A 72,089-nucleotide genomic window follows, 5' to 3' on the forward strand; every position below is an offset into this window, starting at 1 on the left:
GTGGGTGGTTAGCACATCGGTTTTACGGTTCTAGGGTCGAGGGTTTGAGTCCAGTTTGGTTCTCAGGGTGTGGAGCTTGCGTGGGGTTTCTCCGGATACTCTGGGTTCCTCACACATCCCTAAAACATGCATGTTTAGGCTCTAGATTAGATTAGATTAAAGTAGGGTAGAGTAGATTAGAGTAGATTAGAGTAGATTAGAGTAGAGTAGGGTAGGGTAGGGTAGAGTACACTAGACTAGAGTACACTAGACTAGAGTACACTAGACTAGAGTACACTAGACTAGAGTACACTAGACTAGAGTACACTAGACTAGAGTACACTAGACTAGAGTACACTAGACTAGAGTACACTAGACTAGAGTACACTGGACTAGAGTACACTGGACTAGAGTACACTAGAGTACACTAGACTAGAGTACACTAGACTAGAGTACACTAGACTAGTGTAGACGAGAGTACACTAGACTAGAGTACACTAGAGTACACTAGACTAGAGTACACTAGACTAGAGTACACTAGACTAGAGTACACTGGACTAGAGTACACTGGACTAGAGTACACTAGACTAGAGTACACAAGACTAGAGTACACTAGACTAGAGTACACTAGAGTATACTAGACTAGAGTACACTAGACTAGAGTACACTAGACTAGAGGACATTAGACTAGAGTACACAAGACTAGAGTACACTAGACTAAAGGACACTAGACTAGAGTACACTAGACTAGAGTACACTAGACTAGAGTACACTAGACTAGAGTAGACTAGAGTACACTAGACTAGTGTAGACTAGAGTATACTAGACTAAAGTACACTAGAGTACACTAGACTTGTGTAGAATAGAGTACACAAGTCTAGAGTACACAAGACTAGAGTGCACTAGACTAGAGGACACTAGACTAGAGTACATTAGAGTACACTAGACTAGAGTACACTAGAGTACACTAGACTAGAGTAGACTAGAGTACACTAGACTAGAGTAGACTAGAGTAGACTAGAGTAGACTAGACTACACTAATCCCTCAAGTATCGCGACTTCAATACATTGCAGATTTGTTTCTGAGTGACATTTTTTTACCTAAAAACATTTTATAAATTCAGAAAAATGTGTAAATTCACAGAGTGAAGTAAAAAAAATACTAATAATTTATTTATTTTATTTAAATAGGGGGTGACCCTATTTTGCGGTTTATCGTGGCCATGTCTGGTCTACATTAACCACGATAATCGAGGGATTACTGTAATGATGAATGGTATACTTTTCTTTTATAGTATAAAGTTGAATTTTTACAAGGCAAATAAGTGGCAGAGAAGTTTTGGAAGCATAGTATTCATCCATAAAGTGGCGTATAGTATACACATAGAAGTCTATAGGATCCAGAGATGTATTTATAGAACAAAAACACTTGGGACTTCCCTTCAAGTTACACTGGAACTGATGCATATGCATAACTATCTTTACATTATTCATACGCCGCCTCTAGCGAGGACGTGTGAAACGCCGCCGACTTTTTTCCAAAAGCGTTCACTTCATTTGACTCAGTTATGAAAAAAAAAATGAGGGGAGGGGGGGGCAAGTGTCCAAAAGATATCTTTTGATATTTGGAGTTATGTAACGTTGGGTACTGATCATACGATGGCGTATTAGGGCCAAGAGAGGAAAAAAATATTTAAAAAAATAGGACATGCAGATTAAAGTTGTACTATAAAAGTTGGAGAATGAAAAGTTGTACTATTAAAAGAAGTTGTAGTATTATGACGAGAATAAAGTAGGACGATAAAAACAAGCAGTACTGGAAGTATGGAATTAAAGTTATGCTATTGGTATGAGATTAAAATTATATTATATTAAGATTTTTGGGATTTTTTTTGCAAAAAAACTTTGTTGTAACTCGTAGTTAAAATATATTAATTTATGATTTTTTATGGACGTAGTATTTAAGTATAAATTGTTAATAGAGCATATATTTAAAAAAAGTTTTCACTTGCCACGTCAGCTTTAGCGCTCGACTAAACGTGAAAAACGAGTCGGGGATCGGCGGAAAATGACCCAAAGTGTTCTGCGCCGACAAGTAATGGCGCTTGACAGCTTGTCAATTTCATTCAGCCGAGCGACTTTAAGGTTAACCGGGGCAATTAAGTCGGGCGCATTGCGGGTAAAGGCGAACTGCCGGGGGTGAGTGGCGGCTCTTTACACAACTGGAGGACATTTTATTGTCCTGCTATTCAAATTTGTAATCAAAGACTCAAACATAATTTGTAAATTGACTCCAATTTAATCCTAATTTATTTATTTTTTTAAAAAGAGGGGTTAATATTTTTTTAAAAACAAAAAATGTCTGAAAATGTCATGTTTTACCCAATTTTCCCTAAATTGCAAGAAATAAGAAACAAGTCTCGTAATGGCTTGATTAATTAAATTATTAAGAAATAAGAAACAAGTCTCGTAATGGCTTGATTAATTAAATTATTATTATGAATTAGGCTTAACACCTCTGTCCGAAAAGATGACATTTATGACTTTAACATAAAAATATCACATTTTTTATCCCATTTTTCCCGATGTAGATGCAATTCCTGCCACAACAAAGAGAAACTAAAAAGCTCAAGGCTCAAATCTCAAACTATGCACGTTCAAGGCGATAACACGTCACAAACAACCACCATGTTTTAAATTCTGAAAGTTTACTCTGCGTGACCATAAAAAAGGTCCAAAAATAAGACAAAGAAAAACAGGTGGAAATGCTGGAAAACTGCAAACGTGTTCCTCTGTACGAATAAGCCGCTGTTGTTGTTGTTGTTGAGCTTTAGATAACGTCGGTAATCTCCCGTCTCACTATCACGCTGGCGTTAAAAACCTGACCTCAATCCTAACACCCCAGTAGTAATATTCTCTTTCTAAATATATACTGTATATATGGGTCGTTCCAGAATTGAGGGGAAATTAGATTAGATTAGATTAGATAGGGAAATTTCATTGTCACAGTAGCAAGAGGGGGAGAATACAGACACAGAAAATGTGCAGTTGGATATGAAACCGTCCATTTATTTTTATATACTATATGATCTAAAGATTGATTTAATGTCAACTTGATTTTACGTGGGCCGGACGGACCATTTTAGATATAATATTTAGATTTTTTTTTTATAAATGGATTAAAAGAACTGGTTTAAGAGTCCTTAATATTTTTTTTTTTTATAGATCTAAAAAAAATAATTTTAGCCTTTTTTAAATAGATTTTTAGATGTGACAAAATGATTTTTGAACTAAAAACACAGGAAAAAATGGATTAAAAATGACAATTATTGATTTAAAAGGGGGTAAAATCAGGAAATTTAATAAAATGGATTAAAAGAAGTGGATTAAAATCCCTGAATATTCAATTTTTTATAGATCTAAAAACAATGTTTATTTGATCTTATTTTTTGGATATTTTTAGATTTTACAAAATGATTTTTGAACTAAAAACACAGGAAAAAATGGATTAAAAATGACAATTATTGATTTAAAAGGGGGTAAAATCAGGAAATTTAATAAAATGGATTAAAAGAAGTGGATTAAAATCCCTAAATATTAAATTTTTTATAGATCTAAAAACAATGTTTATTTGAGCTTATTTTTTGGATATTTTTAGACTTTACAAAATGATTTTTGAACTAAAAACACAGGAAAAAATGGATTAAAAATGACAATTATTGATTTAAAAGGGGGAAAATCAGGAAATGTAATATACATCCATACTCTTCATTTCAATTTGATCCGAAAACAGAAAGTCATCACTCATAATTTACCTCCCCGGACCGCACAAAATGATGCGACGGACCAGATTTGGCCCGCGGGCCGCCACTTTGACACCTGGTCTAATCCCTCCGCATTCGCCGGGGTTTTTTAAGGTTGCTTCTTGACTTGTTTTTGCAGTTTCTGGCCACAAAAAAATCATTTCCTGGCTGTCAAAGGAGAATTGTGACAATTCCAAAGGCGGCAAAAAAATGTGTGTGCCTTGAATTAAAAGCCAACAACCCCATCAGAACAAAAGTGTCTTTCTCTCTCTCTCTCACACACTTTCTCGGGTTTTGTTCGGGTGATAAGAAGGCAGGAGAGAGGAGATAAGCAGCCCTCTGGTGCGTGGCATCGATCGCTTGGGGCTAAAAAGCTTAATGGCAACCCTCGGCGTAATACCACTCTAGGAGTTTTTTTTAGGGGTGATGGGTCTGGGACATGAAAATAAGGAGGAGAAAAATACAATCTTTTGTTTCACTATACAGCTTTTTTGCTCACATGAATGCCAGAATTTTTGAAGAATTTAAAAGCATAGAATTATGACCTTTACTGGATTATGTAGGTATAAAATTGTCTTTTATTTGTCAAATATTTCAGGTTTTGCAGTAACTGTTATTGAAGAAAAAGCAAAAACGGCATGAAAGGTTTAGAAAATCAATTCATTTATATTTTTATTTAATTTTATCTTTTATATACCGTATTTTCCGGACTATAAGTGCGTTTTTTTCTGTTTTTTTTAGGTTATAGTTACCATAAAAACTGTTATGTTAATAAATGCCTAATCAGGCAGTCATTTTACTATGTTTTACTTTTTATTTTGATTTAAAATGAAGAAATTGTCGACCCAAAAAATGCGACTTTTACTGTATTTTCTGACTATAAGGCGCACTTAAAAGTCTTAAAATTTCTCCAAAATATACAATATGCCTTATAATCCAGTCTGCTTTATATATAGAAAAAAAATAATGTGTCATTCATTGAGAGTGCGCCTTATAGTCCTGAAAATACGGTACTCCAAAATAAAGTCATTAAAAATAACGTATAGGGAGTACAAATGTGTTACTTTGAAGGGAAAATCTTAAGAAAACATTACGTTTTATGCAAAATACATCTTATTTTTTGGTCATGTCATTTGAAATGTGTTGTTTAGTAGTTCTAGAATTTGTTTACTTAAAAAAAGTTTCCGCTGTGATGAATAATTTTATTTCTATTTCTCGTGTCGCCTTTTAATTTGTTTGCACGGCACATAAATCACCAGCCGTCCCCGAGCGTTGTTCTTACTGGATGCTTGTCATCTTGCGTTTTAAGATGTTATCCTCACGGCGGCGTCTGAGCTATCAATTGATGCGCTTCCATGTATCCCTTGAGTGGGGTTATGCAACTAAACACCCCCCTAAAAAATCCACAAAGTGAGGGAGGTAGATAGGGGAATTTTAATCAGTGAGGAGGTTGTGATCGACATAGTAAGCCGGAGAAATATTAGCCTGTTATGAAGATCAAAATTGCACTTGAGAATGGAAAAACAATGGAGTTGAATATAAATGTTACTAATATGAATTCATAATTCTTGCTGAAAATAGATGCAAAAACATACGCATGGGTGTGTTCATGTATGTTTGTGTGTATGGGTATGTGAGAGGTATAGGTATAGAAATGGGTATGGGTATGGGTATGGTAGAGGTATGGTCGAGGTATAGGAGAAGTCTAGGTATGTGTATGGGTATGGATATAGATATGGATATAGGTAAGGAAGAGGTATGGGTATGGGAGAGGTATAGGTATGAGTAAGGGTATGGGTATGGTAGAGGTATGGGTATGGGGAGGTCTAGGTATGTGTATGGGTATGGATATGGGTATGGGTATGGGAGAGGTATGGGTATGGGAGAGGTATGGGTATGGGAGAGGTATGGGTATGGGAGAGGTATGGGTATGGGAGAGGAAGAGGTATAGGTATGGGTGTGGGGGAGGTATAGGTATGGGTATGGGAGAGGTTTAGGTATGTGTATGGGTATGGATATGGGTATGGGAGAGGTATGGGTATGGGAGAGGTATGGGTATGGGAGAGGGAGAGGAAGAGGTATAGGTATGGGTATGGGGGAGGTATAGGTATGGGTATGGGAGAGGTCTAGGTATGTGTATGGGTATGGATATGGGTATGGGTACGAGAGAGGTATGGGTATGGGAGAGGAAGAGGTATAGGTATGAGAAGGGGAGAGGTCTAGGTATGTGTATGGGTATGGATATGGGTATGGGAGAGGTATAGGTATGGGTATGGGAGAGGAAGAGGTATGGATATGGGAGAGATATGGGTATGGGAGAGGTATAGGTATATATTTTGAAAGAGATTTACAACAGTTTTAATGCTTTTACCCATTGTTGATAAAACCCGCCATCAGTTCTGATGCTCCCTGATATGCCTCAAAGACAGTCAAAGACACACTCTTTATCAATAGCTAAAGAGGAGCGACCGGCCTTCAATATTATTGAGCGGTCATCTGATAGTAATTGATCAGTTCCTCACATTTTCGACTGGCAATGCTAACGACTTAGCGCCTCACTTGGCAATAAAGCAAAACCGGCAATACGTCAGGAGCTTTGACAAGGAAAATTGAAAACAATTACCCCTCTATAAAGATGATTTTCACACTAAATGAATCATTCCGACGAGACAGTACAAATAATGACGACGTGAGCGCCATTTGTTACCTTTTCACCGCCCGCCGTGTTACGTAACGGCTTTGTCGACGGCCGTTTTTATTCGAATAATTTAGCATAATGATGAGGGCTTTGATGAAAATGACACAGAGGGAATGAATTATGCCATATTTTACCGTCGCTTTTGACTTGAACTCATCCATCCATCCGTCTCTTGAATTGTTAATGCGATTCGTGTTGGTAAGGCCGCCCTCTTCTTTCTCCTACCATTGATTTATCGATCCACTTTATGTCTTCATTTGCGCTTCATCGTTAGCGTGGAGTCCTCTTGGATTAAGGGAGGCCTCCAATGGGATTAGCACATGTTTAAGGGCAATTTTAATTAGTTAGTCACGGATCCTAATGATGAAGTCTTTATTGAAAGGCTCAGGTACTAAAATGCACTGCACGCCATTGATGATTAGTCTCAAATACACACACATTGGCTGCCTATTGCCTCAATTTTAGAGCCTAAAGAAATTGCCTACCCAAAAAATGCGATTTATAGTCCAAAAAATAGTTATGAAAATTGAAGTAACGCATCAAAGTTTGAAAAGAACAAATGATATTTTTCTAAATGGGCATTTATACTAGAAAATATGATTTTTTTAAATAAAAAATGAACCATTTTAGATATAATATTTAGATTTTTATTTTATAAATTGTTTTAAAGAACTGGATTAAGAGCCCTGAATATTTTTATAGATTTAAAACAATGTTTATTTGAGCTTTTTTATATATTTTTTGATTTTACAAAATGATTTTTGAACTAAAAAATGGATTAAAAAATGACAAATATTAATTCAAAAGGGGGGAAATAAGGAAATTTAATATACATCTATACTTTTCAATTTAATTTGACCCTAAAATAGAAAGTCGGCACTCATGATTTACTTTCCCGGGCCACACAAAATGATGCGGGGGGCCAGATTTGGTCCCCGGGCCGCCACTTTAACACATAAATAAAATAAAATCGATAAAATCACTTGCTTTTGGATTGAAGGTTTTTTTGGAGAGGCTTTGTAGGTGAAACCGGCGAAACCGGGGACCCTCTGCTTGTATATTTTACATCTGGTCATAGGTAGGCTTCTGAAAAGATGCGAAACAAGCTGGATTCATCTTCATTTGCCGCCTGTCCTTAGTTGCGTCTCTGGAGTCGTGGTGACTACCGCTAAATGCTTAAATTCTGATCTGGACACCCAAGGGGTCTTTCTTTGAGCTTCCGATGCTACTTTCCCTCCTGTTTTTGGCCGTGACAGGTGACAAATTGCCAAATAAGTGGCGGTGACCATGCGTGACGGTGTTCACAAGCAGGAATTCGGACACTCCTCTCTGGGTGGAAAAGTCGACGGCAGACTGATAAATCTTTCAATAAACACGTTAGTAGCAGGCGGGTGTCAAATGGACTGGCCTAGTTTATCACCGTCATGCAAATGAGATGATAAGAGAGGATGAGGGTTTATTAATAACTGGGCATAAATATGGGAAGTCTATGGAATGTTAAAGCAGGCGGATAGCAATTAATTCTGAATGTATTGGAATTACGTTAGCTTTTTTTCTAAAAATGTGATAAGAGTCAGCGAAAAAAATGGGAAATTGATTGCATTCAAACCGGGACGGGACGTTTGGTCGCCTGGACGTTTGGTCGCCTGGACGTTTGGTCGCCTGGACGTTTGGTCGCCTGGACGTTTGGTCGCCTGGACGTTTGGTCGCCTGGACGTTTGGTCGCCCGGACGTTTGGTCGCCCGGACGTTTGGTCGCCCGGACGTTTGGTCGCCCGGACGTTTGGTCGCCCGGACGTTTGGTCGCCCGGACGTTTGGTCACCTGGACGTTTGGTCGCCTGGACGTTTGGTCGCCTGGACGTTTGGTCGCCCGGACGTTTGGTCGCCCGGATGTTTGGTCGCCCGGACGTTTGGTCGCCTGGACGTTTGGTCGCCTGGACGTTTGGTCGCCTGGACGTTTGGTCGCCTGGACGTTTGGTCGCCTGGACGTTTGGTCGCCCGGACATTTGGTCACCTGGACGTTTGGTTTCCCGGACGTTTGGTCGCCTGTGTGAACATGATTTTGAGAGTTGGTTTCAACAGTAGATATTTAGATATTAAACTCTGTCTCTCATGAATATAATTTTGAGAGCTGATTTCAAACTATGTCATGTCAAACGTCCGGCGACCAAACGTCCGGTGAACAAACGTCCGCTGACCAAACGTCCGAGTACCCATTCAAACGGGAAACCGACGACATAACTCAAAATTGGACTGCGTGTTTTCTATTCATACATCAGATATTTTTTCATCTTTTTCAATCTTCTTTATCACTCCCTTTGCAGAGGGACAATGTTTATTTACTCTATCTTTTTATGAAAACTTTTTATCGTTTGCTTTCCTGCCTCCTTGGACAAAAAAAAAAATATTTTATCACAGCGTGACCTTGAGTGATTTAACAAAAAAAATGTTGAATTCAAAGTGATAAAAGGACACAAAACAATTGATAAGCGAATTAGGTGAAGTGACATACTAAGCGTCATTGTAGAAATGGCGTAAAGATGAGTAATGTAACGCTGTTGTGGTCCCGATTGTCGTTTCCAGATGGGGAACATTTGTCATTTTGTCACTTTTATGAGCCTTGGGTGCCCGCCTATCGTTTTGGATGCACATTTGGACTCAAAAAAAGCACATTACTGACGTTATGTAGACAACATTTCTCCTCTGAAATGCCTTGTAAGCAGATCAGCCAGCAATTGCGTTTGCAAACAAATAGTCATAAAATACAAGTATGTTCATTTCTGGCAGAAAGAAATGATAAATGTCCAGAAATATAAATGGGATTTTTTTTAACCAATGAATTCAAATTACACGGCAAGTCAAATATGATGGAGTTTTGTACATGTTGAATTTGTTGCGAGTTGTCTGTCACTGTCAAAGGCAGCCAAAGCTAATTTTTAAAAGATATTATTATTGTTATTATTAATTGTATTATAATTAATGATGATGATGAGCAGGAGGAGGAGGATGAGGATGATGATTATTATTATTATCATTATTATATTATTGTTATACTTTATTTAAATTTTATTATTAGCATTATTATTATTATGGTTATAATTTATTTTAATTAAATTATTATCATTATTTTTAATATTATGATTATAATTTATTTTAATTTCATTATTATCATTATTTTTATTATTAGGGTTATAATTTATTTAAATTTTATTATTATCATTATTATAACTATAGTTATTATTTATTTTAATTTTATTATTATCATTATTATACCTATAGTTATAATTTATTTTAATTTAATTATTATTATTATTATTATGTTTTTTTTGTAGATTTAATTATTTTTATCATTATTATGTTTTAAAAATATATATTTTATTATTATTATCATCATCATTTATCAAGAATAAGAAGAATCATAATACTAAGATCACATTTTTGCATCTTGTAATTGGTTGATCTAACATTAATGTTGCCCATAGTTGGCTAAGATATGCTCCAGCACCCCCTGCGATGCTTCTACGTAAAATTGATTTACAGCATTTTGGGTTCGATCCCCAATTGGTGGCTTGTGATTGCGAATTAAAAAAAAATACCCTCAAAGAGTAAACAACCTGATCATTTTTTGGACTTATAACATTTCGACTTTTCAAAAAAAATCATGTTTGACTTTCCCAACATTCCTCAAACACACCATTGTTCAATTTGTCTTTTGTCTTCTTTCTTTCCCCCCGCTGGGCAATCAGGTCAGTCCAGTTCTCTTCTGGCCAACAGTATGGCAAGCCCCGCCCCTTCAGCGTTTCTCTTCCTGCTTCGTACTCACCTTTCCAAGTCTCAGGTGAGCCGCCGCCTACGAAGTTTCTGCCGTTTTTGACAATCCGGCACCCCCTCCTTACCCCCCTCAGCTGCACTGGCGGGATAAAGTTTCTCAGCCGCCACGGCCGGACTGGAACAAAGTCCTCCCTTTCTCCTGTGGTTTAGTGTTACAACTTTTACCTGTCCAGGTGAACCGCATTGCTCATGAAGTCATGTAAGTCGACATTTTTGTTATTTTTTTGCCTGTTCTTGACCATGACAGTGTTCCCATTTCAAAATGGAGTTGTAGTAAATGATTCTAAACGGTCTGAATTGTAATGGCGTCTTGAGATAGTAAGATATTTGTCATATTTTTAGGCCTTTTGTTGAGCCCCAAAAAAAGCAATGTTTCTGCTCAGAAGTCATCTGTTTGAAATGGGAAGGTCGGCAGTATTGGTTCAAAGGAGTTTGTCGGGAGGAGAGGTCTAATCCGTTTGGGCTGGGAGGGTTGGCAGCGATCGTTTGTGGCTATTTGTCGAGATTTACAATCTGTTGGAAGTGGGACAGTGAATGAAGACTTGTTCTTGAAGTACCAATCCTTACTTTTTGAATGGATTGGACGCCCGTTGCTGTCACTTGCAGCTAATACGTTAGCATGATTGCTTCTATTATTTTTACATATAAAAATTATAGATATATATAATTTTTATGTATATTATGTATATGTATGTATATGTATGTATATGTATGTATATGCATGTATATGTATGTATTTGTATGTATGTATATGTATGTATATGTATGTATATGTATGTATATGTATGTATGTATGTATATGTATGTATATGTATGTATATGTATGTATATGTATGTATATGTATGTATATGTATGTATATGTATGTATATGTATGTATATGTATGTATGTATATGTATGTATGTATATGTATGTATATGTATGTATGTATATGTATGTATATGTACGTATATGTATATATATATGTATGTATATGTATATATATGTATGTATATGTACGTATATGTATATGTATGTATATGTATATCTATGTATGTGTGTGTGTATATATATATATATATATATATATATATATATATATATATATATATATATATATATATATATATATATATATATATATATATATATATATATATATATATATATATATATATATATATATATATACATATAAATAGATATACATATACGTACATATACATACATATACTTTTTTTTAGTGAAAAAGTGTGTGCTCATTCTAAGTAGTCTGAATTATTTTGTTCTAGTAGACGACCAATCCATTTGAACTGGGAGGTTTGCCAGCGAGTTTGTTATTAGGAGGTGTCCAATCTATTGGAAATGTGACTTAGATAGCGAATGAACATATATACTTAAAGTACCGAACCTCCCCCTTAAAATGAAGTGGACGCCTGTCACTACCACTTGCAGCTAATTTTTGCCAGTTTTGACCAAAAAAAGAACATGTTTTTGTTCAAAAATAAGATGTGCTCATTTTAAATATCTGAATAATCAATAATCTGAATTATGCTATTCACATCCAATCTATTTGAACTGGGAGGGCTGGCACCGATTGTTTTTATTAGCAATTGACTTCCATTCCATTTGAACAGGGATTGTTCATTCGCTGCCTGCCTGCCCACTTCAAATTGATTGGACGTCAATCGCCATGGAGTTCATTTACGAGATTTTTAGGTCTGTTTGTAATTCATCGGTTAAAAAAAAAAAAAGGAGAAAATCAAGTATGCTTTCCTGGAATTTTCCGCCATCCAAAAACATGCCCGAACAAAAGCGACTTGATTACATTTTGGCTCGCTTCACGTTCATTTGTCGCCGCGAGTAAACGTTCACTTACTCATGCATCAAATAAACTGCCAGGTACTTGAAAAATGTACTTTTAGCAAAAATCCAATCTAGGGCAGCCATCTTGTTATCTTGTTGTCGTTTTGAAGACTTTCTGGAATGATCTTATTAGTTTCTCTGTACCTTTTTATGCGCTAAAAAGTACATTTTCTTCTATTTTAGGAAACAGATTACGGCTCACGGGTTTTAAATAGATAGGTGCTTTCTGATGAGTGTTTTGTGAAGAAGCGTAAAAAAGGCATTTCTTAATTGACATATGATTAACACATTAATGCCAATGATATGATTATGATTTATTAGTATGCTCGCCACATAATGTCCTCCTGAGTATCAGTAGTTAGAATTTGTCCTCTGTAGAGGACATTTGTGAACCTAAATATCATCCAATCGCATAACTTCTTTTGTGCTCTATAGAGGACATTCTGAGCTTTTTCAATATCATATTTCATATCATATTTCTTTGGCAGCATTCCAATTATACTTCACATGGTTTGCGGAATTTCAAAATCAATGTGATTGGACTTTATTCGTCAGGAAGATATTTTTTGTTACAATCGTAACTTTAATTTACTGTGTTTTTAGTTCAAAAATTATTTTGTAAAATCTAAAAATATATTTAAAAAAAAGCTAAAATAAACATTTTTTTAAATCTATAAAAAAAGAATATTCAGGGATTTTAATCCAGTTGTTTTATATATTTATTTATATTAAAAAAATCTAAATTTTATATCTAAAATGGTCCAATGGTTCATTTAATTTTGTGAAATTTGTTATAAAAAAATTCAATTATTTCTTTATAAATAAAAAAATTATAAATAAATTAAAATAAATACAATAAAATCAAATAAATTCTAAGAATAAACCCAAAAATTAGTTGCTCCCAACCATATATCCAATTCTATTAATCCATTTATAAAAATAAAAAAATCTAAATATTATATCTAAAATGGCCCTTTTTGGGAACCTTTTTGACAAAGAGAGCCATAAACAATTCATATTTTCAAACATTATTCCTTGAAAGCCATACTCCGAATTTAAAAATTAAAATACATGAAAATGTGAACATTTATTATTCATTCCACCACTTTAAAAGTAAAAAAAAAAGTCTAAATTCTTTTGAAAACATTATTTCACTGTTGCTAATCAATAATAGAAGACTCTAATGAAGAAAAAATATGATTTTAAAAAGGCGTAGAGCCATATACACCCATCCAAAGAGCCACATATGGCTCCCGAGCCATAGATTCCCTACCCCATTGCTCTAAAACAAAGTACCGCCAGTTTTCCTGGTTTTGTTATTACAAATAACAAAGCAAAGAGTGATTACTTTGCACTCTATAAGTGTTTGTGTACCACATTGTGAGTTATTGATTAAACGTCAGAATTGAACCAACGCCTTATCGGACCGTGCCGTTTTCTCTTCGCACGCTCTGCAAAGGCATGCGTGTTCACCATGTGCGTGTCTGGACTTGCGTTGGTGTGCTTGAGGAAAGACTTTTATTGCTTTATTTTCATTCCACATGCAGCTTGTAAGCCATTAAGCTGCCATTTTTAATTTTTTTTAAGAGGGAGTTGAGAGCCGCAGAAATCTGATTGGATGGAGTAATTTTATGTTTGTATTGTGTTTTTTTATTAACCTGCACACTTTAGGTAAAGTTGGTGTCAAAGGTGCGGGCGGAGGGCCAGATTTGGGCCGCTATGTCGTTTTGTGCGGCCCGCAAAAGTATTTTTTTTGTGTGTTTTATGAGCAAATTTGAATGAAGATTATAGATGTGTAGAGAAAGTTTTAATCTATTTTTTTAAAGTTTGAGATTATTGTTTTATGTGAAGGTAATAAAAATATACATAAAAAGCTAATTTTTTGCTTGAAATGCTAAACCAATTGATTAAATTCCTTTTATTTCTTTTGTTCGGATTATATTTTAGTTGTTAAATGAAACATAAATATAAATGAAATAAAAATATCGTTGTCAAATATTCCATTTTTTAATTTTTAGACATAATAAACCAAAAATTTGCATTCTTAACACTCTTGTATTGAAACATATCATTAAATTAAGATTTAACTACAGCAAAATACATCATTTATTTTATTTGTTATTATTTTATATTAAAGTGCAATTTTAAAAAAAAATAATCACATTCAAAAAAAGAGTTTTCACAGCATTTTAAATGGAAATAAACTAAAAAATATATAGTTTTTAAAAATTATCTGCTTCATCCCATTGGCTTCTATTTGCTATTGATAATTCAATGTCAATTCCTGCACTCTGATTGGCTATGAGCGAGTTAACATTGTTATTTCCCTTCGGTGACAGCCATTTTAAAAGATTGCATCCCATATTAGCGGGCTTGGAGCTTTTTAGGTTCAAATTGGATGGCCTCCCGTTTGCGCATTTGGCAGAAAATTGAATTCAAACACGGAAAATCCCACTTAGCGTTTCATGTATCATCAAATCAGGCTGTCATTTGACAGCTTACAGCGGGCGGGATCTTATTTCCTTCCTTTGGTTAACGGTGTCATGCTGCGGCCAAGTCCGAACCACGGGGTCCCGAAACGCTGTGGCATCCCGTGAAGACGCCCGTTGCCAAGGTGACGTTTGTCTGACGGAGCCCATCTGTTCGCGGCCCGCTTTCCGTATGACGTAAAGCAAGGGTGTCAGAATCGGGTTGGTTCGCGGGCCGCGTTAACGTCAACTTGGTTTCATGTGGGACGGATCATTTTAGATATAATATTTAGATTTTTTTTTTTATAAATGGATTAAATGAACTGGATTAAAAGCCATGAAGATTCATCTTTTTATAGATCTTAAACAATGTTTATTTTAGCCTTTTTTGATAAATTGTTTGATTTTACAAAATGATATTTGAACTAAAAACACAGAAAAAAATGATTAAAAAAATGACAATTATTGATTTTTTATTATGATTGTATTAAAATAACTGGATTAGAAGCCCTGAATATTCATTTTTTTATAGATCTAAAACAATGTTTATTTTAGTTTTTTTTAAACATATTTTTAGATTTTACAAAATTATTTTTGAACTAAAAACACAGAAAAAAATGATTACAAAAATGACAATTTTTGATTTTTTTTTTATGATTGGATTAAAAGAACTGGATTAAAATCCCTGAATATTCATTTTTTATAGATCCAATACAATGTTTATTTTAGCTTTTTTTAAATATATTTTTAGATTTTACAAAATTATTTTTGAACTAAAAACACAGAAAAAAATGATTAAAAATGACAATTACCATTTCAAAAGGGGGGAAATAAGGAAATTTATTCAAAATTATTAATCTTCATTTTAATTTGATCCTAAAACAGTAAATCGGCACTCATAATTTACTTTCTCGGGCCTCACAAAATGATGCGGCGGGCCAGATTTGGCCCCCGGGCCGCCACTTTGACACCTGTGGGTTAAAGTGAGTCGAAGTGCAACCACTGAGGGATCTTGAAAGATTTAGCTTGCGACTTTAATGTATACAAATTGTGTTTATTACCTTACTAATCTTCCAAACCTGGTCTTTCCTTAGCAAAGTTCCCGAACTTCAATGTCTTGGGGCTGTGTCCGCCTACTTGGATCTAATCAGAAGCACATCCTCAACTCACAATGGCGGAGGCCTCGGCGCCACCTCTGGAGGAAGAGGCCATGTGCCACATCTGCCTAAAACCCCCGGATCAAACTCTAAACACACCCTGCGGGCACACCTTCTGTCAGGAGTGTCTATCAAGCTGCCTACTGGAGAGTGACCTTTGCCCGGTGTGCCATGAAGCACTCCTGCTGAGGAACAGGGACAAACCAAGCCTCCTGGTGCAAAAATTGCTGGACAGGCTGACTGTCACGTGCCCACGTACAATCGTCGATGCGCTAGCGGACTCTGACGACAGGTAGGAAAGTGGTGCCCGGTGTTAAAATGACCTCTTTTGGAGTTTATTTTTTCCTGTGTACGTATATACATTTGTATTTCTTTGAGTGACTTTTCCTTGTGATATCCCATTACAATTACTTCTACTACTACTACTACTACTAGTTCTACTACTACTATTACTACTACTACGACTACGACTACTACTAGTTCTACTACTACTATTACTACTACTACGACTACTACTACGACTACTACTACTTCTACTACTACTACTACTTCTACTACTACTAGTTCTACTATTACTAGTTCTACTACTACTATTACTACTACTCCTTCTACTACTACTATTACTACTACCACTACTACTACTTCTACTACTACTACTACTACTTTTACCACTATTAATTCTACTACTGCTACCACCACTACTACTACTTCTACTACTACTACTTTTACCACTATTAATTCTACTACTGCTACCACCACTACTACTACTTCTACTACTACTACTACTTCTACCACTACTACTACTACTTCTACCACCACTACTACTACTACTTCTACTACTACTGCTTCTACCACTACTATTTCTAATACTACTTCTATCACCACTACTATTACTACTACTACTTCTACCACCACTACTACTACTTCTACTACTACTGTTGCTACCACTACTATTTCTGCTACTACTTCTATCACCACTACTATTACTACTACTACTTCTACTACTACTACTACTTCTACTACTACTACTACTTCTACTACTACTACTACTTCTACTACTACTACTACTTCTACTACTACTACTACTTCTACTACTACTACTACTTCTACTACCACTTCTTCTACTACTACTTCTACTACCACTTCTTCTACTACTACTTCTACCACCACTTCTTCTACAACTACTTCTACTACCACTTCTTCTACTACTACTACTACCTCTACTATCACTTTTTCTACTACTTCTACTACTACAACTACTACTTCTACTACTACAACTACTACTTCTACTACCACTTCTTCTACTACTATTACTACTAATACTTCTACTCCTCCTCCTACTACTATGGCCACTACTACTACTACTACTACTACTACTGTGTCTTATAATCCGGTGAGCCTTATCATTGCCTTATTATGAAAAATTTTTTAAGATAGGCCAATTAATTAATGTGTGTGGTTTTGTATGAATTATATTTTGAGTATATGTTACACGAATGACTCCATTCCTCCACTGACCACTCACAAAAACCTAACATCCCCATTCTTAACAACTGATCCCTCCGTTTTCAGCGGGCCTTCCGAACCCAGCGTGGCGATGGACGACGCCCCGCCTCCGCCAACCACCTCGCCGGACCCGGGGCGTCAGTCCCCGCCACCGGACTTGTGCACCTCGTGTGGCCACAGCCACCAGCTGGAAGAAAACCATGAGTATCTTTACAAAGACGAAGTAGACAACGACCTGGTATGCCACATCTGCCTGCAACCACTGATATGGCCACTGGACACGCCTTGCGGACACACCTACTGTCGGGAGTGTCTCACCAGCTTCCTTCTTGAGAGTGACTTCTGCCCAGTGTGCCGGGCACCCCTCATGCTACAGACCTGCAGGAAACCTAGCCTGCTGGTGCACAAACTGCTGGACAAGCTGAGTGTGATTTGCCCTTTTAAGGATCACTGCTCTCAAGTCCTGGCCCGGGGGGACATGGAGGATCACATCAAGAGCAGGTAAGGAGACTGATGCTTTACTTCCCGCAGCGGGGGTGTCCAAACTATTCCACAGAGGGCCACAGTGGGGGTCAATAGCAATTACCGTATTTTCACAACTATAAGGCACACTTAAAAGTCTTAAATTTTCTCCAAAATAGACCGCGTGCCTTATAATCCACATCGCCTTATATATGGAAAAAAAACAGAAAACCGAAAACGAAAAACTACCAGTCGGATATTAAAAAACACAAACGCCTGAACTGAAACAATACTGTTAACTATGCAGATGCCATCTTAGTTTACAAAATCTTCCATCGTATAGCTCCTCCCCCACTGCAAGATTTTATACAAAAAAATCCAAAACATCAACAATGGCTGGCTCTAGAGGTGACTGTGTAGTGAGTGCTTCATACCTGGAAGTCAATAGCAATTACCGTATTTTCACGACTATAAGGCGCACTTAAAAGTCTTACATTTTCTCCAAAATAGACAGTGCGCCTTATAATACAGTGCGCCTTATAATACAGTGCGCCTTATAATACAGTGCGCCTTATATATGGAAAAAATGTCTTCATTGAGGGTGCGCCTTATAATGCGGTGCACCTTATAGTCGTGAAAATACGGTAATTGCATTTTCCTATACTCTTATTTATTTATATTACTATATTTATCTATTTTGTCTTTGCTGCAGTGAGACGTGAGTTCATTTGTGCTTTAAATCTAGCACCAATAACTCAAATCAGGAAAATACTACTATATATACATAGAGAAAGTTTAAGCTCCCATGTAAGATAGTCGTATTTCCTCCTATCTGTCCTGTATTGCCCTGACCAAGCACTTTCCTATAAATTGCCTAACTTTTGCTTCTGTGCCCAAAAGGGAAAGCTTTCATCCAAACTAACACAGCTCCCATGTTTATCCAACATTTAAGAGCACTGTGTTTTGGTTTCCTCTTTGGTCGGGCTGTGTTTTCATTAACGCTCATTAGCAAGCGGCTGGCCCGGAGGCCTGGGAGATGATTAAGATAGTTTATCGCACACCAGCGGAATACCCAAAGAGTCTCGCCTGCTTGGCTCTTTATTGAAAATGAGATGATTTGGTTGTTTTTGTTAGAGTTTTGCTTTTCTGTTATTTGTATGGATGGATGAGGATAGGACAGGTTTTTTTCCCACATCCATCAGGACTCTAAACTTGCGGTATCACGACATACAATCCCTTCTGTGTAATAACTTCGGGGTGAGGTCATATTGAAAGAGGTTGCGAAGGATTTTTGAACTAAGAACACTGAAAATTTGATTAAAAAATGAGAATTTTTGATTTAAAAGGGGGGAAATCAGGGAATTTAATATAATGGATTTAAAGAACTGGATTAAAATCCCTGAATATTCCGTTTTTTTATAGATCTAAAAACAATGTTTATTTTAGCTTATTTTTTGTATATTTTTAGATTTGACAAATGGATTTTTGAACTCAAAACACAGTAAAAATGGATTAAAAAATGACAATTATTGATTTAAAAGGTGGAAAATCAGGAAATTTAATATTCATATATACTCTTCATTTGAATTTAATCCTAAAACAGAAAGTTGGAACTCACGATTGACTTTCCCGGGCCACACAAAATGATGCAGCGGCCCAGATTTGGCCCCCGGGCCGCCACTTTGACACCTGTGCTCTAGATTGTGATGTGAGTGTGCATGGTTGTCCTTTGTCTCCTTATGCCTGCGATTGGCTAGCCACCGATTCAAGGTGTCCCCCAGCCTCTGGCCTGGACTTATCAGGGATTGGCTCCAGCACCCCCTTACCCCCCCTAATGAGGATAAAGCTTGTCAGAAAATGAGATGAAACTAAGTGTTTTTTGATGTGTGACACTGGTGCTGCGTTTTTTGGGGGTTTTCTGTCCAATACTTTTAGCGCTTGGTTTAAAAATATGTTTTAAGTCGTTCCTCGTTCAGCCCGCACACCCTATGTTTGACACCATGTGTTATACCTCGTGAAGCAATTATTAAAGCATTACTTCATACGACACCCCCCCAGTTGCTCGCAGTGGGAGGGGCTTACGCCACCGTCAAGCCGCAATCTGGCAGCGGGTCAAGTGTTGTCATGGCCCAGACCGCCGCGCCGTTCCATCTGTTCGTGTTAGTGCCTTCACGCTTGTTGATTCCTACTTGAATAGTTCGGATGGAGCATGGGATGAATATAAAATGGATGCTATATCTTCCCCGTTTTTTTGTATGGGTCTATCATGCATTATTGAGCTCACACATACCATAAATGGCTTAAATTTGCATCTTTTTTGGTCAAATTGATAATATAAGCAATATGGCAGGGTGATTATTACAGCAAAGTAAATTAGAGAAGGAATCGTCATGTTCAGGGTAGGAAATTAACAAAGAAAATTGGGACTTGAGCACGTTTTTCGGCGCGTTAATGTCCAAAGCTATTATTAAACCACTCCTACAAGGGCTGCACTCCAACCACGTTACCCCCGCGGACGTTAAAAAATGCAACGTACCCCTCATCAACCACACATTCAACCTATAAGCAAAGCACGTCTATGCATATTGGTTTATTTACACCCTGCTGAAAGCAGAATGAGCTAAAGCATGTGTGATATCTAACGGCTCATAAAATATGTTATGCTACATCTGTGTTAGGTTAAGCAATTACAAAAACCGACGGCTGTTATTGTATCGATTCCGATTGGCGTCCAAAAATTTGAACAAAAATTCCTGCACTAAACTTTCATTCTTCATTTTCCCAATCACTTATCCTTACATGGTTCGCGGGGGGTGCTTGACAACCTATCCCAGCTAACTACAGGCACAAGGCAGGGTACTCACTGAATCAGTGACTAGCCAATCACAAGGCATAATTCCAATGACCAACCAGTAATGCATCCCTAGGTACAATTTAGAGTGTACAAGTCAGGGGGTGCCGGAGCCTAACCCAGCTAACTATAGGCACCAGGCGAGGTACACCCTAAATCGGTGACCAGCCAATCACAGGGCATAATTTCAATGAACAACCAATAATGCATCCCTAGGGACTATTTAAAAGTGTACATGTCAGGGGGTGCTGGAGCTAACTACAGGCACCAGGCAGGGAACGCCCTGAATCAGTGACCAACCAATCGCAGGGCACAAGAGGTACCCGTACAAAACCCACACAAGCCCCGGAAAAACAAACAAACAAACTCCACACAGGAAAATCCGCCCCTTGGAATCGAACCCAGAACTCTGAGCCCCATCCCCCCCTAACCACTCAGTCCCTCAAAAACGAATCAACCATCCCTCATCCAACAACCTCATGTCTTTTTGACTGTAGTATTTTAATCTACAATTCTAACACCTGCACCCCCCCCCCCCCCCCCCCATCTTTGCCATCTTTGTGTTTCACCCCCTGTCGTCGTCTCTTTCTCACATCCACTCTGTCCAATAGGCAGGTTCATTCCCGCCATCAATCCAATCTGCTACACAGTGAGCGGCCCATCGATGAAGAGGCTATGGGGGGGGGGGGGGGGGGGGGGTTATTCCATCCTACACCTCCTCCTCTGTCTCTCTCTCTCTCTCCTCCGGAGTCCAATGCGGAGATTGCACACGTGTGCGGGTCTGCCTGCGCGCGTGCGTACGCGTGTGAGAAAAGAACCAATAGTGTCCTTTGTACCAGGTAGCCCCTCCTCCCCCCACTCACTCCTCATCCTCCTCCTTCTTCTTCTTCTTCTTCTTCTCCCCTCTCACTATATTTTTGGTCCGTTCCATCTCATCAGCATCCCCTCCTCCCCTCCTCCCTCTTCCTCATTGGTTTCTACTGCAGTATAAGTCACAGCCTGCTCTCTTGTCTGGAACACACACAGACAAACACGCGCACGCATACGAGTGCAAATCCTCTTACAACTGGCCGCTGCCCAGAGCAGATTAAAACCTGGGGGCGGCTGCACATCCCCGATTGTCGTCCAAATGTGCCACCTTCTTCTTCCTTTTTCTTCTTCTTCTTCTTCTGGTTGTACTTTGTCCTCTTCTAACACAGTAGGACCATTTTCTTCTTCTTCTACTTCATCATCTGGCATCCTCTGGCCCGCCTGAGGCTGAGGAGCGAACCTCCGGTCCGATTCTGCGGAGGGAAAAGGAATAGGATTTCCATACTGGCCAGATCAGTAGGGGCCGGTGGAGCTTCTAGAAACGGGGGGTCCGGTGTTAAAGTAGTGGAGGTGGAAGAGGAAGACGTGGAGGGGGGGCTGGAGGGTGGCAGCGAGGGGGGGCGGGGTGTAGTAAAAGACCAAGAGGGAGCCAGCTAGGGAAGGAGGCGACCATGAAGGCTCTGTTGCTGTTGGTTCTGCCTTGGCTCAGTCCGGCCAACTACACGGACAATTTGGGCAACCTGCATATTCTCTATTCGGAGCTGTGAGTACTAAACCCCTGTTTATTAACATCCCAAACCATATACTACCCGCCATCCCTTCCCATTCCACGCCAGTGTGACCGCCCGGAACGTCCTATCGTCCGTCCGTGAGATACGGCCAATCGGAACGAGGCGCCCCAGAGTAGACGCGCTTTTAAGCCTGCGGGTAGAGCGGAGCGCTTTTGGCGTTTGTTTGTTTGGATGCTGCAGAATTTGGTGGTGGGAAATAGATAGCTTTCATGATATGATGCTTTTTGTTCCAAGGAAATGCAGATTTGTTTTGGAGTCGTTTTTAATACATGGTGTTCGCTATATTCTATATTAAGTGTGGAGAATACAGTGGATGAGTGGTTTGTTTACCTTTATAGGTAAAGAACTATTTTTAATCCTCCCTAAAAACAAAGATATCATAAAGAATTGGCACCTACATCACATCTTGGGGCTTAATATTTAGAATATGAGGATAAAATGGTTCAGAAAAGGAGATGAGAAGAGAATACCGTATTTTCCGGACTATTAGTCGCACTTTTTTGTCAGAGTTTGGCATACGAGTGAAGGCAAATGTAGGGTTATATACTAGTGAAAGTATAATTTTGAGTATATAACAACTTGCTCTTTACTTTATCCAACATTCTCCCCAAAAAATGCACAACATTGGATGCCGCTTTAGCGTTAACTTGATTTCACTTGGGCCGGACCATTTTAAATATATTTAGTTTTTTTTTTTTAATGAATGGATTAAAAGAACTGGATTAAAATCCCTGAATATTATTTTTTTCATATATCTAAAACAATGTTTATTAGAGTTTTTTAAATATATTTTTAGATTTTCCCAAATTATTTTTTAACTAAAAACAGTTAAAAATGATTAAAAAATGACAATTATTGATTTAAAAGGGGGAAAATCAGAAAATGTGATATACATCTATACTCTTCTTTTTAATTTAATCCTAAAACAGAAAATCGGCACTCATGATTAACTTTCCCGGGCCACAAAAAATGATCCGGCGTCCCACATTTGGCCCCCGAGCCACCACTTTGACTTTGACTTTGATTTCCCGTGACAGCCACGATCGGTCGATTATGATGTGAGCAACCAATGCGGACGCCGTGTTTTTCCGGCTGATTTGAGAGAGTGACCGCACTCCATTTTTCTTCGTTGACTAAGCTGACATGTTTGCTCCAGTTTGTTTGTTTTTGCTTGGCTTTTGCCTTTAAAACAAGTCCTCGTTGATGTTAACGTCGTGTAGATTGATTGTGGGTGAATATGAGATCCGCAGTGGGACCCGAGGAACTAGAGCACTGGTGTCAAAGTGGCGGCTTGGGGGCCAAATGTGGCCCGCCGCATCATTTTTTTGCGGCCCGGGAAAGTCAATCATGAGTGTTGATTTTCTGTTTTAGAATTGATTTTATTGTGATGACATTTTTAGTTTTGGTCCATATATAAGGCGCACTGGATTATAAGGCGCCTTGTCTATTTTTGAGAAAATGTAAGATTTTTATGTGCGCCTTATAGTCTTGAAAATACATTACGTTAAAATATCATGTGCCATAAGAATCATGGGCAGGTACACTCAAAAAATGTCATAACAATCACAATCAAAATCAATAAATTCAAATTTTATGTGGCATAACAATCATGTAACTAACTTACCAAAATAGGTGTGACATAAAAATGCCACACTCGTGTAGTAATATGAATTCCAACTCTAGACAGGTTTGAAATGTGTATTATTAATAGCGTCATGGCGTCCTTTTCCAAGCCCACCCCCAAACTCTAAATGTCTTTTCTCCTCAAAGGCACAAGTTCTTAAACGCTACCATTAACTTGGCAACTCGGGCCTTGCCTTCATCTCGCATCTGCAGGGCTTTTGATCAAGCTTCAGCATGGACGCACCCCAACACGATTAGTAACCCCAAAGGCACGCGCTAGCTCGAACCCGACTGTAACGAGTCAGTACTTCTACAGCAAAAGTTCCGGGTTATAAAGGTCAAGGCATCTCATGACTCCATCTCTTAACTAATTGGACTTTTTTGTCTTAGACTGTCTTATTGCATCTAAATGAGATAAAGAGTTACGAAATCCAACATCTAAAAAAACATGTTCGAACTTACCGTATTTTCACGACTATAAGGCGCACTTAAAAGTCTTAAATTTTCTCCAAAATAGACAGCGCGCCTTATAATCCAGTGCGCCTTATATATGAAAAAAACAGAAAACCTAAAACGAAAAACCACCACTGTCGGATATTAAAAAAACACAAACGCCTGAACTGAAACAATACTGTTAAATATGCAGATCAGCCATCTTAGTTTACAAAATCTTCCATCATATAGCTCCTCCCCCACTGCAAGATTTTATACCAAAAAAAATCCAAAACGTCAACAATGGCTGGCTCTAGAGGTGACTGTGTAGTGAGTGCTTCATACCTGGAAGTCAATAGCAATTACCGTATTTTCACCACTATAAGGCACACTTAAGTCTTAAATTTTCTCCAAAATAGTCAATGCGCCTTATAATACAGTGCGCCTTATATATGGAAAAAAACAGAAAACCCAAAACGAAAAACCATTACTGTCGGATATTAAAAAAACACAAACGCCTGAACTGAAACAATACTGTTAAATATGCAAATGCCATCTAAGTTTACAAAATCTTCCATCATATAGCTCCTCCCCCACTTCAAGATTCTATACAAAAAAATCCAAAACATCAACAATGGCTGGCTCTAGAGGTGACTGTAAAGTAGTGAGTGCTTCATACCTGGAAGTCAATAGCAATTACCGTATTTTCACCACTATAAGGCGCACTTAAAAGTCTTAAATTTTCTCCAAAATAGACAGTGCGCCTTATAATACAGTGCGCCTTATATATGGAAAAATTGTCATTCATTGGGGGTGCGCCTTATAATGCGGTGCGCCTTATAGTCGTGAAAATACGGTAATATCCGGTAGACGCTCACTCGATGACGTACGACTGACGTAAACGCTGTCAAATCGTGTATTCTCACACTCATTTATTCATGGCGCCGAGTTAGCCCGTTTCTTTCGTAAAGACACGCGGCGACAACGTATCAAAACTGTAATGCCTTCCCCTGATTCATTTAAGTGCTTTTCTTCACCCGGAGGGCTCAGGAAAAGCTAAATCCGTCAACCTCCGCCTGTAAATGTCGTCTCTTTGCGCTAGGCCGGAGTATTTTTATTTTTTTTTCGGTAGTGGGGTGTAAGTGACAGCGGTCCTTGCTAATCCCTCACGCGAGTCCCGTGAAGCGCTGGGACTACGGGGTCAGGGTTAGCCGGGACTGACCGCCCAGTCAGCACGTGGGAGGGCGGTAAAAAAAAATGGAAAAAAACCCAGGATGTAGCACAGGAGGGGGTCGGTAAGAGGTAGAGATGAAGGCCAAAGCATTTTCTACCATTGGTCTTTCTATGTTGAGAGGATTATGACAGTTCAGGGTAATTTGACATAGTTGTAGAGACAGGTGGATGGATTGGTTAAAAAAGGTTTTGACATGGTGTAGGATGGGTGCTAATGTTAATTACGCATGTTTTTTACCAAACTACTATGTATGTATGTACATAGGTGTCAAAGTGGCGGCCCGCGGGCCAAATGTGGTTCGCCGTATCATTTTGTGTGGCCCGGGAAAGTAGATCATGAGTGCCGACTCTCTGTTTTAGGATCAAATTAAAATGATAGATATAGACGTATATTAAATTTTCTGATTTTCCCCTTTTAAATCAATAATTGAAAAAAAATTAATATTTTTTTGTGTTTTTAGGTCAAAAATCATCTTCCAAAATCTAAAAATATATAAAAATCTTTTCTGGTTTTCTACTTTAAGAAGGAATAACAAGAAAATTTGGTTTCCTTTTGAAATCGATTAAGAGATTTTTCCTTAAAAAGCTCAAATAAACATTGTTTTAGATCTATAAAAAACTGAATATTCAAGCCTTTTAATGCAGTTCTTTTAATCCATTTATAAAAAAAAAAAATCTAAATATTATCTCTAAAATGGTCCGGCCCACATGAAATCAAGTTTACGTTAAAGCGACCCCCGAACCACCCGAGTCTGACACCCTTGGCCTAAAGCATTTTCACAAAAAAACCTGGGTAGAAAACTGGGTTTGATTCCCATCCACTCCCAAAACCAGGCAACAACTGTGCAGTCCTTTAAAGAAAATTAGAAAATCCTGCATTTTTTCTATGTGGTTGACAGTAAGCCGACACTTCTGCCATCTCCCAGTGCAATGACGAGGCCAGCTCCGTTCATGATGGGATGTATTGATTGGGCGGAAAAGCCATGAGTCAGTTAAGCAAGCACGCCAAAACCTGCTGAGAACACAAACAAACACTCTTTGACAACAACTGTTTGCACTCATTGTTTTTAAATGATATTTTAAGTCTGTTAGTATACATACAGATGGATTAGTTGATGTACTAAAATCGGCATACATACAAACATACATACAAAACACATTGTTGTATATTCTACATATACTGTACGGTCTTTTACAATAGTAGTTTTGACCTATACGCATTGGTAGTTGAACATCCTGACTACTGAGCTTAATTCATAAAAATTTGGACAACATTAGCGGGTTGTGAGCTAAAGATAAACTCAATTAGCTCAGTAGTCAGCATGTTCGACAACCACAGTGGATTACAAACAAAGGACGTTTATCGAAATCGCCACTGTCATGGTTAAATTGTAAGTCTTTTTACAATAGTTTTTGGTTAACTGGACTGTAAACATATTCACGTTTATTTTTATTTTATTTTTTTATTAACAGAACAAATCTGGCAACCACTGTCGCCCTAATAAATACCTCATATTTGGGGTGTCAGACTCGGGTTGGTTCGCAGAACATTTTAGATATAATATTTAGATTTTTTTCGTAGAAATTGATTAAAATAACTGGATTAAAAGCCCTGAATATTCAGCTTTTTATAGATCTAAAACAATGTTTATTTTAGCTTTTTCTAACTATATTTTTAGATTTAACAAAATGAGTTTTGAACTAAAAACACCCAAAAAATGATTAAAAAAATGACAATTATTGATTTAAAACGAGAAAAATCAGGAAATTTAATATCCATCTATACTCTTCATTTGAATTTGATCCTAAAACAGAAAGTCTTCACTCATGATTAACTTTCCCGGACCACACAAAATGATGCGTCGGCCCAAATTTAGCCCCGGTGCCGCCACTTTGACACACATAGTGTAGTGGTAGGCGTGTCTTAGTTCTATTCTTGGAGCCTATAATGAATGAAGAGTACTGTACCTGAAGGTCACCTGTCTAGATGGAACCTCATGTGAAAATACCAGCTGCTCATCGTGCAGCAGATGGGACAACCATGCACAACGTTTGGGATCCAATCAAGGCGCCGTCCTCTGATTAACACCTCTCTAATACGCCATTAACGGGATTACCCCGCCGTTATCTCACTCCCGGCGGCCGTCCCAACTCGACTCGATGCATCTGGCGTTGTGTCCAGTGCGTGATGGCGAAGCGACCGTCCCGACTAATCCAACTAAGACTGTTTTTTTACCACCTGCAGTCTTGTTTTGCACTTTTTTTTTCGATGAGGTTGGCAGTCTTTCGCCGTTTTTTTCAGCGAGCAAACGCCACGGGCGTCCTCCAGGCTGGCAGGGACACTGCAGCTGTTTTTTTTCCAACCCCTTTATTTTTATTTTTTTTAACTTTCCATTCTACATGTCAGGTGTCACTGATGCCAGAAAATTGGCCGTCAAAGTCTCAAATTGGCAGCGAAGGGCGCAGATTTTTTCCAATCAATAAATGTGAGAGCGGAAGTAGCGGGATGCTTTTAGAGGATTTATGTGTCGATTTGTGATTGGCTGGTGGCTGGTGTTTTTTTTTTTTTTTTTTTAGATGTTGAGTCATCTGGAAATAGAGGGAGGTATTGATGGGAAAATCCAACGTGAGGGGGATTTCAAAATGATTCATTGAAATGGTTAATCAAAATGGTTAATCAAAATGGTTAATCGAAACGGTTAAACAAAACAACGAATTGAACCGATTACTCAAAACAGTGAATAAAAAACGATTAATAGAAACAATTAACAGAAACGATGAATCAAAACAATTCACTGAACCGATTCATCGAAACGAATAATCGAAACGAATCATCGAAACGAATCATCGAAACGAATCATCGAAACAATGAATCGAAACAATGAATCGAAACAATGAATCAAAACGATGAATCGAAACGATTAATCAAAACGATTAATCAAAATAAATGAGTCGAAATGATTAATCAGAGCAATGAATCGAAACAGTTGATCAGAACGATTGATCAAAACAATTGATCAAAACGATTAATGAAAACGATTATTTGAAACGATTGATCAAAACACCGAATCGAAACGACAGATCGAAACGGTGGATCAAAATGATTGATCAGAACGATTCATTGGAACGATTGATTAGCACGATTGATCAAAACGGTGGATCAAAACGATTGATCGGAACGATTGATTGAAATGATTGATCGGAATGATTGATCGGAACGACTGATCAAAACGATTAATCGAAACAGTTGTTCGAAACAATTTGATCCTCAATTAGTTGTCGATATGGCAGGCCGATCAACAAGAAACAATCATGTTTCCTATTTTATGACACCAAATCCAATTCCTCACCCTAAAAACTGACACACTTTCCATTTTAAACCCCCCCGAGCGCTTTCCAAGCACGCCCCCAGCTGCGGCCATCAGCGGGTAATTTGCCACGCCGTGTCGTTTGTCAACCGGAGAGCAAGAAGAGTATGTGGGTTAGGACGGATAATCCGTTGGCGCCCCAAAGCCGATTGGAAAGTCTCATAGGCTTTGATGACTTGTGAGCCCGCTGTTTATTTCCCATCTCAAGAACGCCACTATGGACTTGTCTTGCATCCGGCCACGCCCCAGAGCATTGTGGGTCATTCCCCGACTATAAGGCGCACTTAAGTCTTACATTTTTCTCCAAAATAGACAGGGCGCCTTATAATCCAGTGCGCCTTATATATGAAAAAAACAGAAAACCAAAAACAAAAAAACACCATTGTCGGATATTAAAAAAACACAAACGCCTGAACTGAAACAATACTGTTAAATATGCAGATCAGCCATCTTAGTTTACAAAATCTTCCATCATATAGCTCCTCCCCCACTGCAAGATTTTATACAAAAAAAATCCAAAAAATCAACAATGGCTGGCTCTAGAGGTGACTGTGTAGTGAGTGAGTGCTTCATACCTGGAATTCAATAGCAATTACCGTATTTACACGACTATAAGGCGCACTTAAAAGTCTTACGTTTTCTCCAAAATAGACAGTGCGCCTTATAGTACAGTGCGCCTTATTTATGGGAAAATCTCATTCATTGAGGGTGCGCCTTATAATGCAGTGCGCCTTATAGACGTGAAAATACGGTATGTCTAGAAAAAGCCAACTCCACCCCTAGTCCTTCGCCATCGATGGTTAAAACGGGAAAAAAACTGCTATACGCACCCCTTCAGCTCTGAAGTGGATTGACATATTGCTCTATTCAACCACTTTAGCGGGTTAACTTCCATGTTGGCGCACCGACATGCTTGATGGCATTCAATTTACTAACTGAACGAGCAGGAATAACTCTCTCAGGCAGGCAGGCTGTTACGTAAGAGTGCGGCGGCGGCGGCGTTGGCGGCTCGATGGGATCGATGGCGACTCGCAGAAGGGGGGGGGGGGCTTTGTGTTACACTCCCCTCCAACCTGATGTGATCTCTGGTTGAAAGTAAAAGATGGGAGCGATATATAGAAGCAAAGGAGTCGTTTTTTTCCTGCCTTGTGAAATATGGATGCTGTCAAGGCAGCCGCTTCTCACTCGGCCTTCGCTTTGTCTTATTTTTTTTTACCGTCTCGTTGAGTTTGGCGGAGTGGGCCTATTTTTTTTTTATTCTCCTCCCAGCTTGGGTTTGATCCAGCTCATTACGGCCCAGTTAATGTCCAGGCTGATGGCTCCGCAGGGACGAGTCGGGGGGAGGCGAAGCTGAGCTATTTTCTGACTCAGATGAAGCGGAGATGGAGTAAAAAAACGGTTCCACTGGGAAGCTGGAAAGGAGTTTTTGACATGCTGTTTACATGTAGGGTTTGATTACTATGGAGGGGTTTTGTTTATGTGCTTAAAGACTTTGTTTTTTGTTATTTCGAGCCGTCATGAAACCTTGAATCGCTGTTCAGTGTCACCTATCTATCTGTCAAGGAGAAGGCTTTTCCATTTAGAATCATTTGGCTGAATTCCCAAATAGGACTTGGCCCAAGAATACTGTTATGTTTGAAATTGCCATGTTATCTATTTTGGGAATGGATTCATGAGACGTTTTATTTTTTGTACGTCAGACTGTGAAAAATGTACACTAGTGTGTGAATTTGTCATTGGCTTTGCCTTTTAGGACAATATACTCGAGTGTGGCTTATAATCGAGTGGGACCTGTACTCAGATGCGACTTATAGTCAAGTGCGGCCCATACTTGACTGCGACTTATACTCGGGTGCGGCCCATACTTGAGTGCGACTTATACTCGGGTGCGGCCTATATTCAGGTGTGGCCTATACTCGAGTGCGAATTATCCTCAGGTGTGGCCTATAGTCGAGTACAACTTATAGCCTAGTGCGGCCTATACTCAAGTGCGACTTATACTCAGGTGCGCCCTATATTCGAGTGTAACTTATACTCTGTTGCGGCCTATATTCAGTGTGTCTTATACTCAGGTGCGGCCTATACTCAGGTGTGGCCTACACTCGTGTTGCCTATATTTCAGTGCGACTTATACTCAGGTGCGGCCTATATCGAGTATAAGTTGGACTCGAGTATAGACTGCACTCGAGTTACTTATACTCGAGTTACTTATACTCAAGTTACTTATACTCAAGTTACTTATACTCAAGTTACTTATACTCGAGTTAGTTATACTCGAGTTACTTATACTCGAGTGACTTATACTCAAGTTACTTATACTCGAGTTACTTATCCTCGAGTTACTTATCCTCGAGTTACTTATACTCGAGTTACTTATACTCGAGTTACTTATACTCGAGTTACTTATACTCAAGTTACTTATACTCAAGTTACTTATACTCAAGTTACTTATACTCAAGTTACTTATACTCAAGTTACTTATACTCAAGTGCGGCCTATACTCGAGTGCAATTTATACTCGATATAGGCCGCACCTGAGTATAAGTCGCACTCAATTATAGGCCACACTTGCGTATAAGTTATAGTAATTTATAGTCTGAAAAATACAGTAATCAAAATGCGGGATTTTCCGCCCAACCAATTGAAATCCCTGGCTGCCATTAATAGCACAAAACATCTATTCCATCTGAAGTAAACGTGCTAGCAAGGAATAAACCAAAGCAATTTAGAACTCTTTGCAGTTGAATTTTCGTCAAGCTTTCAGTAAAAAAAAAATAATAATAATAATAATTTTCTATAATGGCGTGAAATGCAAAACAGGCACTTTAATCCCGCTCACTTGTTAATGCTGACCTTTTCAGGCTGCCTCATGAATGTGTTGACTTTTACTCCGAGCTGCTCGCTGCTTGCACGCATTCTTCATTCCAAAAACCTTCATAGAAATGCCGCCATTTTCCCACCACGCACTTGTCTCACACGTTTTTTTTTTGTACCCCGAAGGTGCAAAGGCGCGTCCCACTATGGATTGTCGGCGGACCGGAAACGGCGCTCACAGGAGGGTGAATGCACCGACAGCACGTCGGAGCTTACCATCGCCACGCTACCGGGCGATGGGCCCACCTCCGCCGCCGTGGCGCTGTTGTCGGACGAGGCCGGGCTGGTCAACCCGGCATTTGAAGGCGGTATGGAGGAACATAGCCAATCGGGAAGCACCGGCAGCTTGGCGGCCCGCTGCGGCAGCAAGAAGAGTGAGTGTGAGTTGATTAATGATTTTATCAAAAGGGCTCATTGGGTTGCCCTTGACGACGATAGAGGTCAAATTCATTTGGCCATCAACCTTATCTTTCAAAATGGATTGAACCTCTATCCCTGTCAATGGCATGTCCTGAGTTAAGAATGTACAGTGTTCCCTCGGTACTTCGCGCTTCAGCTATGGCGGACTCAGAGCTTCGCGGATATTTTTCAGGGAAAAAAATTAATAAAACATTTAAAGATATTAAGTTAAAATTATAAATTACATCATTTTACCAGAGGTGGAAACAAAATATTCAATAAGAATTAGTAATTGCATCAAAAAAGGCCAAAGAAATGGTCAATAACATGGTGAGAGTTCAGGAATGGCATTGATGACGTCATGGCTGTTTACAGGCCCAAAAAACAATGTTCACAACTCCCAATAACGATGTTTCTTACGTGCAAAAAAAGTGCAGAAGATCCTCCATCTGGACTACTATGATGTTTTTGCTTGGTGGTGATTTTTTGCACGTGTTACACGTTTCTTAAAGCATTTTTGAAGGGGCACCCCTACTTCACGGAAATGCACTTATTGCGGGGGATCCCAATCCCCATTAACATTTAAAACAAAATTTTTTAAGATGCTTGAATGTGATTGGATAACCCAAAAAATATGCTTGATATTATAAAAATAATTTTGTTCATATATGGTTGGGAGCAATTCTTAGAATTTATATTATTTATTATTGTTTTTTTATTTATAAATATATGGAATATTTATAAAAACAAATTTCATAAAATTAAATGAACCATTGGACCATTTTAGATATAATATTTTGATTTTTTTTTTAATAAATGGATTAAAAGAAGTGGATTAAAAGCCCTGAATATTCAGTTTTTTATTTAACTAAAACAATGTCTATTTTAGCTTTTATATATTTTTTTAGATTTTACCAAATAAATTTTGAACCAAAAACAGAAAAAAATGATTAAAAATGACAATGATTGATCTAAAAGGGGGAAAATCAGGAAATTTAATATAAATCTATATTCTTCATTTAAATATAATCCTAAAAGAGAAAGTCGGCACTCATAATTGACTTTCCCGGGCCACACAAAATGATGCGGCGGGCCAGATTTAGCCCCTGGACCGCCACTTTGACACCCTTGCTCTAAAAAAATCTGAAAATAGGAACCCAATCCGTGAATTTGAAGCAGAAAAATACATATTTTTGTCCAAAAAAATGGACTTTTGGCAACGTCAATGGCATCCAATGAGTTAAAAGTCCATCAACCATTGCTTCATCAAGACATTATGCAGTCAAGGAGAAATGCAAGTTGATGGAGTTTAAATATAGCCGATGCTAACGTGCCTTTAAAAGTGCCAACATCTCCCACCTGGACGCAATGAAACATCTCAGCCAATTGCGCCAACGTTCTGTCATCGGGGGAGTCCAAATGACGTCGCAAAGCACTTTGGGTCGCGGGTCTTCGGCACCCCGCGCGTCACCAACGCTGAGCAAGCTGTCACGGCCAGAAGCCACGGCGGCTTTTAAAGAATAATGCGCTTGTCATGACGCATCGCATCGCGGAGGGAAGTAGCCGTGTCCAAATGGCTGACGTTTTGGGCTTGAAAACTTGCAAATATATCCACTATTTTTCCTCAAAGTTGAGCTAAAACTTGAGTAAAATTATAATACACATTACTTTGTGTTTTCAAAATTCTGACTGGGATTCCTGTCTATTAATTGAATGTAATGCCTTTATTGCCATTATACAAGTATAATGAGATTTAAAGTTTTGATATCAACAATGAACAAATTAACAGATGAATAGATAAGTGATTAACATAATAAATTAGTAGTAGTTAACCCAATATAGGAATCTCATAAGGCACAGGTGTCAAAGTGGCGGTCCGGGGGCCAAATGTGGTCCGCTGCATCATTTTGTGTGGCCCGGGAAAGTTAATCATGAGTGCAGACTTTCTGTTTTAGGAATAAATTAAAATGAAGAGTATAGATGTATATTATATTTCCTGATTTTACCCCTTTTAAATCAATCATTGTCATTTTTTTAATCCATGTTTTTCTTTGATTTTAGTTCAAAAATCATTTTGTAAAATCTAAAAATATCGATTATAATTATAAATGGATTAAAATAACTGGATTAAGATCCAGGGAATACACAGTTTTTTGTAGAACTTAAACATTTTTAATTTTAGCTTTTTTATCTATATTTTTAGATTTTACAAAATGATTTTTGAACTAAAATCAGAAAAAAACGGATTTAAAAATGGCAATTATTGATTTAAAAGGGGGAAAATCATGAAATTTAATATACATCTATACTCTTCATTTGAATTTGATCCTAAATCAGAAAGACGGCCATATTTGCTCCCTTGGCTGCCCAAAAATAAAAATGAATGTTACTTGAAATGTTAACCAATCAGGTTCAAATAACGACTGCCCTTTCCAGACATGTCCAGACATGTTGACACCTCAGGCATTTGTGTGTGTGTATAAAGCACTGCTCCCAGATTCAACCTTATTTTCCTTTTTCCAGTGCGAAGCCGGTCTTTCCGGAGGCTCAACCGAGCGTTCAGCGTGCTACGAAGAACCAAAAGCGGCACAGCCTTCCACCATGAGACCTCGGAGGAGCGAGACAATGCCAGAAATTCCAGCGTGCCGCAAGGAGGTATAGAGCATACTTGAGTTCTTTTTTTTTTGGCTTTGATTTTGGCATTTTTGGGAGTTTTTACCCAAAATCGCTTGATTGGTTGTGTTTATCTACATGAGACCTGTGATTGGCTGTCCACTGGGATAGGCTCTAGGATCCAGCAGTATGGAAAACGAATGAAAATGTATATATATATTTGAAATGCAGCCAGTTTGAGGAAAAGTGGGAAACAGAATAGAGTAATAGGAGTCACTCATCCAATTAATGGCAATAAATGTCCATTATTTTTGGAATTAGGGCGATCGGGAAGTGAATGATCAGCTTCAATGACTCAAGAGTTGAAGTTCCGCCACCTGAGCGACTTCCATTGAGCAGTTCAATTACATTTCCATCAACGCAACTGAAACGGCAACTGAGCTGCACCCAAATGGCGCCCAGAGGGCTTAACTGCCTCATCTGCACTTTAGCGTTCCCTAAAGAGCACATCCACGTGTATTCGCCACGTCCCCTCAGCCCCGAAACAAGGACGTCGACACGACTCCCAGCCCGAGCAGATGTTCATTTTTAATAATTCACATCCACATTGCATAAGACCCGCATCGCGAGAGAGGCCTCCCATCCATTTGAACGGCTCCGATCCATTCGAACGGCTCCCATCCATTTGAACGGCTCCCATCTATTTGAATGCCTACCATCCATTCGAACGGCTCCGATCCATTCGAACGGCTCCCATCCATTCGAACGGCTCCCATCTATTTGAACGGCTACCATCCATTTGAACGGCTCCGATCCATTCGAACGGCTCCGATTCATTCGAACGGCTCCCATCCATTCGAACGGCTCCCATCTATTTGAACGGCCACATCCATTCGAACGGCTCCCATCTATTTGAACGGCCCCATCCATTCGAACGGCTCCGATCCATTCGAACGGCTACCATCCATTTGAACGACTCCCATCCATTCGAACGGCTCCCATCCATTCGAACGACTCCCATCCATTCGAACGGCTCCCATCCATTTGAACGGCTCTCGTCCATTTAAACGGCTCCCATCCATTCGAACGGCTCCGATCCATTCGAACGGCTCCGATCCATTCGAACGGCTCCGATCCATTCGAACGGCTCCCATCCATTCGAACGGCTCCCATCCATTCGAACGGCTCCCATCCCTTCGAACGGCTCCCATCCATTCGAACGACTCCCATCCATTTAAAAGGCTCCCATCCATATGACCGTTCACATGGATGGGACCCGTTCAAATGGATGGGAGCAATTTTAAGTAAATGGGCTCCCATCCCTCCCATTCCAAAGAGATTGGACCTCAACAACAGCACCCACTGAATGGAGAAACCCGGCGACTCTTTTAAACAGTCCCCTTTTGATATGCGCACCCTGGCGCTGTCAATTCAGAAAGAAGGAATGACAAACGAGCAGCGAATGAATTGTCAGCGGAGGCCGCCATTAAACATTCATAGGGAGAACGAAAAAGGAGACAAGCAGAAACACAAGAGAGATAACAGGAGTGTGAGAGATGAGCGCAGCAGCCTTACATAATCGCAGCCAAGATACGGTACGTGCTCCCCCTTTGCGAGCCTCCTTCTCCAAGCCGTGGCAAAATATTGACTCTGGAACGGAGAAAGTGGAAAGGAAAAGACATTTTTCATCTCCGGTCGGCAAAATAAAAATACGTATACATCATTTCTGCCGGAGCCGCCGGCCAAAAGTGGTCTCCGTCACGCCAGGATGTGACAGCTGGAGAAAAGGAACTATTTAGTTTCGGGCAACAGCCATTGTTAGTTTTTTTTTTCCTGGGAAAAGTCGATAAAAAGTTGTTGTTTTTTAAGGTACCATAGTTATAATCAGTATATATGTATATGTATATGTATATGTATATGTATATGTATATGTATATGTATATGTATATGTATATGTATATGTATATGTATATGTATATGTATATGTATGTGTATGTGTATATGTATAATTATGTGTATATGTATATGTACATGTAAATGTATAATTATATGTACATGTATATGTATATGTATATGTATATGTATATGTATATGTATATTTATATGTATATGTATACGTATACGTACATGTACATGTAAAATACTACTCAATATGGTTTCAAAAATGTACTAATGTCATTTTTTTCTTTCTCTTTAGCATATAATAGAAAAGTAGATCATCAAATGTTACTCTTTTCTTTTTAAGTCTAAAACCACCCCATCCAACATTTCTATTTTTAGGATATTGTGATATAACAGTTGACATTTCATTGAAACAGCACCAGCAGTTATCTTATTTCTTTTAGAAAGAACAATATCAAACGTTTTTTATCTTTAGAGGGAAGCAAAATGTGCTCTTTTTTTTAAGAAAATATGACATTAATAGCCATTAATCTTATATCACTGTCCTAAAAAAAAAAATATATATATCACCCAACTTTGTCTTTTCAAAGAACCAATCACATCACAAGCTGTCATTCTAATCCCTTCCAATCAGAATTTGAGCTACCCTTCATTTATTTTCAGAGTACATGTGCGAAACAGTATGACTCCCCACTGAGAAATGCTTAACAGATTCCCAATTTCTTAAGAAACGCATCCAAAATGACAAAAAAAAAATTGAATCAAAGCTACCCAACACTTTGTTGTCCCCCCCCCCCCCCCCCCAACAAAAATGGCGTGTAAAAGCCACGGAGATTTAAACTTAAGCACATTGCACCCAGATGTATGTGACTAATCGCACAAACACGATGACAATCAGCGCGTTTTTCATTTTTCTTGGCTCACGGCACCCCCGTTTTGGGTCACCTGAGGGAGACCAGGCAGCCATTTTTTCCAAATGTAACTCCAACTTTATCCTCTTCGTTTTCAGTGTTGGCTCTACCGCAACTGCACCACCTGATCCCCGACGGGGAAGTGACCAGCATCAAAATCACGCGGGCGGAGCCGGCCGAACCGCTCGCCATCAGCGTCGTCGGTGGCAACGAGACGCCGCTGGTCCGCATCCTCATCCAGGACATCTACCGGGAAGGGGTGATCGCCCGAGACGGGCGCCTACTTCCCGGGGACGTCATCCTCAAGGTATACATACCCCTGCCATTGTTTGCACTGAAAATGCGGCTTATTTTTTGTATCGGTTATCCTCGCGAGGGGTGCTGGAGCCCATCCCAACCCACTTTCCCAAAAAACGCCAGGCTGGTGGAAGACTGGAAATCACAGGTGTCCAAGTGGCGGCCCGGGGGCCAAATCTGGCCCGCCGCATCATTTTGTGCGGTCCGAGAAAGTAAATGATGAGGGCCGACTTTCTGTTTTAGGATCAAATTCAAATGAAGAGTATAGATGTATATTACATTTCCGGATTTTCCCCCTTTTAAATTAATAATTGTAATTTTTTTAATCATTTTTTTCTGTTTTTAGTTCAAAAATCATTTTGTAAAGTCTAAAAATAGATTTAAAAAAGCTCAAATAAGCATTGTTTTAGATCTATAAAAACTGAATATTCAGGGCTTATATTCCAGTTTTTTTAATCTATTTATAATAAAAAAAATCGAAATATTATATCTAAAATGGTCCCACATAAAATCAAGTTGACATTAATGCAGCCTGCAAATCAACCCGAGTCTGACACCCTTGAAATATCCTATGCTGAAAAAAAATGTATTAAAAAATGAAAATTATTGATTTAAAATGCGTAAAAAAATCATAAAATTTAATATACATCTATACTCTTCATTTGAATTTGATCCTAAAACAAGAAGTCGACACTCATCCTTTACTTTCCCGGGCCACACAAAACGATGCGGCGGGCCAGATTTAGCCCCCGGGCCGCACCTTTATCACATGTAGGCTAGTTGAACACTCTAAATTACCCCCAGGGCTAAGTGTGTGCGTGAATGGTGGTTGTCCTTTATGCTAGTTGGTCTAAGCTCCAGTAACCCTTCATAAATCGAACAAAATAGAAATAAAAGTACTGTATATTGTGACATTTATCAGGTGAACGGCATCGACATCAGCAACGTGTCCCATTGCTACGCGGTAGCCACCCTCAAGCAACCGTGCCAGCTGCTGCGCCTCACCATCCTCCGAGAGCAGCGCCATCGCTACCGCCACCCGCACGTGGCCGGGGGCCCAGCACCCTACGGCCCGCCACATCACCACCGCTTCCGGGACGACAGCGTCCACGTGGTCCTGAGCAAAAGCACGCCCGATGAACAGCTGGGCATCAAGTTGGTGCGCCGGCCCGAGGAACCCGGCCTTTACATCTTTGACCTGCTAGAAGGCGGTATGGCGGCTCGGGACGGACAACTGTGGGTCGGAGACCGCGTGCTCGCCATTAACGGGCACGATTTGCGCTATGGAGCTCCTGAACACGCCGCTCTGCTAATACAGGTTAGCATGCCGTGTTTACCAACGTTTTTTTGAGCTACCGCACACTTTTTGCATTGAAATCTGAAAATCTTGTCATTTAAACGATATTATTAACTATATTATATTTACAATAGTCATTCAAATCAATGTTTTATCAGCAGGAATCACATAAACCTCCAAAATTATTCCAAAATCAAGTTTTTCCAGACTAATTTAATGTTATAAATAGTTGACCATGAACAACGTATTGTTTTGAGTGATGCAAAAATACGTAGTGTTTTTAATCGCATCATTTTAGGACAAAATATTACGGAAATCTCCTAAAATTACGCTAAAAACTACTACTATACATATATACATACTTTACATATATACATATATACATACTATACATATATACACACTATACATATATACATATATACATACTATACTTATATACATACTATACATATATACATACTATACTTATATACATACTATACATATATACATACTATACATATATACACACTATACATATATACATATATACATACTATACTTATATACATACTATACATATATACATACTATACATATATACAATACATACTATACATATATACATACCTATTTCTAATGAACTGGGCATCATTTGTTGTCAATGGTCTCCATTCTACTGAAAGTGCATTGGTTTAATAATTCCAGATCATTTGAAGTGTCAAACTTTGCTCATTTGAATCATTCAGGCGAGCGAGGAGGGCGTCCACTTTGTAGTGTCTCGTCAGATCTGCTTGCCAACGCCGGACATCCTCCAAGAAGCTCCCTGGGCCATGGATGGCCCCCCGCCGTATTCCCCCGTGGACATTGAGCAGACACTGCTGGTCAGTATGCACAAAAACACATTTTTTTATGTGAATAGGGTGAAACAGTGCAAAGTGGTTGGCCTTGGGCTCACAATTCCCGGCTCTAGAGTTCAATCTCAGGTCCACACCTTCCTGTGTGGAGTTTGCATATTCCCCATGAGCTCGTGTGGGTTTTCCCCGGGTAATTCAGGTTTCTCCCGCATCCCCAAAAATTGTAACATAGGCTAATTCTGAGCTGAATTGCTGCTAGGTATGTTGTTTTTTCGTGCCCTGCGATTGGCTGGCCACCAAATTTAAGCTCCAGCACCCTCTGTGACCCTTGTGAGGATAAGCAGTATGGAAAATCAATGAAATAATGTGGATAAGATAAAATATGTTGATAGAATATGTTTGTGATGGTAGGACTCGTGCCAGAAACCGGCCTGCTACGAGAAGACGGTGACGCTCAGTAAGGAGCCGTACGATTCGCTAGGAATGGCGGTGGCCGGCGGCATGTCCAGTCGCGGGTGGGACCTGCCCATATATGTCACCAACGTGGATCCCGATGGTGTGGTGGGCCAGGAGGGCTCCATACGCAAAGGTAAGCTTTTAATTTGAAAATTATTATTGTTATAGTATAATGGGATTTAAAAACAACAATAAACAAATGAACAGATAGAAAAAAAAGTAATTAACATAATAAATGAGTAGTAGTTCACCCAATATAGGAATCTCATAAGGCACAGGTGTCAAAGTGGAGGTCCGGGGGCCAAATTTGGCCCGCTGCATCATTTTGTGTGGCCCGAGAAAGTAAATCATGAGTGCCGACTTTCTTTTTTACATCAAATTAAAATGAAGATTATAGATTTATATTAAATTTCCTGATTTTCCCCCTTTTAAATCAATATTTCTAATTTTTTAATCATTTTTTTCCTTTTTTTTAGTTCAAAAATCATTTTGTAAAATGTAAAAATATATTTAAAAAAATATAAAATACACATGGTTTTATATCTACAAAAAATCGGAATATTCAGTGCTTTTAATCCAGTTATTAAAAAAAATCTAAATATTATATCTAAAATCGAGTTAACATTGCCATAAAATATTCTAATTGTCAAATTCAGATTGTTAGACTTTGTGAAATACATCAAATAAATTCTACAGTCAAGGGTTCAATTCCAGGTTTGGGGAATTTTCATGTTCTGGCCAATGTTTTCATACAAAAACAACAACAATAACAAAAATAGCTTGACATTTACAATTCCTTTATGCCTAAACCCTGTGGTTAAAAAAGTTCAAAGGTCACCGAACCAATCACTCAATGAGTACTAAACAAAGTACGCATCGTGTTAAATACAACTGAAGTACTTTGTGATGAATACTAAAGCACATTTGCAATTGATGTTGTGCGGCAAGCAGGCGGGCCTCGCCGATGGATTTGCGCCGTCTGCTGATTGACGAACACATGTTTTAATTATTGGAGTTAATCGTGCGGTGGCGGCGGTTCAGCGCTTTGCAAATTGTCTCCAACCCGGAGAAAACACAGAGGGGATTGGCCAGGGCCGGTGTTTTATGTCATGGCAACATTCGAGAGGGAGATTGTGCTGACTGGGCTTTCTTCAATGCATATTAAGCATGTCATTGACCCTCCGTGTGAATCTCTTTTATGGGATTATGAAGGCTGAGTGCTTTACAATGCCGCAACGTGCCAGATTGTTGCTCTTTCATCATCCTCTTATGTGTGTTTTAAACCATCTGACTACCATATTTTCCGCACTATGAGGTGCAACAAAAAACACTGAAAAGCTGGTAGTTCGCTTTATAATCCGGTCCGCTTTATATATGGATCAATATTTAAGTTTTTTCATTGGATGAAATTCCCTTTAGCACCACTCCATCACTACTACTACACCTCCAACTAGTGGATTACTGTATAGCTCTATCTAGTGGATCTTTTACACAGCCCACTAATACTACTAGTACTACAACAACAACAACTTCTACTACTATTACAACAACAGCAACTTCTACTACTATTACTACAACAACAATTTCTACTACTATTACTACAACAACAACTTCTACTACTATTACTACAACAACAACTTCTACTACTATTACTACAACAACAACTTCTACTATTACTACAATAACACCTTCTACTATTACTACAACAACAACTTCTACTATTACTACTACAAAGACTACTACAACAACTGCTACTATTATCGCAACAACTAATACTACTTTTACTACTTCTACAACAACAACTAATACTACTTTTACTACTTCTACAACAACAACTAATACTACTTTTACTACTTCTACAACAACAACTAATACTACTTTTACTACTTCTACAACAACAACTACTACAACAACTGCTACTACTATCGCAACAACTACTACTACTATTACTACTACAAAGACTACTACAACAACTGCTACTATTATCGCAACAACTAATACTACTTTTACTACTTCTACAACAACAACTACTACAACAACTGCTACTACTATCGCAACAACTACTACTACTATTACTACTTCTACAACATCAACAACAACTACTAATACTACTACTACTACTCCAACTACTACTACTATAACTACTACTACTACTACTACAACTACCAATGCTACTACAACAACGACAGCTACTACTACAACTAGTACTACTATCACTACTACAACAACAGCTACTACTACTATTACTACTTCTACAGCAACTACTACTACTACAGCAACAACAACCCCTACTACTTCTACAACAACTACCACTACTACAACAACTACTACAACTACTAATACAACCACTATTACTACTACTATAGTGGATGTATAACACTATCCCCAGCTACTACTACTACTACCACCACCACTACTACTACTGCGTTTTATAATCCGATGCACCTTATATATGAAACACATTTTAAGATAAGCCACTCATTGACGGTTTATAGTTCTAAATATATGATACTTTTGAGACTTCTTTCTCTCTCAAACGGCTCCATTTGATGTAGAGCACAACAGGAGGCTCGATCCATATTCATGAATATTTGCATATGCACACGCGGCAACAATGTCAAAGGACCTTTTGCTCTTTTGTCAAGAGCACAGGTGGCGCTTTGGTCTCACCTTCGCCTCGGTTTCTCTCCGCAGGCGACATATTGCTCAACGTGAACGGCGTAGATCTGACAGGGGTGACGCGGAGCGAGGCCGTGGCCAACTTGAAGAACACATCGTCGCCGGTAGTGCTCAAAGTCCTGGAGATGCGACCTCCCGATGAGAGTCCGCCAGAGGGCGAGCCGCCACCCTGCCTGGCTTCCTCGCCCGACGGAAGCGCCAAGAACTCGCCCTCTAATAACGACTACTCCCCGCTGTGGGTGTCGTGGCTGCAGCTGCCCAGGTTTGTTTTGGTGGGCTTTCAAAAAGATGTCAACACGGTCGCTAATTTTCAAAAAATTTAAAGAAAACATGAACATATTTCTCTTTAAATTTGGGCTGAAATCTAATCTGATAATCACTGTTTAAAAAAAGATATATGTTGAAAGAATTAACTAACAAATTTAGCAAAATGTGACTGAAAATTTAGGGCAAAAAAAGAGAAAAAACTGAAAATCAATAAACAAATGAATAAGAAGGAACTACAAAAAATATTTTTAATTGTTTTGCTAGTTTATGATTTATGTTTCCAAGTGTTATCATCATTCAACATTTTTTTGCAAATTTTCAACATAATGACAAAGCAGAGATTTACCGTATTTATTTTTTTCACGTAAAACCGAACCAAAAACATACGCAAAAAATAAATCTCAAACTAACCCCATCGACTTACATCTCAAATTAAAGGCAACGACGAAGCCTGTCTATCCGTACCATCAGTATCCCAAAAAGTCCTTTCCCAAGAGACAAATGTCCCCAAAAAGTCCATTCTCAAACCCACAGGCACCTGTACAGCTGCAAGGACATCGTACTGCGACGGAGCATGTCCGGCAGCTTGGGCTTCAGCATCGTCGGCGGCCAGGAAGAGGTCAACTGCAACCAGTGCTTTTTTATACGCTCCATCGTCAAGGGCACGCCGGCCTACAATGACGGCGGGATAAGGTAAGACGCCGTTCGGTTTTAGATTTGTCCGCTGTGTTATTTACTCGCCATTCGGTAGGTGCGGTGACATTTTACTGGAGGTGAATGGAAAGAGCACATGGGGAATGACCCACATGGCGTTGGTACGTCTCCTCAAGGAGCTTCGGGGAAGGATTACGTTGACCATTGTGTCCTGGCCTGGAAGCCTGATGTAGAACAGCTACCTGGACTTTGGAATGGCGCCCCCTTGAGACTCGGACATGTTTGTCTTTGGGGAAAATGGACACGGAACCTTCAAAGGTACCCATGTTGTAAATATCGGATGTGTATATATATATATATAAAAAAAATACTGATTGAAGCACTTGTACTAAATCTGTTTATCATACAACACGTTGCCAAGTAGTCGTCTGTGTGGTTTGACTTATTTCTTTCAGATTTCAAGACGAAAATGTGTTCATAAGATGTTACAAGGTACTATTTAAATAATGAGGTGACTTTGTGGAGGCCTTACTCATTTTCTTACTTTGAAGAGAAAAATTCAATCGGTTGCTGTGTACCCGTTTGGCGGTTTGTTTATGTACGCTTCGGCCCGTGTTGTCGTATATCTGATATCGGTACACTTGGTTCAGTGGTCAATAAAAGTCTTGGGGGAATAAAAAAAAGTGGCACTTGGTGGTTTTATTTTGAATTTGTTGCACTTTTTTTTCAAATCAGTTTCAGCACATTTCAATGTCGCTTATTTTATTTGGGAACATTTTTCTTTTTGCTGCTTCATTGTTTTGTCATTTTGTATTTTCTCATGTTTCATGTTATATTTCCAGCAAAAGATCCCGCTTGTGAAAATCATTTCATCTCCAAACTGGATCAAACATCATGAATTTTCAAGCACAGGTAATCATTTTATCATTCAGTGTGACTTTTTCATTCACTCATTTGTAGCAATTGGAACATGAAAGGCTAATAATACCATATTTTCATGTCCATAGAATGTACAGTATATGTCTGTATTCTCAACATCTTGCTACTGCGACAGTGAATTTCCCAAATATGGGATGAATGAATTAATCTAATGTAAAATAATGTAATATAATGTAATCTAAATTAATCTAATTCAATATAATGTGATATACTGTTATATAATGTAATTTAATCTAATATAATGTAATGTAATATAATCCAATATAATCTAATATAATGTAATCTAACATAATACAATCTAATGTAATCTAATCTAATGTAATCTAATGAAATATAATCTAATGTAATATAATGTAATTAGATGTAATCTAATGTAATCTAATGTAATCCAATCTAATGTAATCTAATGTAATATAATCCAATGTAATCTAATGTAATCTAATGTAATCTAATGTAATCTAATCTAATGTAATCTAATCTAATGTAATCTAATGTAATGTAATCTAAAGTAATCTAATGTAATCTAATCTAATGTAATCTAATCTAATGTAATCTAATCTAATGTAATCTAATGTAATCTAATCTAATGTAATCTAATCTAATGTGATCTAATGTAATCTAATCTAATGTAATCTAATCTAATGTGATCTAATGTAATCTAATGTAATCTAATCTAATGTAATCTAATCTAATGTAATCTAATCTAATGTAATCTAATCTAATGTAATCTAATCTAATGTAATCTAATCTAATGTAATCTAATGTAATTAAATTTAATCTAATGTAATTTAATCTAATGTAATGTAATCTAATCTAATGTAATGTAATCTAATGTAATGTAATCTAATCTAATTTTATCTAATGTAATCTAATCTAATGTATTCTTATATAATGTAATCTAATCTAATGTATTCTAATATAATGTAATCTATTCTAATGCAATGTAATTTAATCTAATGTAATTACGGACCACTTCCCTCAACGTACAAACACCACTGTCTTTGTAGTTCATTTCCATGTGGTATTCCATGTATGTCCTTTTAGCCTTTAAGTCTTTTTAGCCAGTCTCCCTGTACCCTACATGATGGAATTGTGGGGAAGCATTTCCCGGAGGCACCTATGTCCACTTCACTCTTATCATGGCGGCCAGATGACAAATATATACACAGTGGGCTCACGTGAGAGGACGCAGTGACATTTTGCTGCCACCGAACAATTCTCACAGCAACACCAACTTTGAATGTAAAAGAAGGTAAGATTGTCATTCCATTTGAATCTTCTAACACTATTTTATTGCAAATTGGATATTTTGTCAGGGTATGTTTTTTTCTAGGTATGTTTTTTTTTAATGATTTTAACATTCTATCAAAATGTAAAGTCAGAATTTTTTCCAATCTTGATGATATTCTCCAAATTCTCACATCATTTTTAACATTGTAATAATGTCCTTAACATCTTAGCCATCTTTTTTTCAATGGCTCTAATCTTCTATATTTTGAGCTTCTTGGGTTTTTTTTGAAGGAAATGGGTGCTCACAATCCCATGTGGCTGTCTCAGGAGGTTAACAAGAAGCCGTTCCCCTTGTCAAACATTAAATATGAATTATGAATTGCAGTTATGCGCCAAAGGAAACCTGCTACTCTTCTTATTATCCCGGTGGGAGAAGTTGAGTAGAAGCAGCCATGATGGGGGGGTTAAGAAAGGTGGGCCTGAGATGTTACACACGTGTGTGTCAGAAGGTAAAAAAGGAAGTGATTCATATAAGATTATAAAGTCCTTGTCGGATACGAGGCCTTGGCTGGAGGGAAGGAAAATACGCCAAGAAATCCATGAAGAAATCCAGCGTTTCAAGGGCAACAAATGCGGCTTTTCTTTATTCGGGAATGTTCTGACGGGTTTTTTTGTGGGGAGACCTTGACCGTGGGTAAATCGTAATTTGGGATGGAAGACAGCTAAGGAAGAGGAACGGATAAATCGCTGATAAAACCAAAATCGGGACATGTAAACGATAGAATTCGCCTTATTTGGAGTTTTGTAGTGATGTGGTTTGACTGGGGAGTGTAAACAGGAGAAGATTCAAGTTTTAACTTTGCTTGTTTATGTTTAGACCACCCTTGAAGTCGGTTTTTTTAGATGCTTTAGGGGTTAGGTGTCAAAGTGGCGGGGCGGGGGCTAAATCTGGTCCGTCGCATCATTTTGTGTGGCCCGGGGAAGTAAATCATGAGTGCCGACTTTGTGTTTTAGGATCAAATTAAAATGAGTATAGATGTATATTATATTTCCTGATGTTTCCCCTTTTAAATCAAAAATTGTATTTTTTAATTATTTTTTTCTGTTTTTAGTTCAAAAATGATTTGGTAAAATCTAAAAATATATATTAAAAAAAAGGTAAAATAAACATTTTTCTATAAAAAATGAACATTCAGAGCTGTGTTTTTAGTTAAAATAATTTTGTAAAATCTAAAAATATATATTTAAAAAAAAAAGAAAATTAACATTGTTTTAGATCTATAAAAAACTGAATATTTAGGGACTTCAAAAATCATTTGGTAAAATCTAAAAATATATATTTAAAAAAGCTAAAATAACCATTTTTCTATTAAAAAAAATGAACATTCAGGGCTATGTTTTTAGTTAAAATTCATTTTGTAAAATCTAAAAATATATATTTTAAATCCAGTTCATTTAATCCATTTATTTAAAAAAAATCTTAATATTATATCTAAAATGGCCCACATGAAATCAAGTTGACGTTAAAAGTCCTCAAATCTCGATTCCGCCGTAAAAATATCTCGTAAAAAGTCCGATTTTACATCTTACGCGGAGACTTTTGCTGACGTTTAACGCCGTCTGTGGAGCAGCTGCGAGACTCCACTAGTGAACCCGCCATTTTTTTTTGGTCCTGGTCCATCAACACACTCTATTCTGGGTTCATTCAATCCAGGCATGTTGGCAGACAGCCTCGATGTGGACACGTGGACGCAAGATTTGCAAGTAGAAGAAGAAGAACAATATGAGGAGGAGTGAAGGAAGAATAGTAGTGGCATCACAAGTGAGTTTTTCTGTTCTTACATTTACAAAGCTGCTCCCGTTTTGAGTTTGACTGAAGACAGGTGGGAAGGAAATGATAGACTTTCAAAAATGTATACTTCCTAGAATAACTTTCAATCGTCTCCTATAACACAGAGGCAAGAAATATGACTTTCTGGTGTAACTACATAAGGGGTGCCAGACTCGGGTTGGTTCAAGGGCCATGTTAACGTTAACTCGATTTCATGTGGGTCGGACCATTTTAGATATAATATTTAGATTTTTTTTGTTATAAATGGATTAAAAGAACTGGATTAAAAGCCCTGAATATTCTGTTTTTTATAGATCTAAAACAATGTTTATTTTAGCTTTTTTTATATATATTTTTTTAGATTTTATAAAATGATTTTTGAACTAAAAACAGGAAAAATTGATTAAAAAATGACAATTATTGATTCAAAATGCGGAAAATCAGGAAATTTAATATACATCTATACTCTTAATTTGAATTTTATCCTAAAACAGAAAGTCGGCACTCATAATTTACTTTCCCGGGCCACACAAAAGGATGCATTGGGCCAGACTTGGCCCCCGGGCCGCCACTTTGACACACCACATCAAAAAGTTTTTGGGAGGAAAAATAACTAAACTTCGTACTTGTGACACCATAAACATCAATTTGTTACATAAAAAATGCCATAAAAAATGTACGACACTTATCTCAAAGCACGGGTGGCGAACAACAAGCTCTCGAGGCACACATGGCTCGTGGACAAAATGATAACTAATTATATTTAAAAAATAATATGGCATATTGACTTTTTTATGCTTTTTTTGGCATACTGCTTGGGCACCCTGTCCACTTTGGAGAAAAATATAGACTTTTAAACTAGTAAATATGTGCCACGTTGCATTTGTTCATTATGTTAGAAATTGGATGAGGTTGCCAGGTATGCTTATAGTTGCTCACAGGAGTTTTGCTACTATTTCCACCTTCTTCTATGGGTTAGAGTGGTCTCAATATGTCTTTCATTGAAGGAAACGCCAGAAGACAGACAGAGAGAGAGCCAACATAAGAACAGATGAATCCAAGACTCCAACAATGGCCTTCAAAGCTCTTCCGCTTTTGAAGTACCTGGCTCCAAGTCAAAGGCTCTCCGGCGGACTAGATTGATCGCCAATCAGCTACAAAAAAATACGCTTCGGAGTCAAACGCAGGTGATTTGAAGCCCCTCCCACGTAATGTTTTCCAGCACGTGTCAAAGTGAATCCTATTAAGTTCTTTTTTAGTTTTTGTGGGGCTCGAAGATGGCTTCCAAAAACAGAAAGTCATTCATCTTTGATATTTTTAGCCCTTCCAGGTTCTTCTTGAATCGTTCACCTACTATGACGATGCTCCGATGGGTCAAATGAGGGGAAGTGGGCGACCAATGTGCGTGACAAACACTCAGAAGAGATATTTATAGATTGTTCTTCCCTCCTTTCTAATGTCACCCACTCTCGTACGTCGTTTATAACTCCGCCCCCTAACATACTCACACATCTATACAGTATGTCGAGTTTGTTCGTGGTCTCTTCTCCTGCCATGACGAATGAAAGTGATTCTTACTATTTTTAGAGAAGAAACGTGGGGGTTTGCTGTTGTAATTTTTTGTTTTGAGTGCTGCATTTTTTAAACGTTTTAAGATATACTCTTGCAAGGCGCGTATTTTTATTTTATCTTTGATATTTAGGATAATTTGGGACCTGATGAGTGTTAAAATATAAAAAATATCTTTTTAGGTGATGTAGTTTCTGAGAAAAAATGATGTCCATATCATAAGTGTAGTCCAAATTTTAATATTGTAGTCTTGTGATCACCAGAAATGCTCCTAGGTTTTTAACTAGGTCTACATTGTCTTGTGTGTCTTGCTACTGCAACCAAGAAATTTCCCAATTACAGGATACAATCAAATTCTAATCTAATCTAAGATAGGAAGTTAACTTTGTCTACAAATATGGAATTTACATTAGACAAAGTTATAACATATTTTTAGACTGCTGCTTATAAAAGAATATAAATGTAAAAGAGTTAAAATTCCATCATTGGCGCTGAATATGTTGAAATGTCTTGGAAATGAAAACTGCCAATTTTCCATTACAATTGTGAATGTTTTTCTTGTGTTAATTTCTTTTTTTTTAGGCATTCCTGTCGCCAAAGGAGAGTCAGATTTTGTGGAATTGATGTCAACATTTTCTCAGATAATGTCGAAGACTGAAAATGCTAATTTGTTACAAAAAAACGAACTCACATTTAAAGTGGATGAAAAGGTGAGTACTTATTGGCTGCGGATGACCATGCCCTGCTTTTCACAGTCAATTTTTTGGGGCAAACAAGTCAACTCACTTAAAAGTACCGTATTTTCCCGACTATAAGGCGCACTTAAAAGTCTTAAATTTTCTCCGACAGAGACAGTGCGCCTTATAATCCAGTGCGCCTTATATATGGAAAAAACAGAAAACCAAAAACGAAAAACTATTACTCTCGGATATTAAAAAAACACAAACGCCTGAACTGAAACAATACTGTTAAATATGCAGATGCCATCTTAGTTTACAAAATCTTCCATCATATAGCTCCTCCCCCACTGCAAGATTTTATACAAAAAAATCCAAAACATCAACAATGGCTGGCTCTAGAGGTGACTGTGAAGTAGTGAGTGCTTCATACCTGGAAGTCAATAGCAATTACCGTATTTTCACGACTATAAGGCGCACTTATAAGTCTTAAATTTTCTCCAAAATAGACAGTGCGCCTTATAATACAGTGCGTCTTACATATGGAAAAAATGTCATTCATTGAGGGTGCGCCTTATAGTCGTGAAAATACGGTACTCCCAATAGGTGTAGTAATGTCTCTTTTCAAGTACAGCGAATAAATGTTGCCTTTAAAGCCCTTTGGGGGCAATTTAGACATATTCTAGGGTTCAAAAGAGCCATTTGGAGAACCTCCCGTGGGTCAGTTCATACATTCAAGCAGCTGCAAAAATGACTGATTTGCAATTTGGGGATCACAAGCTGCAGTGTCATAATAAACAATCATGGGGAAGGATGGTATGCATTAAAGGGATGTTGGGTTCGATGTCTTTCTGAAGCCAGGTGTGCAGTGAACCTCTCACAAACCAACCAGGAAGGTTTCACAGCCAGAGCTCATCTTTATCTTCAAAAGATCCTGAAATAGAATGACTATTTTTATCTCATCCGAGCCCCCTTCACCCTCTGTCGGCCGCCATGTTGCCAGCAAGTGATGCCGTGCCAAAAGTGCGCTGAATGGAGAACATAAACTACTAAACATCTTACAGAAGGTACTTTTTAAAGAGCCTTTTACATGGCTTTTATCCATAACAGCCCATTTTCTTTAAGTTATGGTACCTTCCTCCTATTTTTTTTTTTTTTTTTTTTTTTGTCGTGATAAAAATAGCCCCCCTGCAATACATAAAAGTGCTGACGCCGCCATTTTTTGTCAGGAGAAATGTGCTGAACAGGCCACCACAGGGATTGGGCCAGAAGCAGAATAAAGGGAAAGGGAATTTTCCTTTTTTTTGTGTCAGATAGTCTTGTTTTTGTTTTTGTTATACATGTGTCATGCAAGATTTAGCTTATATTGCTAATTGTAGTATTGTCCTAGCACAGGATTTCTTTGTATTGAGTTTTTTTTTCTCCCTTGGGACATCTGATGAAAATAAATCATTAGCCCAAGTGTCCACATGGGATTTGGCATGGTTTTCAAATTAGATTCGGCAATGAGACCAAGACCTAAAACCTTGGTGGATGTTTTCCTGGTCCACTTGGGATTTGGCTCTAGATCTATATCAGAGCAAACTAGGTGGTACACAAAGGAACGTGTCCAGGTCCAGATGGGAGTCTTTTCAAAAGGCCACTTATAGCTTTGAAAATATCTATCAGGAAGATAAACCAATGTCTTGATAGTTGTTTCCCAGCTGACTTGATGGAAGCTCACTACCCAGAAACTTGGGAAGATGGCTGGAAACGTAGGGGATCAGAGTCAAGACCCTTGTCACTGCATGTCTCAGTCATCACCAGAGCAAAGAGAACCCTGTTGTCAGGAGTCGCTGGATCGCCTCTCCTGACATGACGTCACGGTAGTTATCAGCCGTGGCTAATTACGTGATTGGAGTATTTTTGGTATTTAAGCATTGTGATTTTCTGTGGACGCCGTTGGATCGTCTGGTTTCGTCCTGATGTAGTACTGGTTAAGTTCTGGTTTCGTCCTGATGTAGTACTGGTTAAGTTCTGGTTTCGTTTCCTGTTAATCCTGGTAGTAATTGCTGTTTCCATTTGACGCCACGCCGCATGTACTTTCGTTTGTAATGAGTGGACAAGCCAAGTTGTTTAAGTTATGTTACCCCGTTTATTAAATCAACCTACAAGAGCTACAGATCTGCCTCACCTTTCCATTCCTTCGGCGACTCTGCATCTGGGTTCAACTTTCCCTCCGATCGCCTCGCACTACGCGGCGGCGATCGTAACACCTGTTACCCCATATAACAGAAAAACAGAGCAAGGACTAGATTAGGTTAGGTTGGGTTGGGTTAGGTTTACTTCGGTTAGGTTAGGTTAGGTTTGGTTAGGTTAGGTTAGGTTAGGTTCGGTTAAGGTTAGGTTAGGTCCGGTTAGGTTCAGTTAGGTTTGCTTAGGTTAGGTTTGGTTTGCTTAGGGTTAGGTTAGGTCAGGTCAGGTTAGGTCAGGTTAGTTCCGGTTAGGTTCGGTTAGGTTTGCTTAGGATAGGTTTGGTTTGCTTAGTTTTGGTTTGCTAAGGTTAGGATTGCTTAGGTTAAGTTTGCTTAGGTCATGTTAGGTTTGCTTAGGTTAGGTTTGGTTTGCTTAGGTTTGGTTTTCTTAGGTTAGGATTGCTTAGGTTAAATTTGCTTAGGTCATGTTAGGTTTGGTTTTCTTAGGTTAGGTTTGCTTAGGTTATGTTAGATTAGTTAAGTTTAGGCCTGCTTATGTTGGGTCAGGTTTGCTTCAGTTAGGTTAGGTTTGTTTAGGTTAAGTTTGCTTAGGTTATGTTAGGTTTGTTTTTCTCAGGTTAGGTTTGCTTAGGTTAGGTTTGGTTAGGTTAGATTAGTTTAGTTTAGGCTTGCTTAGGTTGGGTCAGGTTTGCTTCGGTTAGGTTACGTTTGGTTAGGTTAAGTTTGCTTAGGTTATGTTAGGTTTGTTTTTCTCAGGTTAGGTTTGCTTAGGTTAGGTTTGGTTAGGTTAGATTAGTTAAGTTTAGGCTTGCTTAGGTTGGGTCAGGTTTGCTTCGGTTAGGTTACGTTTGGTTAGGTTAGGTTTGCTTGGGTTAGATAATGTTAGGTTCGGTTAGAACTTTATGTCACCCCTTATTCAGGAAATGTCTTGGTTGCAGTAGCAAGACAGACACAAGACATTGTAGATCTAGGTAAAAAACTAAATTCCAAAAAGCTATTTCATACGACTATCGTGAGAAATAAAAACATTTATCATTTAATACCTGGATCTCGGACCATTGGTTTTTTCTACCATTACCCTCCCTCGAAGAAGGACCACTAATGTAGATCAATTCCTTGCTGTGACCAATAGCACTACTGGTCCAAAAACGTTTAGTCTCGAGTCTCTGAACCCAAAGACCTGATATAATGTAGCCACTGGTCCAAAATGTATTTTTTTCCTCATCCATGAAAGGATTTAGACCCCAGATCCAGTTGGGATTCATTCCTTTCCTCCAAGGGATTTGGCTTTAGGATATCATAGAACATGAGCTTGGTTCCTCATTTAATTCAGCCTTGGGCGTGCCTCATCTGGAACAGATTGGTAGATGCCCTTGTTTTCAACTGGAATACATTGAACACATTCTTCAATGAATCGGAAACACGATTTAGCGTGTGTTGATTCAACTATCCTAAAATTGACTTTCAACCAAAGCCGTAAACACGGTCGGTACGCATGAAGTCCCGTTCCGCTCACCTCAGCCCTGCTTGAAATCTATCACCTCCATCTCCAAGTAGGCTATGTGGTAGAGCATTTGTAACCAGTGCGCCAAGAAGCCACGTAAGCACATTTGGACGGCAATTAGCCCTGAGCACTGAACACTCTCATACGCTGCCAAGCTTGCAACTTTGTGCCCCTCATCAAACATTCACTGCAAAAACACCACAGGTAGAAAACAATTACTCACGCACGCTAACTGCAACCACGTCTATGTTTGTACTCTACAAGCTAGAACCTTTCAAGTTTTACGGTAAAACTGACCCATAAAAGGGAATCAAACATTGTATGTTTTAGAAAATAAGATGTCATACCTGTTAACTTTGGCCAATTGCGTATTTACTCATATAGGGCGCATTTAAAAGTCAAATTTTTTATCCATAGTGGGTTTGCTCAGTCAGTCGGTGCAGTAAATTCAAGATTCTGTAGATGTCGCTAAATGTCGCTGAACTGTTTGGGTACATTGCTTACTGACGCGGTATATTTATATAGTAAAAAGGCTAAAAGCATGAAGATATTAGCAGTCAATACGGGAAAAACGTATAAGTTAAAGTTTGGGAAAAAACATATAAGTTAAAATACGGGAAAACGTATAATTTAAAATATGGGAAAAATGTATAAATTAAAATGTGCAAAAAAAACATATAAGTTAAAATATGCGAAAAAACATACGTTAAAATACGGGAAAAATGTATAAGTTAAAATAGCAAAAAAACATGAGTTAAAATGTGCGAAAAACATATAAGTTAAAATAGGGGAAAAACGTAGAAGTTAAATACGGAAAAAAACATGAGTTAAAATACAGGAAAAAACGTATAAGTTAACATAAGGGGAAAACATTTAAGTTAAAATAAGGGAAAAACGTATAAGTAAAAATACGGCAAAACGTATAAGTTAAAATACGGGAAAAACTTATAAGTTGACAAGTATACGATGTTTAACACAATCATCTAATTGAACATATTACATGTAATGGCATACATAAATGATCTTATGAAATGGAATATAAATGTAACAAATAGAAAACAGACATTTAAACTGTTGATTTCTGAAAGAAAAATAAATCGCCCCGACCCCCTCCGCACCCCAAAAACTATAGCTCATGGGTATTTTGTTTGAAAACCTTGTTTTAAACTCTGCAGGACAGTTTTTCCATGTTCCCTATTGATCCTCTATTATTCTTACTCTGGTTGTTCCAAGCCGTTTGGTGCTCGTCGTGTGGTCGAAAAACTGCAGTAAGTCCCCCCTCACCCTCTTTGTGCTAAGCAGGGGTCTTTGTGGGGGGAGAAAAATAAAAGAGAAGGATGGTAGCCAGATGTGAATGACTGTTTGGGCCTTCAAAGGAAGCTGTGTGTATGTGTGTGTGAAGTGATTGTGTTGCTAGGTAGGTTTAACAGGCCAGACTTTGACTTTCTCGACTTCTTTAGAAAGGAAAAGTGGGATAATATATTCAGTATGTAAGGAGATGGTCAAATAAAAAAAATATGTATGTCGTATTTCTACTCTCAATTGATGTTCGCTGTCAAAAAAATATATATAAGAGAGGGAAAATCATTTATTTAATAGTTGGTTTCATTTCAAATGAAAACCATTTTTATTATGTTTCATATGAAAATAGAAAAGAGAAAATATTTTTATATATTTTTACATTTTGCATGATGATTTTTTACCTAAAAACACAAAAAATGAAATAAAAAATAGAAATTATTGATTTAGAAGGGGGAAAATAAGGAAATTTAATATGTATTTATACTCTTCATTTGAATTTGATCTTTAAACAGAAAGTCGGCACTCATCATTTACTTTCCCGGGCCACACAAAATGATGCGGCGGACCAGATTTGGCCCCCGCGCCGTACTTTGACACACCTACTGTGACAGTGAAATTTCAAAAGATCCCTGCCAACCTTCCCAATCAAAATGACTGGGAAAACCAATGAAATAAATAAATACAGCTATTTTTTAACAGATAGAATGCAAGATGCATTGTAATCTTACAATCCCCAGGCTCCATTAACGCATTAAAACTCCATAACTGGGTCATCTTGGCTCATCTTCTCCAAAAGAGGCTCTTTATAGTCATCACATTCACACCCCCACCACGCATGTTCACAAATACACGCAAAGATGGGACACTAACCTCTTTCTGTCACGAGGAGTTAGTCAAGAGCAGAGTATAAAAATAAATCTGGCAGTACCTCGTTTTTCATGTGGTGTGAGGAATAGTTTTTTTTTTTTAATATCATTCCTATTGACACACATTTCTCCTACAATCTAACACAACCTGAACATAGCACCACTCTATTGGTATTCCCATTTAGAAGTATTACGTGTAAATGGAATAGGGCCCCGTGCACAAGATTTAATGAGGCTTGAATTGGCTCGCATTGTTCCACGAATGATTGGTTTCATTGTCGAACACATTTCGCGGGACTGCAGTTACTCACATTTACTGCAAATATAATGAGTATTATAGTTGAAATATACTCGCTAAAAGCCATTTATGTTTTGAAATGGAACAGTAGCAGAGGGAGGGCATGTTGATTACAATTAGGGCCTATTAGCGAATATATATGAGAGTTCTTATGGATATGAAGTCTAAATTCTAGAGAACACACAGTGGGTAAACATCATATGAACAATTTATGTTGGTTTAACCCTGTCTGATGAAAAAAAATGTATTTCAACTGTATATACTACTACTAATAACAATACTTTCATACATTATCCTCCCAAGGGTTGCCAATCAATCACAGACAAATAACATTTTACTAATACATTCACAAATAATAAATAAGTAAATCAAAATGCTAATATTTTAAAAGCTCTCTATCGCTTTTCTTTTTTTCTTGTTCTCTTTCTCTCAAGCGTCAAACTATCTGTTGTATAAATGCTGCTTCACCATGGAAACAGTGCCGCGTGCTGTGACGCAAAATAACCGCGACGCAGAATTGACACGTCATCAAAACGTTTGTTTTCTTCCTGGTTGCTCCACGTTCTGTCACCAGCTCTTTCGTTTGGCCAAAAAAGATGACTACGGAGGCGTTATGGCACTTCCCGGTGCAGATGTGGGACCGGGTTTTGTCCAAGGTGAACCGGGCGGTGGTCTTTATGGACGATCCGAGTGCGGAATCGCTCCACTGGACTGCCGGGGGAGCCACCGCGTTGTTCGAGGCTGGAGCCCGGAACGTCAAGCAGTTCTCCAGCTTCGAGTCTTGTAGCGAGGACGAGCCAAAAGCGGTGTTCGTGGTGAGTATTACTATTATTAAGAAACGATGATGATAAATATTAACCTTAAGGATTGTGATGCATATATTTTAGAGTTTAGATCGGAGTTAATTAACACCGAAATTTCGCATCTGTTCCCAATCAAGTTATCATCTCAACGCACCTGTCCTATTTCCGCGTTTCAATTAGAACGTGGTATTATTCTTGGTCCGACTCCGGAGTCATGTGATCTACATCGATTTTAATTGTAAACACAATTAAATGAATTCAAGTAATAGTTTAATCACATCATTTGATTTTTATTCATGCATTGTCAATTTGAACTATGAATATTGATGGAGATCTACCAATGTTTTTTCATTACTAGGTAAGCACCCTATTAAAGGGACGCACTATAGACACCCTGAAGGATATCATCTCACTCAGTCACCTGCAGTACTGCGTGGTGATCACATCTGTATCCCACCCGTTGCATCTGCTGGCCAACAACGTGGCATCGGGGGTGGATCTAGACGGCGCCATGCCCGTCTTTGAACAACTGGAAGACAAGCTCTGCGAGTGGATGGGCGACATGAACTACACGGCTGAGGTCTTGAATGTACCGCTGACCTTCTCACCCGTATCCCAACAGCTGCTTTTGGCGCCCGCTTTCGCCCACCTCTTTCCACTGCTGCCTCCCGATCTGAAGGCCCTCAATGCCAAACGGCCAGAAAAGAAGCGCTTCGCCAGCCTGCTGGATGTGGACCTCCCCTCGCTCCCGGCTGAGCTGCAGTTGGAGATCAAGGCGCTGGCGGGGGCGCTGAACGCCATGTTTGAGGCTACCGGTACCCGAGAGGAAAGCTTTGCCGTGGGCCCCATGAGTCGTCTCATTGCGGGGGAGTTGGCCTCGCACCCCCAGGCCAGGAATCGTAGGAAGACGGCTACCAATAAGGCCTCCATTATTTTTCTGGATCGCACAATGGACCTTACTGGTATGTTTTCAAAGTTTTTGTAGGTTATGCTTGTTTATGTGCCAGTATTTTGTAATATGAAAAAAAAACGCAAATATTTGACACTGTTACCTGATTGGTCGTCATTGAGGGTAATAAATATCCAATTTTGACTGGGTAGAAAACATTTCGGAACATTGTTTTGGATTGGATAACTTTATTCATCATGTATTTGGGAAATATCGTTGTCACGGTAGCAAGAGGGTGAGAATACAGACACAGAAAAAGACATTTTAGACATGAATAGATGGGTAGTAAGTGAGGTAATCAATAAAATAAATACATACATAAATATAATAAGTAAAGTTAATATATTGGAGCACTTATAGTACTGATTTCTTGTATATATCGTATTTTTTGGACTATAAGTCGCACCAGCTAAACTCTGCACAATAAAGAGGGAAGAAAATATATGTCGCACTGGAGTATAAGTTGCATTTTTAGGAGAGCATTTTTTTTATTTGATCAGAAGATTCCTCGTGTTTTTTGATATGATTTTATAAATGTGCTCACTTGTGTTTCAGGGGCTGTTGGTCACCACGGCGACAACCTTGTCGAAAAGATTTTGGCGGTGCTGAAACCTCTTCCGGGACACGTGACGGATGTGCAGGTGGACATGAGGGAAATGACCCACGTTCTCATCAGTGCTGAGTCGGAGAACTGCGTGGCGCCCGGATGCCTCGCACAAACTCGGTGAGTGTATTTTGTTGATGCCATTTAAAAGTATGTTTAAAGCATGTGAAAGGGGTAAAATGATTTGAAAAGCATTGATTATTGTTAATATTATCGCGAGTGGGTCAGCAATTTTGGTTAGCAAAAATAATTGAACGTAACTAGGCAATCATTTGTTATTGATCAGACTTCACATCTAATAATAGTTGATTTAGACAACATGTGTCAAACTGGCGGCCCGTGGGCCAAGTCTGGCCCGCCACATTATTTTGTGTGGCCCGGGAAAGTAAATGATGAGTGCCGACTTTCTGTTTAAGGATCAAATTCAAATGAAGAGTATAGATGTATTTTAAATTTCCCGATTTTCCCCCTTTTAAATCAATAATTGTCATTTTTAAATCTTTTTTTTCAGTTTTTAGTTCAAAAATCATTTTGTAAAATATAAAAATATATAAAAAATAAAATAACAAATAAACATTGTATAGATCTATAAAAATGGAATATTCAGGGATTTTAATCCAGTTCTCTAAATCCATTTATTAAAAAAAAAATCTAAATATTATATCTAAAATGATCTGGCCCATATCAAATCAAGTTGACGTCAAAGCGGCCCCGCCAACCAACCCGAGTCTGACACCCTTGCTTTAGAGTCTGATTTAACATACTCCAAGAAAAAAAGTTGTTGTTTTTTCCCATTTGAGAGCTTGTAAAGCTCACCCAGGCACCGAGTGGGTCGGCCTGGCACATGATCGCCACATTGCGAGGTGGTGCCAGTGGTTGCGTCAAGCTGCGCACTCGACACGTGTTTTAACATGGTCAGGATCAGGCCGACATCATTTGTTCCATTGGCCTCATTAATGTGGTCGCAAGGAGGCTAAGCGGACGTCTTGTGGCTTTTATTGCTTTATTAGTCCTTGGAAAAGAACATGGGGATGCATGGCGAGGTGTATACAAACAGGCTAAGTGCAAATACCGCAAATGTAAACTTTACATTTTAGCCACCTGCCATTGTTTGTAAATTGTTAGGCTGGTGAAAATTGCATTGAGTAGTAAAAATATATAAAAAACATTCAAAGTTTAGTTTGAGTTCAGTACCCAAGTTGCATATTTTATTTCACATTGAGTGAATGAGTAGCTTTATGTTGTCATCACATACTGAAGCCAAGTTAATCGTCGAGGACGTATAAGATGATGAAGTCGGTTTAAATCTACTAAAAGGAAGATGATGGGATGTATTCAGCCATAATGAGCAATCAGTGGGAGTGTTATGGCCAGGCATTTTTGCAGAACAGATGTCCCAGTCGAGCCTCGTCGCAGATGTTCAGGAGACGAAAACAAGGCCCAATTTATTTGAGTCCCATGTTGAAGACAATGTTATTTGGTGTTCTTTTTTTTTCATGGCAAATACCGTTAAAAACATCAAATATTGTTTACACAGGCATGCATTTTAACAGAAAAAAACTTTATTCTTTTCACAGAAAAACTAGGCAATTTAATGAGGTCCACATACCGTATTTTCATGACATAAGGCGCACTGCATTATAAGGCGCACCCTCAATGAATGACGCATTTGTATTTTTTTTACTATATATATATAAAGCACACTGGATTATAAGGCGCCCTGTCTATTGAGTATAGATGTATATTCAATTTAAAATCGATAATTGCAGTTTTCTTTGTTTTTAGTTCAAAAATCGTTTTGTAAAATGTGAAAATATATTTAAAAAAAGGCTAAATTTAACATTGTTTTAGATCTATAAAAAACTGAACATTCAGGGCCTTTAATCTAGTTCATTTAATCCATTTAGTACAATGTCATTTTTTTATTAATTTTTTTTCTGTTTTTGGTTCAAAAATCATTTTGTAAAATCTAAAAATATATGAAAAAAACACTAAAATAAAGATTGTTTTATATCTATAAAAAACTGAATATTCAGGTCCGTTAATCCAGTTCATTTAATCCATTTTGTACACTGTCATTTTTTTATAATTTTTTTCTGTTTTTGGTTCAAAAATCATTTTGTAAAATCTAAAAATATATGAAAAAAACGCTAAAATAAAGATTGTTTTAGATCTATAAAAAAACTGGATATTCAGGTCCGTTAATCCAGTTCATTTAATCCATTTAGTCCAATGTCATTTTTTTAATCCATTTTTTCGGTTTTAGTTCAAAAATCATTTGGTAAAATCTAAAAATATATTAAAAAAAAACCGCTAAAATAAACATTATATTAGATCTATAAAAACTAAATATTCCAGGTTTTTAATCCAGTTCTTTTAATCCATTTATAAAAAAATAAATACATCTAAATATTACATCTAAAATGGTCCAGCTCACATCAAATCCAGTTGACATTAACGCGGCCCGCGAACCAACCCGAGTCTGACTACATGTTGACACACCTACAATATGATTTATCCGCCTATTTTTAAACCTCTCCATGTTTTGACGAGAGGTTTTACATTGTTGTCATTCGAAGGTGGTTTAGCGCAACCTGGTATTTCCTTCTAGTGATTCCAGGTTATTAGCGTTGATTAGCATGTCCTCCACCTCCCAAATATTCGTTGGATTGCGGCTAGACCCCACACTTACGCAATTACTGTCATATCATTTGTGTCTGTAACCTACCGAGGGGGTTGTTACCCCACCCTCGAACCCGCGGTACTCGTACTCACGCCACCTTCTTCAACCCAGAGTGTCCGGGGTTTAATAAACAAGCGCAATGTGGAGTCAACGTTTGTGGTCAGGCCACCTTCGCCGTTACTCTTGGCTTCTAAAGTCCCTCTCTCGGCTTGTGTGGTGCGTTTTGAATCCCATTGGAAGAGGGCACCGAGTCCCCCCCCCCCCCCCCCCTAACCTGGCGGTTCTTCGGACCTTGATCCTCTTGGTGGATGTGTGTGCGGGTGAGTGCATGGGTGGCCGAGGTGGAGATCTGGTTGCGCGTATCCGACCGCACCCTAGTATGAGAAAACATGGCAAATGTGACTGGAATATTGCACAGCAGTGAAAAAAGTGACTATTTCTATCCTAGGGAACATGAGCTTCGGTTGAAAAAATATATGGTGGAGCAAGGGTGGCAGACTCGGACAGCTTTAACGTCAACTGAATTTCATGTGGGCCGGATCATTTTAGATATGATATTTAGATTTTTTTTTGTTATAAATGGATTAAATGGACTGGATTAAAAGCCCTGAATATTCTGTTTTTATAGATTTAAAACTAAGTTTGTTTTAGCTTTTTTTAAAATTGATTTTTGGATTTTACAAAAGGATTTTTGAACTAAAAACACAAAAAAATGGATTAAAAAATGACAATTATTGATTTAAAAGGGGGAAAATCAAGAAATGTAATCATCTATACGCTTCATAAAATCCCTGAATATTCCATTTTTTATAGATCTAAAACAATGTTTATTTTAACGTTTTTTTAACAGATTTTTAGATTTTACTTTCTTTGAACTAAAAACACAGAAAATGGATTAAAAAATGACAATTATTGATTTAAAAGGGGGAAAATCAGGAAATTTAATGTACATGTACACTCTTCATTTGAATTTGATCCTAAAATAGAAAGTCAGCTCTCATCATTTACTTTCCCGGGCCACACAAATGATGCAGAGGGCCACATTTGGCCCCTGGACCGCCACTTTGACACCTGTGCCCTAAAACCCTAAAAAAAAGGAACTTAAATAGATAAGCAAATAGAAAAGCAAATGACCAAGTTAGGCTAAGCTTAGTGTCCATTAAAAAAAAACACACATTCCGATGGTCCACTTAGCCCATTCATTTTATTTGCATTTCATTTATTATCATGCCTTACTCCCTCTACTCACTTCCTGCTCCAATCCACCCCTTCCCAAACCTCCATAAATCCGCTGGGTCATCCTAGCGTCGCTCTTGCCAGGACACACAAAACACTCCCAAGTCGTAGTCCTGCATCTCGTGACACATCTGTTTCAGAAACTGTACAACGCAACGTCATCACATATGTCTCCATGTCCGTATATAACGGAACACATTTGCCGTACAGACAGTCGTACTAATGCTGCATTAATGTACATTTGGGGTCGAGGGGTGTGGCTTGAGTAGGTGCTGACACCCCCCAAGCCCTGAAATGTGAAAGATTTAAAAGCTGTGCTCTGAACTTTACCAGCTGTCAACAACAGGCAGGTCAACAACCGTCTGAAATGAAAGGCGACATTAAATCTGTGTTGTTTCTGGACCATACGCGCATAAACATATGTTCTCACTACAGTTAGGGTTCTTCTTATGGCTTTTATTGGATTTTTGGGGTTTTTTTTTTGTGTTCTGTATTTGTTTTGAAGAAAATTGCGGAAACTTAATTGTGTTGCAGCTGGGGATGAAGTTGCAGCCAAATGGAGGTTATTCTATTAGTTGGGCCAGGGAATATAAAAGCAAAGAAACTTCTACGAGAAATTTTGAATTTCTTTGTATGTGCTAGGGATGGTATTTAAACTGTAAACTGTATGTGTCAAAGTGGCGGCCCGGGGGGCAAATTTGGCCCGGCGCATCATTTTGTGTGGCCCGGGAAAGTAAATCATGAGTGCTGACTTTCTGTTTTAGGATCAAATTAAAATGAGTATATATGTATATTGAATTTCCTGATTTCCCCCATTTTAAATCAATAATTGTCATTTTTAATCAATTTTTTCTGTGTTTTTAGGTAAAAAAATCATTTTGTAAAATCTAAAAATATATTAAAAACGCTAAAATAAAGATTGTTTTAGATCTATACAAAATTGAATATTGAGTATAGATGTCTATTAAATTTCCTGATTTCTCCCCTTTTTAAATCAATCATTGTCAATTTTTCAAATCATTTTTGTAGTTCAAAAATCTTTTTGGAAAATCTAAAAATATATTAAAAAAAGCTAAAATAAACATTTCTTTTAGATCTATAAAAAACTGAATATTCGGGGCTTTTAAACCAGTTCTTTTAATCCATTTATACAAAAAAAATCACAAAAAAATGACATCTAAAATGGTCCGGCCCACGTGAAATCAAGTTGACGTTAAAGCGGCCCGCAAACAAACCCAAGTCTTGATCTAAATTGCTACACATATATACGCATATGTACACACTTAACACCTTTGTAAACACACAGGCAAATATAACATTCTTCTTTGCCTTCTCACACACTTCCAGGAACAAATCCCTCCTACCCAACAAGCGTACAACCCCCTTACCCCCAATTAATGTATGCAGACAGTCATCTATTATTTCATCACTTAAATATGCCTGCTTTACTCCATGTTCAACAAAACTTTGTAGCGCTTAAAAGGATGACTAGGGGTGCAAGAGTGCCCCCTTCAGACAGTTTATCAAAAATTATTGTTCCCCCCCCCCCCCCCCCCCACATCCCTCCCAGTGTTCCCCAGTATGGCGTTGTTCACCTAGTTGCGGGACCAGTATAAACCTCTGGAAGCTCCGCCTCCTGGCTGACCAAATGGCCCCAGCAGGGAAGGTGTCAAGAGGTGATGAGTGGGGGTGCGTTCGTGTGTGTGGGTTTTTTTGGTAAAGGGCGGGCATAGGGCCAAATTAAAACCATATTTAACCCATTTCTTTGTCCATGGTCCCATCAGGGATGCACGCACACTCCGTTTTTTATGCAAAAGCGCTATCAAAAACGCAAAAGTAAGCATCCACAGAATAGTAGAATCGTAATGTAGTATTTCAAATATGTCAATTCATGATTTGACCCTCAACACCCCCCTCCATACTACTCATTTTAATAATGTTCTCCATAATTGTTGCCATGTCATCGTTTTGGAATTTCCCTCAATTTAACCAAACGTGTATTTTTTGGGGGGGAAATAAGCTGATTTATTTTTCGTGTATGTAACGAAACAGGCCGTGTCGTGTTTGCTGATTTTTTTATTTATTTTTTTCGTTTTTGTTTGACTAGTCACTGAAGACTAAAGGCCGTTACTTACCCCCCCCCCCCCCCCATTTCCCCCCTTGTCCAGCCCCTGAGGTCTGGAACAAATTACATCTGATATTAAACACATGGCAGCAGTTAGAAACACAAAAGACGGGAATGACGAAGACACAAAAAAATAGGAGCACATTTGTCAACAAGCGTACCCCTCCCTACATCTACCTTCGCAAGCTTTTTTTTATCCGTCTTTCGTTTTGCAGTATTTCGTAAGAGAGACGTAAAAGACGGGAATTGCTTTTGTTTATTTCCCCGAACAACAAAGTGTCAAAAGTGAAGAAGAAATGCAATGAAATGTCATCAGTGCGTAAATCCAGTTGAACAAGATGGAGTGCCTTTTCATTTCCTTCGAGTCATTACCCATTCTTTTGGTTTTGAAGCATATGATTGACAATTATATATACTGTATTTTCACGACTATTCGGCGCATCGTATTTTTAGCCGCAGTGTCAGTAACGAGTGCTATTTCTGTATTTTACACACACAAAGGACGCACCGTTTTTATAGATGCAGCCAGGCAAATAGTAGCTAGCTAGTAGCTAGTTAGTTAGTAGATTCTAACGCTGACTTCCATACTTCGTAAAGCTGTGTAGATGCCGATCACCAGGCCACAATCCACTGGGTGTATTGACAAAATAACTATATATCCCAGCATTCACTGCGCAGTACTTAGTGGTAGTAGTTAATAGTAGAACTAGTGTACCCTGTCGACTGATTTATTTGATTTTATCGTGATAACAATTTTAGTATTGGTCCATATATAAAGCGCACTGGATTATAAGGCGCCCTGTCTATTTTTAAGACTTTTATGTGCGCCTTGTAGTCGTGAAAATACAGTAAATATTTTTTATTTATTATGTATGCAAACCTGAATTGCTAAGATGCAACTCAAAACCCAGTTAAAGGAAAATACACTAAGAAAACACTTGTTTAGGTTTTTCAGTTCACAGGTTGGTCAAAAATAGGCCCAAAAAGAACATGCTTTTCTGAACAAAAGTCACCAAACCAAACTTTCTGTTAGCATTGCTTTAATACATATTTGTTCTCGCAAATGTTGATAGTGCTACACTCACACAAGCTGTGTACGAAGATTCCATTAGCGAGGTGGATCAGAGTGTTCTGTTAGCGAGGAGATATGGGAAAGATGCTATCAACAGGAGCTTAGCCCTCCACAGACTCTGACACACTACGATGGTATTAACATAGATGGAGAGAACATTCCCAATGCTGAGTCACTGTTAACTCTGACTTTTTCCTGTGCGGGTTCCCAAAGGGAAGTCGACGTACTCTGGCTATCAAACTGACACATTTTTGTCCCAACTATTTTGTCCATTCACGCACATCTGGGCAATGTGTGAAGGATTCTCGATGGAGAACAGAATCGGGCAAACAACTAAGCCTTGTGGAACACCACAATAGATATCCGAGGCTTAGTGAGTTTGTTTGTTTGCTCTGTCCAATTTAATTCACCCGTGCTTTTTTCAGTGTCACCACAATATGATGTAAATAAATACATTTGTTTTTAATGTGGCATACTTTATGTCAAGGGTGTCAGACTCGGGTTGGTTCGCGGACTACTTTAATTTATTTATTTATTTATATAATATTTTGATTTTTTATTTATTTTTATAAATGGATTAAAAAACTGGATTAAAATCCCTAAATATTCAGTTTTTTTATCTAATACAATGTTTATTTGAGCTTTTTATAAACATATTTTTACATTTTACAAAATATTTTTGAACTAAAAACACAGAAAAAATAGTTTAAAAATTGCAATTATTGATTTAAAATGGAGAAAATCAGAAAATGTAATATTCATCCATACTCTTCATTTGAATTTGATCCTAAAACAGAAAGTCGGCATCATCATTTACTTTCCCGGGCCACACAAAATGATGCGGCGGGCCAGATTTGGCCCCCGGGCCACCAGTTTGACACATGCTTTACGTGGTTCAAATAATGAGACACAAACACTGTGCAGTCAATACAACAAAAGCAACATTTTCTCAAGATTGGGTGCACATTTTTTTAGAAAGAGAAAACAGATGTCATGGTATATTGCCAAGATTTACTGTTTAAAAGTGTAACTTGACGGCTCTGTTTTTTTTTCTTTTTTCTGCCAGGTCGCCTGCAGCCCGTTCCCTTTGGGAGGCCATGCTCACCAGCAAGCACAAAGAAAGTGTGATGGAGGTCCGGCGGCAGCTCGTTGAAGCAGCCAGCAAGGAGAACCTGCCTATCAAGATGAGCATGGGTAACCATATTTATATTAACATTTTGTTGTATAAGTGTCGCCTATATAACACCTAATGTCTGATTTTTAACATTAAATGCCAGGGTCTTAAATATGGGTAAATAAAAAATATTTGGGCATATGTTCCCAATTATATTATACTATAGTTTATATACTACTTTCGTTATTTAAAAAAATAAGTAGTTTAAATTCATTTATCACTAAAGATAAGTGTCGTTTTCGTATGTTTTTCTTATTTTCTTGGACGAAATTGCATTTTTATTATTATTTTTTTCCCCCAAAAAATTGATATTGACGATGCTTAACGTCAAATTGTTCTAAGCCTCTCAAAGTCAAAACATAATGGAATCTCATTGGCTGCCAATATGTTAATTTTAATGCCATATAAGCATTCACTACCAGAATTTCAAAGGGTCACCTCACCCTGTAACTGCCCTGGTGCGCCACCTACTGAGTCAAAGTCAAAATTCTTCACTCAAACTTTGTGTTTGCACATGTGGCCATGGAGGAAATGTGAACCACATGCTGAAGCTGCAACACACACACACACACATTTGCAAACTTTTGTTGTTTGTTAATGAAGCAAAGGAGGCCACGGCAAGGAATAAAATATGTTTTGGCACACAAAAATCAAGTCATCACGCTATGACACACACACAAATATGCACAAACACAGATCTATTAGTCCCAATGTGCATGTTCACCTTTATGCAACCTTCTTACTCACATTGCATGGTTGATGTCAGCATACACGCATACACATTTAAAGTTAGTGTGAAAGTTAGCATCTGGCATAAAATAGGCAAGCCCTCTTTGGTCCCTCTGCTCCTGTAATGTTGTGTGAGGGGGGGGGGGGGGGTGTCTGGTAACAGGCAAATTGTGTGAAGTGCTGTATGTTACGCACACTCAGACTCTCAAGCATTTACGTGTAGGCAGGTTTGTGCTTAAAGGCGTAATTTGTGGGCCATCCAAACATTTAACCCCGATCAATGAGGTTGCTGACTGCCCGATGTCGGATGCAAACAGACACTAAGCCCAGGGTGGTACTCTCCATTTAAACGTCAATTTACACAAATCTTCTTTGGATGAGGACCAGAATAATAATATCGGAAGAACAAGTCCATTTGTGTTGTATTTAATGTGTGAGGGCGTCTATGTTAATGAAAAATAAATACCGTATTTTCACGACTATAAGGCGCATTTAAAAGTCTTAAATTTTCTCCAAAATTGACAGTGCGCCTTATAATCCAGTGCGCCTTATATATGGAAAAAACAGAAAACCAAAAACGAAAAACCATTACTGTCGGATGTTAAAAAAACACAAACGCCTGAAATGAAACAATACTGTTAAATATGCAGATCAGCCATCTTAGTTTACAAAATCTTCCATCATATAGCTCCTCCCCCACTGCAAGATTTTATACAAATAAAATACAAAACATCAACAATGGCTGGCTCTAGAGGTGACTGTGTAGTGAGTACTTCATACCTGGAAGTCAATAGCAATTACTGTATTTTCACGACTATAAGGCACACTTAAAAGCCTTACATTTTCTCCAAAATAGACACTGCGCCTTATAATGCAGTGCACTTATAATGCAGTGCGCCTTATAATACAGTGCACCTTATAAATGGAAAAATGTCATTCATTGAGGGTGCGCCTTATAATGCGGTGCGCCTTATAGTCGTGAACATACGGTACACTTTTACTACGTTTGTATACTAGACTACCTAGATTTACAAATTGTATTGATTCCATCAGAAACGTTGGAATTTAATTTACGAGTCCTCTTTTTTTTAAAACCGTAACCTTCCCTGGACTACTTCCGAAATATAGTCCTTCAGTCCACACGCACGCCAGATTTCCGACACCCACTCCGGCCCATTTTGGCTTATTGATGTCTCAACAGGATCAGCTCATGTACCGAGAGAACAAGAAAATGAAGCATTTTCTCAGAACCTTCGCTTGACCTGTCAGCTTTCGCACTGCGCATTTGGATGATGAAATTCCCCCGTTGTGTGGAACGTGTGAATGTAGTTGTGTCTGGAATTCATCTGTTGCATTTGGGGAACTTTTTCTGGAACAGCTATATCATCGTTGTCCATCTGTCCATATCTGTTGGCGTATGTAATATCTTGCGGATTTATGAAGGGTTGAATCGTAAGGCCAAAAAACGCGATTCTTTCTAGTGTCAACATCCGTAACAATAGCTTTAGAGAGGTTTTGAGAACTAAATGCTATACATTTAAAACTGCATTTTCGTTTTTATGAATAAAGTTAACGACATTAAACCATTTACAGCCATAGATGTAGTGCTTATGTCCCAGCCAACGACCCAAACATAAATCTGTGGAGGATTGTACCCAAACATAAATCTGTGGAGGATTGTATCCGTCATAGCCACTTTTAGCCTGTGACCTCCAATCCCACATATAACAGCTTGGACCTAAAATGTCCTCTACTTGTCCTCACTTTAGGTACATAAATACTAAAATTCCCTCATTTTTGGTCCCGATGTCCCCTTTCAACAGAGAGTTACTCACAGGGCTGTCCAGCCACTGAGGTGAGCTCTAAGTCAACCCTCCCCCACCCCCACACACGGAGATTCTACATCACTTAGCCTCGTATTCACCCCTGCTCACCTACAGTCGCTTTCAAGTAGCTGGACTAAATCATCGTTTGCCCTTCTAGCCTTTTTGTTTCCCTCAAGGCTTTGATTATAGGCTAAAATATTTATAGCACAGTAAATGGTAGATTTGCACCTACAAGTGACCCAGCTTGTGGTTTGAGCCATTGTTTAGTGCCAAAATTGGAAATATTTGCAGTAAACAAAGCTGATTGAATCACATTTGACTGGGATGAATAGCAAAAAGAATGAATGATTGATGATGAATTAATTGAATGTTGTTTATTTTAAATTATCATATATTTCTCATGATGCTAGTGTCATTGTATACCACTATACAGTTTTTGGGAAAATTGTCTTGGCTACTGCGTAACTGGATTGTACATCGTAAATACTCTTTATTTCATCCCATATTCGGGAAATTTCTTGTCATCGATGAAAGTATACATTCCTATTTTTTTTAAATACCGTATTTTCAAGACTATAAGGCATTATAAGGCGCACCCTCAACGAATGACATTTTTTCCATATATAAGGCGCACTGTATTATAAGGTGCACTGTATTATAAGGCGCACTGTATTATAAGGCGCACTGTATTATAAGGCGCACTGTCTATTTTGGAGAAAATTTAAGACTTTTAAGTGCGCCTTATAGTCGTGAAAATACGGTACTTTACAAAAACAACTTTGAGGGCTTTTGGGGACTTCTGGAACAGTTTACGTCATGTCATTTCCATTTATTTCAATCGGGCAATCTTTTGAGATATAAACATGACCACATAAAAATTTTGACTCTAATTCTATCGCTCCACTTTATAAACTCACACATTCCAAAGATACTTGCTTACATTATTTGTTATTATGAGGCTAAAAAGTGATGTATTTAATCTCTGGTACTGACAAAAACTTGTAAAAGGGCCTAGTTTATTTGCTCGTAGTGTGTCGCATTCAACTCATATCGCATGTGGCCAATTGAGACCCCAAAGTGAAGCCAACTGTGAACTAATTTGTCCATGCAGTTCTATTTTTCTAAAACTTTGATACTTTCTTTGAAATCCGTCCGTTAATGACTCACCAAGTAGCGTTCGTTAGCACAGATAAGTTTATCGGTTCAATCCGAGGTCTTTAACAAGAACGGGGTTCACAGGATCCTCGTCGTTGATTCCGATCCACGAACAACGTGCCGTTTTAGTCGGCCATTAGCCGGCGGAGTTTTGCTTGGAACTGGCACTGGATGCATTTCTGGGCTTGAATTATGCTTGGCAAGTGGAGGCTGAGAGGGTTACATTGCCAGGAGTTTTTTTTAAAAAAAATTATGGCGGGATATGCTTACAATAGAGCTTTTCAGGCTTTTGCACTGAAGCTTATTATATAAAATGCTTTAATTTTTACATGAAATTTGATCTTACCTTTTGTAGACAGTTTGGCATCAACACATCGGGAAAGATTGCTGTCAAAGAGTTTAGTTTTGTAATTATTCTTCGTTTTATTTCCGGGAAATATATATATATATATGAGTGATATTTCTGACTACTAATTGTTTTTGCCTGCTTTTCTTCAGAAACTGCGTGTATTAACCAATGCTCCATTGACGATTTTTGCTAAAACTACGAAAAATTAATTCACTTTAATATCATAGTTCATTTGATTTTGAAAAATGCAACATATACTGTCCTTTCCAATCATTTCCACTAACAAACCAGGCCAAACATAATTCCTCCCAGTACCTTGAGGCAACTTCCAGAAGAGCACAAAAAAGGCAAAAACATTCATTTGTCCTTTGTAATATCTTTACTATTATGGTCAAAAATACAAATTGAAATGCTAGCCTAAGGAGTTGTATACACCAAGTATCTATCTATGTATCTATTTAGCATTCTGGAAGGCCCTTGTCCATGTGTCCTGGTGTGTTTGGCCTCGCTAAAGAAAACACTGACCGCCCGAGTCCAACAGGAAATACTCCCACATCTGGTGCTTGTTCAGAGCATCAACATGAAGACGTGGTCGTTACGGGGGAGTTAATGCGTGCCCCCGTCCCTTTACCCCAAGGCCCCACTGTCCATCCTCTAGTGTTGCTTTTGCCGCCTCTTTGCGGGACTCTCTGTAAATAATTTCAACGCGGCTCGGCCTCACACGTATTAGTCACAGTCTTATTAGTTAGGGCACCTCGGCATTGTGTTGACTTGCTTCCGCCCGGGGTGTCGCTCACCCTCTTCTTGTATATTTGTACTATTCCTGCATAACACTGTTCCCATCAGGATGCGTTACCCAATTTGTGTTGTCCTTCTGCTTTCTTGTTTATTTTTAATCCATAATATTGTAGAATATCGTATTTTTACG

General features: G+C 38.3%; 2 protein-coding genes and 1 long non-coding RNA gene across 13 annotated transcripts in view; all 3 read left to right on the top strand.

Annotated features, from left to right (window-relative positions):
• The first annotated feature begins 10,316 nt into the window (after positions 1–10,316).
• lnx1 (ligand of numb-protein X 1) lies at positions 10,317–44,736 on the top strand. 3 transcript variants are annotated; one of them, XM_077717644.1, is made up of 12 exons: positions 10,317–10,510; positions 15,719–16,073; positions 17,354–17,788; positions 31,858–32,105; positions 34,654–34,785; positions 37,655–37,863; positions 38,776–39,171; positions 39,882–40,016; positions 40,401–40,578; positions 43,140–43,386; positions 43,926–44,084; positions 44,143–44,736. In XM_077717644.1, exons 2-12 carry the CDS (start codon positions 15,796–15,798, stop codon positions 44,276–44,278), a joined length of 2,553 nt encoding a protein of 850 aa, XP_077573770.1. In that variant the 5' UTR covers positions 10,317–10,510; positions 15,719–15,795; the 3' UTR covers positions 44,279–44,736. The 3 variants fall into 3 exon arrangements, with proteins under 3 accessions (XP_077573770.1, XP_077573769.1, XP_077573772.1); XM_077717643.1 differs by having other exon boundaries at positions 10,318–10,510; positions 31,858–32,111; XM_077717646.1 differs by lacking the exons at positions 10,317–10,510; positions 15,719–16,073; positions 17,354–17,788 and adding an exon at positions 22,012–22,173 and having other exon boundaries at positions 31,858–32,111.
• Positions 44,737–47,926: 3,190 nt separating this feature from the next.
• On the top strand, positions 47,927–50,265 carry LOC144197209 (uncharacterized). Its single transcript, XR_013326490.1, has 3 exons — positions 47,927–48,036; positions 49,053–49,232; positions 50,197–50,265. It is a non-coding gene; the product is annotated as an uncharacterized LOC144197209 (long non-coding RNA).
• A 6,698-nt stretch (positions 50,266–56,963) lies between these two features.
• The window catches only part of scfd2 (sec1 family domain containing 2), a 90,035-nt gene continuing 74,909 nt past the window's right edge, over positions 56,964–72,089 (top strand). For 8 of the 9 annotated variants that reach the window (XR_013326348.1, XR_013326349.1, XR_013326350.1 and 5 more), the window contains exons 1-4: positions 56,965–57,271; positions 57,618–58,221; positions 58,764–58,932; positions 66,995–67,122. Coding sequence is in view for 3 of the 9 variants with exons in the window: in XM_077716808.1 (XP_077572934.1) it covers positions 57,053–57,271; positions 57,618–58,221; positions 58,764–58,932; positions 66,995–67,122 (1,120 nt within the window). In the remaining 6 variants the exon portion in view is untranslated. Of the gene's footprint in view, positions 57,272–57,617; positions 58,222–58,763; positions 58,933–66,994; positions 67,123–72,089 lie in introns of all 9 variants that reach the window. The other variant, XR_013326351.1, reaches the window with a different exon arrangement.

Source organism: Stigmatopora nigra, chromosome 5 (genome assembly GCF_051989575.1).
Source record: "Stigmatopora nigra isolate UIUO_SnigA chromosome 5, RoL_Snig_1.1, whole genome shotgun sequence".
NCBI classification, from domain to species: Eukaryota; Metazoa; Chordata; class Actinopteri; order Syngnathiformes; family Syngnathidae; genus Stigmatopora; species Stigmatopora nigra.

What these genes read in the sequence shown, in the direction of transcription:
- lnx1 (XM_077717643.1), top strand. Translation starts at nt 15,796, where the DNA reads ATGGCGGAGGCCTCGGCGCCACCTCTGGAGGAAGAGGCCATGTGCCAC. An exon ending in CGGCAGCAAGAAGAGTGAGT is followed by an intron (nt 32,112 to 34,653) that starts GTGAGTTGATTA and finishes TCCTTTTTCCAG; the next exon opens with TGCGAAGCCGGTCTTTCCGG. An exon ending in CCGGGGACGTCATCCTCAAG is followed by an intron (nt 37,864 to 38,775) that starts GTATACATACCC and finishes GACATTTATCAG; the next exon opens with GTGAACGGCATCGACATCAG.